The 71757-nt window shown below is 41.8% G+C and overlaps 5 protein-coding genes across 5 annotated transcripts in view; 2 read left to right on the top strand and 3 right to left on the bottom strand.

Annotated features, from left to right (window-relative positions):
• Positions 1-5579, bottom strand: part of snapc1b (small nuclear RNA activating complex, polypeptide 1b) — an 11649-nt gene extending 6070 nt beyond the window's left edge. Inside the window, exons 1-5 of the mRNA XM_078277053.1 lie at positions 5432-5579; positions 5163-5314; positions 3835-3991; positions 3493-3633; positions 1112-1216 (exon numbers count right to left, since the gene is read on the bottom strand). Of these exons, the coding sequence (XP_078133179.1) occupies positions 1112-1216; positions 3493-3633; positions 3835-3991; positions 5163-5293 (534 nt within the window). The 5' untranslated portion in view covers positions 5294-5314; positions 5432-5579. The remainder of the gene's footprint in view (positions 1-1111; positions 1217-3492; positions 3634-3834; positions 3992-5162; positions 5315-5431) is intronic.
• Positions 5580-6061: 482 nt separating this feature from the next.
• yipf6 (Yip1 domain family, member 6) lies at positions 6062-8414 on the top strand. The gene is made up of 2 exons (XM_078277052.1): positions 6062-6632; positions 8013-8414. The coding sequence occupies exons 1-2, from the start codon at positions 6291-6293 to the stop codon at positions 8358-8360; spliced, it is 690 nt and encodes a 229-aa protein (XP_078133178.1). The 5' UTR covers positions 6062-6290; the 3' UTR covers positions 8361-8414.
• Positions 8415-16128: 7714 nt separating this feature from the next.
• LOC144534802 (uncharacterized) lies at positions 16129-21166 on the top strand. Its single transcript, XM_078276838.1, has 4 exons — positions 16129-17092; positions 17620-17823; positions 18462-18672; positions 19437-21166. Exons 1-4 carry the CDS (start codon positions 16387-16389, stop codon positions 19687-19689), a joined length of 1374 nt encoding a protein of 457 aa, XP_078132964.1. The 5' UTR covers positions 16129-16386; the 3' UTR covers positions 19690-21166.
• Positions 17849-55455, bottom strand: LOC144534800 (uncharacterized). The gene is made up of 23 exons (XM_078276837.1): positions 55400-55455; positions 54998-55124; positions 54602-54789; positions 54440-54511; positions 52720-52837; positions 49983-50119; positions 47917-48086; positions 47292-47487; positions 46718-46956; positions 45184-45269; positions 41535-41596; positions 41078-41316; positions 40460-40649; positions 40247-40288; positions 39617-39737; positions 38379-38520; positions 37198-37365; positions 36380-36488; positions 33531-34174; positions 33044-33161; positions 32055-32124; positions 26884-26957; positions 17849-19731 (listed from the first exon to the last, which is right to left on the bottom strand). The coding sequence occupies exons 2-22, from the start codon at positions 55119-55121 to the stop codon at positions 26896-26898; spliced, it is 3297 nt and encodes a 1098-aa protein (XP_078132963.1). The 5' UTR covers positions 55122-55124; positions 55400-55455; the 3' UTR covers positions 17849-19731; positions 26884-26895.
• A 1853-nt stretch (positions 55456-57308) lies between these two features.
• Positions 57309-64813, bottom strand: dtd2 (D-aminoacyl-tRNA deacylase 2). Its single transcript, XM_078277808.1, has 3 exons — positions 64522-64813; positions 63174-63243; positions 57309-58583 (listed from the first exon to the last, which is right to left on the bottom strand). Exons 1-3 carry the CDS (start codon positions 64630-64632, stop codon positions 58267-58269), a joined length of 498 nt encoding a protein of 165 aa, XP_078133934.1. The 5' UTR covers positions 64633-64813; the 3' UTR covers positions 57309-58266.
• Between the last annotated feature and the right edge of the window lie 6944 nt (positions 64814-71757).

Here is a 71757-nt window from a genome sequence, read left to right as displayed (position 1 = left end):
CTGCTAGCTAACAGTAGGTTAATGTTAGCTGCTGCTAAGTGTAGTGTTAACTAGCGTCCCGTGCGGTGATGTTTCTGTTCCTCCTAACGTCCGTTTTCGGAGCATCAGAGAGAAGCGCAGGCATTTAAGTGGCACCTAAATAAGGCACTGAAATCCGCGTTGCTATTCGGTAGATAATGGTCGTTAAGGCACCGGTGCCGTGTTAGCACCGGGTCTCGGACCCCCCCCAAATAAAAACTCTTCGGATCTACACGATTCACGTGGATGACATTTTCCCATTTAAAACGGCGATTTTGCAGGTATGTACTACTCTTTGGCCGGCTCGTACAGTATGTGCAGCGTGCCTGTTGTTTTGTTTCCGGTCTAGCTAGATCCGGTGGGGTGTTGTAGTTTTTCTAACGTTACTAGTTGTTGCAACAGTTAGCGTTAATAACGCGTTTAACTGACAGCACTAGTTAAAAGCCTAGGAATAAAAATATGTTTTAAAGCTATAGTGTGTAGTTTCTGCCGCCCCCATGAGGAATTCTAAGTAATGACAACAACACTTCCGGGGCATCCACATGATGCAAGCCTTCCGTGATCACACACAGCCCCCCTCCCCCACACAGTTGCTAGTAGCCAAGGAGGACACATGATGGACTCTTCAGAAGAGGTCATTATCGTCACTCGAGTTTCTGCGCGGGAAAGTCTCCGGACGCCACCATCTTCTGAACATAGTCCTACTGAGAAATCCAGAGAGAGCTGTGTGGAGCTGATAGTCTTAATTAGCTTTGCAGCAACTCTTTTGGCAACGGCTGGAATGTAACAGACGTTCATTAATATCAAAAAGTTAGGCACTAAAGCTTTAAAACGGGATTTGAAAACAGGCAGTGTAGGGGCCAACCTAATATGTAGAGGCAACTTATTCCAGAGTTTGGGGGCTACTACTGCAAAGGCACATTCTCCCGTTCTTCAGCCTTGACCTCTGGACCACAAGGAACAACTGGTCAGCTGACCTATGCGTATGGCCGGAAAATAAGATCGTTAGGAGCCCTAAAACACAACGCACTTAACTTGATCCTTTTAATGATCTACTCTGAAAGTGTTGGAGTGGCGGGGGTGCTCTGCTCACCTCCAGCAGCTCGATGTTGATCAGCTCCTGTGGACGAGACGCTCGCTCCATGAACGCCTCGCACAGCGCCGCCCGCTCCATCTTCCTCTTCTTGTTGAAGACCAGCTGGCAGGAGAGGAAGAGGCATAGGGAGAAGCACAAAGACGAGAGATTATGTGACATCATTTCTTAGAATAAGTGTATCAATCAGCCATGTCTAAGCCAAAGTCCAACTAGTCTAGATTTGATTCCAGTTTCTAAAATGTGAGGATTTTTCGGCATTAAGTACGTTTACTTTTAGTACTTTAGTATTTTTAGTACATCTTCCTGACGATACTTACAGACTATCACTTAAGTAACATTTTAAATGCAGGACTTTTACTTGCAACAGAGTATTTTTATAGTGTGGTATTAGTAATTTTACTTAAAGTGACTATATGTAACTTAGAAATGTTTCTGAAACTGTGTAATGTTCCATCTGATGATCATTAATGACCTGTAACAGCAGAACTCTATTATAGTTTTTATTAACGCCTCTGCCCCGGTCCGATTTTTCCACGCAAAGTCAGAAAATGATTTATGGCAGGTAGACGGCGCTACAGTCACACATTCTGAAGGGTCACAGATTTCTTTGTAACACCGGAAAAGCCTGTGTTAGTGTATCCAGCCTTTTGAGCCAGGTAAAAGGTAGCAGGAGATGTCTGTATATAGGCCTGATTGTATTTTAATGTTATTCTAGAAGTTATCTGCTGTAGTTATGGCTGATACTGGGGCAGGACCATCACAGGAAAGAAGAACATTTAACCAAGAACAACTAAAAGATAAAAGGGAAAAAAAAGACAACGGGCGGAACCGAGTCAATCTCGGCCGGGCTTTTAACAGATGGAGACAATTACGGGATTGTAAAGGATTCAAAAATGTCCCCGAATTTGCCCTCAGGTATGTAATATGTCCATTTCATTCATAAAATAACTTAACGTCAGTAGCTGACATTAAATGACATCCCCCTTCCTTTTAGCGCCTGGTTTTTATTCCTTTCAGTCCGTGTTTGTGTTGGCCTATTATTTTCTTTTCCCTTGTCCCCCTGTAGTTGTGTGAAGTGTCCGTGGGTTTCATGAAATGCTCCACATACAGTGGCACTCATAAGTTTATGAACACATGCTAAAGTTGATTAAAAAAAAATCATCTTTATGAAATTGATCTTAATGCCTTAATTTTAAAAAATGAGGAAAAATCCAACCTTTAAGGACACCAATTTTCTTTGTGAATGAATAATGTATCATAAATAAATAAATGTTCTTCCTTAAAATATAGGGGGCATAAGTCAGTACAGCCCCATGTTAGATTCCCATAAAGGCAGGCAGACTTTTATTTTGAAAGGCCAGTTATTTCATGGATCCAGGATACTATGCATCCTGATAAAGTTCCCTTGGTCCCCCATCATCACATACCCTTCACCATACCCCCCCATCATCACATACCCTTCACCATACCCCCACATCATCACATCCCCTTCACCATACCCCCACATCATCACATACCCTTCACCATACCCCCCATCATCACATACCCTTCACCATACCCCCCCATCATCACATCCCCTTCACCATACCCCCACATCATCACATACCCTTCACCATACCCCCTCATCATCATATCCCCTTCACCATACCCCCCCATCATCACATACCCTTCACCATACCCCCCCATCATCACATACCCTTCACCATACCCCCACATCATCACATACCCTTCACCATACCCCCACATCATCACATACCCTTCACCATACCCCCCATCATCACATCCCCTTCACCATACCCCCCCCATCATCACATCCCCATCACCATACCCCCCTCATCATCACATCTCCTTCACCATACCCTCCCCTCATCATCACATCTCCCCTTCACATATCACATACCCCCATCATCACATCTCCTTCTTCACCATACCTAGAGATTAACATGGGGTACTTTCCATAAGATCATCTCTCAATGCAAATCAAACCAGCTATTAGGCTAACTGAAATATAACCATGTTAATCTCTAGGTATGGTGAAGGGTATGTGATGATGTGGGGGGTATGGTGAAGGGTATGTGATGATGTGGGGGGGGTATGGTGAAGGGTATGTGATGATGTGGGGGGGGTATGGTGAAGGGTATGTGATGATGGGGGGGTATTTTAATTCCAAAGGCCAAGGGAACTTTAAGTAAAGGATCTGAATACTTCTTCCACCACTGGACTCCAGACTCTGGGTCAGGACTCACCTTGTATAAAGGGCCTCTCAATCACTGAATCTCCACAGTACACACTTAACATTCCTACATGAAATGATATTTAGGGGTATTAAGTGACTATCCAATGGGACTGTGTGTGTTGATGTAAGGCAGGCAGCTCACCACAGTGGGCATGGCGGTGAAGTTGAAAGCTTTGCGGTGCATCAGCTGTCGGAGGATGTAAATGACGTCGAGGTGCTGAGCGTCCACGGCGTCCTTCTCAAACTTCTTCACGTCGTCCCAGTTCTTCAGCGCCAGACGGATCTGCAGACACACACACACACACACACGACTGACTATTTGAACACATTAATGCACACAGGCAACTATTAACATCTCTTGTCTTGTAGGCACTGTTTTTCTTTATTTTGTTACGTTGTTGTTGCTCTGTTGACGTTTTTTTGTCTTCCGTCTTGCATCATATAAGAAAATTAAAATAAAAAGCCGAGGTGCTGTGTTCCTGACCTGCTCTGGGGGCGAGGCGTTCTGACACTGATACAGGCTGTACAGCAGGTAGAGTCCTCCCACTCTGATCTGGAAGCTGAACGGAGGCAGGAAGAAGCTGTAGGCCGTGTCCAGAATCAGACGGCTGAACGCCCGCTTCTCATGATTCACTGTGCCGCTGCAAAACAATCACAGCAGCGCGTTAAATACTGAAAACGTCAAATTCAGAAGAACGATACAGAAGATTGCACCGCGTTTTAAACAGGAACTGTCACTGAGATTATTCCGGCTCATAATTAACAGCTCAGTAGGCGACCTGTTTATTTACGTTCTCATAATTATGTGTATTTTCTCAAATACGTACCACTTGTAACAAGTATTAGTATTATGAGAAACATCCAAGCAAATATAACCTAATACGGTGTATTTATTATGACAAAAAAGATAACAAGAAAATTTTAATGATGAAAAAAGCAGTAATACTAACAATACAGTGTAGAAATACGCAGTTACACGGTAAAGTAGTGTATTCAAAATGTAACTGAAAGTAGAGCTGGGCAATATATCAATAGTATATTGATATCGTGATATGAGACTAGATTTCGTCTTAGATTTTGGGTATTGTGATATGACATGTTGTCTTTTCCTGGTATAAAAGGCTGCGTTACAGTAGAGTGATGTACTTTTCTGACCTTACCAGACTGTTCTAGCTGTTCTATTGTTTTTACCTTTACCCACTCAGTCATTATATCTACATTACTGATGATTATTTATCTTAAATCTCATTGTGAAGATATTTTTTATAAGTACCAATTGTCAACCCTAGAATATCGCCACAATATCGACATCGAGATATTAGGACAAGAACATCGTGATATCTGATTTTCTCCTTATCGCCCAGCCCTAACTGAAAGTACAAAAGTATTAGCACCAAAATATACCTTAAGCAGCAAAAGTAAAAGTACTCATTATGCAGAATGGCATGTTTCAGAATAATATATAATGTATTGTATAATAGGGTTGGTATTATAATAATTGATGCATTAATGTGTTCATCGATTTAATTAATCTGAATTTATATACTACTGGGTGGCTCATTCTATAATAATGCATCCTCATTTATTAGCTGATTATATTTCGATTTAAATTTTCTGAATCCGAAAAGTAACTAAAGCTGTAACAGATGAAAGTAGTGGAGTAAAAATACAATATGTCCCCCTGAGATGTAGCTAGTGGAGTAGAAGTAGAAAGAAATCCTTAAATTAGGTAAAGTGCCTCACAATTGTACTTAAGTACAGTGTACTTTAGTAAACAATAAAGTGATATTTTTTGAGGGGGGTCAAACGTACTAGAAAATCTGTGAGAAATTCATTTCCCTCCATATTTTGGAGAAAATCTCGAAGCGAACGGAGTCGGTGGTCTGGAAGCGGCCTAGCAGCTCCTCGCAGTCGGACTTGACTTGTTTCCGACAGAAGTCCATCCCGCTGCTGACCGTTCCAACCTGTGAGACGTATTATTACGGATCACAGGTCATCCCAGTCCTACTAGGAAACGCTTCTGGTTGAGCTACAAACATGAAAACAAAGTGACACGTCCAGAATGTAAACACACGACTCACCAACGACCGTCGAAGGTTTAGTGCGTCATCAGTACGACATCTTCGCCATGCTTTCGTGATGCCTTCGGGTACTAGTACTTTCAATTATAACGCTGTGTTTTGGAGAGACTAGAGAAATGTGTTTATAACCAGACCGGACACTCCATAACAACTATGCCTAAAGACAGCACTGCTAAATTCGAATTAAACCTTACATCATGGTTAGTTACATGACAAATCTTATACGTGTAGTAGGTACGTAAGGCAAGTTTTCTCTACGTCATTCCAAGATCTTAACATTTGTCTGGTTGATTTCAATGTGTGCATTGATACATTAACACTGTGAACGCAAACTTATACACTTTTTACAATACAAATATTGTAAAAAGAAAAATAATAAATAAAAAAAAGATGTATTTTCTGTAGCCCCTGATTAAGTTATATTGACTCATTGATGTCATGGTTTATTTATTATGTTTAAATACCTTGTGTCTTTTTTTATTTACTTTTTCATACATCATTTGATTGATATGCATTTTCTTTTTTTTTATACCATGGGTGTATTATTACCATAAGTAGGCTAATATGTCAGAAGTTTACTTTGACGTTTTTCGAGTTCAGGAAGTGTCCCTGAACGCACCAGCCGGATATGCGTGACTCAAGTCCAATGCTCAAGTCCTGCGGAAGTAAACAATCCCCAGCTGACGTGGAACTGCAGACTCTCACCAACCAGCTGGACAAACTGGGAGTGAATCCACTGGTTTAGAGGAACATTTGTCGCTCCAGTTAAATATTAATTAAATGGGCTCTGCTGGTGTCGTCTAAACTCCCGGGATAAACTAACGGCCCTCGTTAAGAGACGGAAAACTCCGAAATAAAAATGGCGGCAGCGGAGGAGGCCAGCAGACCGTTCGCCGGACTGTCAGACGTCTCCATCTCGGAGGACATCCCGGTGGAGGGAGACATCTCTGTGCCCGTCGGCCCGTCCACCAGGCGGGACGAGGAGTTCTCCACGCTGGACGAGCCCGTGAAGGAGACCATCCTGCGGGACCTGCGGGCGGTGGGGAACAAGTTCATCCACGTCCTGTACCCGAAGCGGAGCACGGCTCTGCTGCGGGACTGGGACCTGTGGGGCCCGCTGCTGCTCTGCGTCACGCTGGCTCTGCTGCTGCAGGGCGGCGCCGCGGACAGCGACGACCAGGGGGGGCCGCAGTTCGCTGAGGTAACGCCTAGTGATCAGTGGCGGGAAACAACTTAGTAACGTTACATTTACTCAAGTACTGTCGTACGATTTCAAGGTACTTGTACTTTAGCATTTCCATCTAATGCTACTTTATACTTGTACTTCACTAGCTGGTAGCTACATCTCAGAGGCAGGGCCAGATTAACACTGAACACTGTCGCCCTGGGCGACAACATTTATGGGCCCCACCCGGAAAACTAAATTGCATTTTAACAATAACTATCTTATGAAGTGCATTCAAAAGAAATTGAGTAGATGCATCAATGTTCAATATTATATCAATATTTGTTGGAAAAAAGAGTTTATATAGTACTCCATATAGTATATACCACTATACCACAACCAATATACTATCAGCCATTATGAGCAGGGAATTATTGCTTGTAGTAAACAAAAAAATAATCCATATTGTGGCTCCCTAACTGTATAGGCATATTTAACAAATATAGGCCAACTTTTTCCAATAAGGCACAGTAATGTTATGGCTCGATTTAATGTAGTTAGTCAGAGGTAAATATGTAGATGTACTTTTTACTCTACTACATTTGTCTGGCAGCTTGACTTACTTTTCAGATGCCAGTAGATTAAACTACTCAACAGCATATAAAGTTATGAGTTAAAATGACCACTATCTTAAACATCTATTATTATTATTATTATTATTATTATTATTATTTAGTATTATAATCCAGAAAATGATAGGTGTTTATTTTCATTTTTTTAATCTGTCCCCATATTCAGTGATAATGCTTGTTTGGTAATTTCACTAAGGTGGCTCCTCCTCAGGGCTGCAGCTAAAGACTAGTGTCTGAATGAATTCATTAGAATCAGAAAAGGACTTATTACCAAGTAAGTAACACTTCCAAGAATTAGCTTTGGTATCTCTTTCCTGCATTAGGACCTTATCTGGGGGCACTGTCTTTTAGAGGATATCTGCTTATTGATCTGGTCTGATTAATTATGTAGCTTATATAAAGATAGTATATGTATCCACGACGTTCCACTTCAGGGACTGCTTCATTGCCCCTGTAAATTCCACCATATGTCCGTCTTTGTGTTGGTGTTCTAACCTCTGGCTGATTTGTGAGGACTATGGTTAACTGCTCCTCAGATCTCTGCAGGGTAAATCCAGACAGCTAGCTAGACTATCTGTCCAATCTGAGTTTTCTGTTGCACGACTAAAACTACTTTTACCGCCCAAGACGACTGTGATTGGTTTAAAGAAATGCCAATAAACCAGAGCACATATTTCTCCCGTCCCAGAATGCTGTGTGGACTAACCAGACCCTCCTCCGCAGCGCTGTGGAGGAAGGTCTGGCAATGCGAAACTTGATATAAAGCTAAATCTTTTCGCCCCAGGTCTTCGTCATCATTTGGTTCGGCTCCATCATCATCACCCTCAACTCCAAGCTGCTGGGCGGCACCATCTCCTTCTTCCAGAGCCTGTGTGTGTTGGGCTACTGCATCCTGCCTCTGACGGTGGCCATGGCCGTGTGCCGGATCGTCCTGGTCGGCGGCTCGGGGACGGTCAGCTTCGCTGTGCGGCTGGTGGTGGTGACGGCGTCCTTCGGCTGGTCCACCTTCGCCTCCACGGCCTTCCTCGCCGACAGCCAGCCTGCCGAGCGCAAGGCGCTGGTGGTGTACCCGGTGTTCCTTTTCTACTTCGTGATTGGGTGGATGATCCTGACGTTCTCGCCGTCACAGTAGAAGAGAGAAACCAAAAAAATGAAGTGTTTGTTAAAGTGACAGCGACGAGGGGATGTTCGTGAAGTGGAAGAACTCAAACAAACACCGGTGTCGGCCTTGGAACGAAGATGAATGACTACTGAAGTGACTGGGAGTGTTTCCAGGCCTCTGGGACACCAACATAATTCCTTTTCAGGCGAAGCTCGTACTCCCATTCAGAGAAGTCCGGTGGACACTGTGCTGCAGATGGAGAGTTATAAAAAGCTGATGATTGTGTTCACATTCATGAGCTGTGTAGAAATAAAGTCCATAGGCTTGTATGGAGGAATGCTCTATGAATGTTTGAACTAGCAGGGCTACAAATTCTTTTCTTCCTGGTTCTCTCTGGGCGTGTTGGAAACCTCATACTGTCTTAACACTGACGCTGTTTCAGAAATCGACCTGACGGCTCATTTTCACTCTACATTCGTCTTTTTTTCTTTCTTTTTTTTTTTAGACATTAGCAGATGCTTTCATGCACCTTGACTGGGAATCTTGACTGGTGAGTGTAGTTTTCGGCTCTAGTAGTCCTTTTTCGTCATGTTTTGTATTTTGGAGGGTAATTTTTGTTTGCATGAGAGAGAGAGAGAGATTGAGATTGAGATTAGGAATGACATGCAGCAAAGTCTCCTGCCGGATTTGAACAGGGAACGTTACGGTTCATGGCTCGGCTCCCAGAGCACTGTTATGGCTGTACAATAAATATGAAGCTACAGCTAGTTAGCTTAGCTTAGCATAACGACTGGAAAAGGAGGAGGGCGGGGGGGCAGCCAGCCTGGCTCTGTCCAACTGTAACAAAATCCACCTACCGACACCTCTAAATCTCTAAATAATGAACACGAGAGTGTGAAAACAATTCTTCTTTCCATTGTATGGGGGTTCTGCAACAGAATGTTGCTTGTCCAGGTGTAAACATGAAAGTGGTATCTATCTGATCATCTAGCTCTCCGCAAGAAAGGTAACAAATGTATTTCACAAAATAGCCACAAAAAAAATGTCTTTTAGGGCTGGATATAGTCTACATGATGCAGACATGGAGTAGTTTGAACTTCACTGCGTGTCTGTATCGGTGACATCGTTTACAGTCCGGTCCCTCGCAGACATGGCAGAAGGGCGAAATATATGTTGTGCTGACCCTCGAAGCCACGTGGATGCAGAGACTATCATTTGGACTCAAAGTAGTGAAAACAAAGTATTGATTCAGTCTGATAATCAGGCTAGTTATTTCCTCTAACGCAGGCATGTTGCACGCTGGCAGTCAGCTTGCGTTGTGTTCAAACGCTTTAACTTCAACATAAAGCGTGTCCTCAGTCAGCATTTGTCTGTGCTCGTTCTTTGAGGTCTTCTTGTTGTGTAAAATGACAGAAGGAGCTCAAGTCTCTTGCTGCACAAACTGCCCAACAGCCTGTGTTAAAGAGCTCAGAGTGTCCTGTTAGAAGACAAGATTTTGGGAGAGAGTTATGATCACAGAACATCTTTGTTTCCTTTTATCATCATCATCATCATCATCATCATCATGTGTTTTTACCGTCAGGTTTAACCCACAGCTGAATGATGATACTTTCTTTGACTATATGTCGATACGGTAACGTGCAGACATGATGCTCCCCGGCAGGGTGGAAACAGCACTCTGGGAAATGTAGGAAGTGGACGCGGCAGGTTGATGAAAGGTGGTCCATCAGAAAAGAAAATGTCCCTTCTAACCTGCCTGATGACCTTTGCCCCTTGCTCTCGCTGCAGAAAACTTGTTCTTTCTGTTCTCTCCGATCACCGGAGCTTTCAACGTTGATTTCTTTTAATTTATATGTATTCATTTACATCAACAAATGAAAAAGATTAAACTACATTTCATCAGCTGTGATGGTTTACATAGTCTTTCAGTCCACCTACAGACTCAGCTCTGTTTCAACATCGAAATAATTTCCGCACATTTTTGGGATTTGCTGCGTTACACAAACACAAACTAAGTGTAAACAGGAATGTAGTAAATGTACATGCATAATGATAAATATAAATATGTACAAAGGTGAAAAAAGTTGACAGTAAAATGGTAACTCGTTCAGCGGTTACAGTGTTACCGAACTCTGTCAACGGACCCATGACATTTGTACTTTGCCTCAACACAAAATGGGTTCACCTGACAATTATTTAAAGATCTGTATCCATCCTCAGCTAAAATGTGGTTTCACTGCAGTGTGCACAGTCGTCTCCACCTCCAAAACCGAGTTGTAAAGTCACTAAGGACATTCAGGTGCAGCAGGGACCAAAAGTACCATCAAAGTACAGTACATGAACATACAGTTAACATTAAACACACTTCACCAAGTACACGACATAGACTCCATTAACCTCTCTCTCACGTCGTCACCTTTGATCCAAATTGCTACAGTCAATATATTAAGATACTAAGTCAATATTTTGAGATATTAAGTCAATATATTGGGATTCTAAGTCAATATATTGATATACTAAGTCAATATTTTGAGATATTAAGTCAATATATTGGGATTTTAAGTCAATATTTTGAGATATTAAGTCAATATATTGATATACTAAGTCAATATTTTGAGATATTAAGTCAATATATTGGGATTCTAAGTCAATATTTTGAGATATTAAGTCAATATATTGATATACTAAGTCAATATTTTTAGATATTAAGTCAATATATTGGGATTCTAAGTCAATATTTTGAGATATTAAGTCAATATATTGGGATTCTAAGTCAATATATTGATATACTAAGTCAATATTTTGAGATATTAAGTCAATATATTGGGATTTTAAGTCAAAATATTGATATACTAAGTCAATATTTTGAGATATTAAGTCAATATGTTGGGATTTTAAGTCAAAATATTGATATACTAAGTCAATATTTTGAGATATTAAGTCAATATATTGGGATTCTAAGTCAATATATTGATATACTAAGTCAATATTTTGAGATATTAAGTCAATATATTGGGATTCTAAGTCAATATATTGATATACTAAGTCAATATTTTGAGATATAAAGTCAATATATTGGGATTCTAAGTCAATATATTGAAATACTAAGTCAATATTTTGAGATATTAAGTCAATATATTGAGATACTAAGTCAATATTTTAAAGTTTGTCATTACTTTGAGATTCTTAGTCAATATTCTGAGATACTAAGTCAATATTCTGAGATACTAAGTCAATATTTTAAAGTTTGTCATTACTTTGAGATTCTTAGTCAATATATTGGGATTCTAAGTCAATATTTTGAGATATTAAGTCAATATATTGGGATTCTAAGTCAATATATTGAAATACTAAGTCAATATTTTGAGATATTACGTCAATATATTGAGATACTAAGTCAATATTCTGAGATACTAAGTCAATATTTTAAAGTTTGTCATTACTTTGAGATTCTTAGTCAATATATTGGGATTCTAAGTCAATATTTTGAGATATTAAGTCAATATATTGGGATTCTAAGTCAATATATTGAAATACTAAGTCAATATTTTGAGATATTACGTCAATATATTGAGATACTAAGTCAATATTCTGAGATACTAAGTCAATATTTTAAAGTTTGTCATTACTTTGAGATTCTTAGTCAATATTCTGAGATACTAAGTCAATATTCTGAGATACTAAGTCAATATTTTAAAGTTTGTCATTACTTTGAGATTCTTAGTCAATATATTGGGATTCTAAGTCAATATTTTGAGATATTAAGTCAATATATTGGGATTCTAAGTCAATATATTGATATACTAAGTCAATATTTTGAGATATTAAGTCAATATATTGGGATTCTAAGTCAATATTTTGAGATATTAAGTCAATATATTGATATACTAAGTCAATATTTTTAGATATTAAGTCAATATATTGGGATTCAAGTCAATATTTTGAGATATTAAGTCAATATATTGATTCTAAGTCAATATATTGATATACTAAGTCAATATTTTGAGATATTAAGTCAATATATTGGGATTCTAAGTCAATATATTGATATACTAAGTCAATATTTTGAGATATAAGTCAATATATTGGGATTCTAAGTCAATATATTGATATACTAAGTCAATATTTTGAGATATTAAGTCAATATATTGGGATTCTAAGTCAATATATTGATATACTAAGTCAATATTTTGAGATATTAAGTCAATATATTGGGATTCTAAGTCAATATATTGATATACTAAGTCAATATTTTGAGATATTAAGTCAATATATTGGGATTCTAAGTCAATATATTGATATACTAAGTCAATATTTTGAGATATAAAGTCAATATATTGGGATTCTAAGTCAATATATTGATATACTAAGTCAATATTTTGAGATATAAAGTCAATATATTGGGATTCTAAGTCAATATATTGAAATACTAAGTCAATATTTTGAGATATTAAGTCAATATATTGAGATACTAAGTCAATATTTTGAAATACTAAGTCAATACTTTTGAGATTCTAAGTCAATATTTTGAGATACTAAGTCAATATTCTGAGATACTAAGTCAATATTTTAAAGTTTGTCATTACTTTGAGATTCTTAGTCAATATATTGAGATTCTAAGTCAATATTTTTGAGATATTAAGTCAATATATTGGGATTCTAAGTCAATATATTGAAATACTAAGTCAATATTTTGAGATATTACGTCAATATATTGAGATACTAAGTCAATATTCTGAGATACTAAGTCAATATTTTGAAGTTTGTCATTACTTTGAGATTCTTAGTCAATATTCTGAGATACTAAGTCAATATTCTGAGATACTAAGTCAATATTTTAAAGTTTGTCATTACTTTGAGATTCTTAGTCAATATATTGGGATTCTAAGTCAATATTTTGAGATATTAAGTCAATATATTGGGATTCTAAGTCAATATATTGATATACTAAGTCAATATTTTGAGATATTAAGTCAATATATTGGGATTCTAAGTCAATATTTTGAGATATTAAGTCAATATATTGATATACTAAGTCAATATTTTTAGATATTAAGTCAATATATTGGGATTCTAAGTCAATATTTTGAGATATTAAGTCAATATATTGGGATTCTAAGTCAATATATTGATATACTAAGTCAATATTTTGAGATATAAAGTCAATATATTGGGATTCTAAGTCAATATATTAATATACTAAGTCAATATTTTGAGATTAAGTCAATATATTGGGATTCTAAGTCAATATATTGATATACTAAGTCAATATTTTGAGATATAAAGTCAATATATTGGGATTCTAAGTAAATATATTGAAATACTAAGTCAATATTTTGAGATATTAAGTCAATATATTGATTTTAAAGTCAAAATATTGATTTACTAAGTCAATATTTTGAGATATTAAGTCAATATATTGGGATTCTAAGTCAATATATTGATATACTAAGTCAATATTTTGAGATATAAAGTCAATATATTGGGATTCTAAGTCAATATATTGAAATACTAAGTCAATATTTTGAGATATAAAGTCAATATATTGGGATTTTAAGTCAATATATTGAAATACTAAGTCAATATTTTGAGATAAGTCAATATATTGGGATTCTAAGTCAATATATTGATATACTAAGTCAATATTTTGAGATATTAAGTCAATATATTGGGATTCTAAGTCAATATATTGATATACTAAGTCAATATTTTGAGATATTAAGTCAATATATTGGGATTCTAAGTCAATATATTGATATACTAAGTCAATATTTTGAAATATAAAGTCAATATATTGGGATTCTAAGTCAATATATTGAAATACTAAGTCAATATTTTGAGATATTAAGTCAATATATTGAGATACTAAGTCAATATTCTGAGATACTAAGTCAATATTTTAAAGTTTGTCATTACTTTGAGATTCTTAGTCAATATTCTGAGATACTAAGTCAATATTCTGAGATACTAAGTCAGTATATTGTGTAGTGGCTATTCCGTTTCAAAATGATAGCCACTGCCCCAAGAGCGGTTTTAACGCACCTTCCTTTGTTGTTGATCCAGGCATGCGGTCGTTGCTGAAATGTTGAAAATAATAATTAAACACAAATATCCTACCTATAGAAATAAATCTGTATATGATCCTACCAAAACGGTGTAGGCGAATGTTGCACGTGTGTGAATCAGGGAAAATAAAATACTGATGGTTTCTTAAATGATATCAAATAAGATGAAACAGGATGACTAGATGTGGTTAAACAACTGTGTTTGGTCTCAACTAAAGCTAGGACTTCCAAAAACCCTCCACCAGTGTTTCCAACTTCCCTTTATCAGTTGTACCATACCCACAATTACTATGGTGTGGCCGATTGGCCAATCAGTGGCCTGGTTGTCAATCAAAATCAGTGGATCAGAACTATGAGTCTTAAAATAATAACTATTTTAAATATAAACAAAAACTGCTTTTTGGGCTCCTACATATTGAGATACTTAGTCAATATTTTGAGATATTAAGTCAATATATTAAGATACTAAGTCAATATTTTAAAGTTTAAAATATATCTGAGAATGGAATACTTACTCTATTAATTTAATTATATGTAAGGTTAGTCTTCCAGGTAGGAAACAAATATATTATATATATATATATATATATTTTTATCAGAATGGACTACTTACTCCAAAAATGTATTTAAATGTATGTTAGTTCATTCTGTATGGCTGTTAATATGAATCACAATTGACTACTTACTCTATAAATGTCGTTAAAGAATGGTAGCTCATTCTGTCAGGTATCAATATATCAAATCAGAATTGACTTACTCTATGAATGTATTTAAAAGTAACATATTCTGTCAGTTAGTAAATATGTATCAGAATGGACTGTTTCCTCTATGAAGGTAATTAAAAGTATGATAACTCATTCTGTCAGGAAGGAACTATCAGAATGGACCACTTCTTCCTCTATAATGCAGTTAACCCTCCTGGTTTCGAAGTTTCTTTATCTTTTTTTTTAACTTTATCCTTGCACTGCTATATAGTTTTTATATGACTATGTCTACATTATTCTCTTATATTGTCCATATGTAATGCTGGTCTCTAGACTTTATCCTTGCACTATTGGACTTATTTGCACTACCACCATGACACCCCCTCTCATAGAGCACATTACCTGTCCTGTCACTGCAAGCGTCTCATGCTTATACATCCCTTAGTATATTCATGTGGATTTGTTATTTTATCATCCTGTTTATGATGTATATGTATGTTGTGTGTGATGTCTTTAAGCTACTGGGATCTACCCATCTATCTATCTAAACTAAAAATAGCTCGCACTCTGCAGGGCTCAAATATTACTACAACTGCTCTTCATCAGACAGAAGGACTAAACGGATATTATTATTCCATATATGGCATACAAATCATTGCATGTCCTATTAAATGTACTTATTAAATTAAATCATCCTATTCAATTAATTTATTAAATTAAACATGTACATTTTGCATTAAATTAGCTTATTAAATGATAGCATTACATTTGAATTAATTAATCAAATGTAATTACATTTGCACAGTAACAATGCACAGTAAAGAGCAATACAAAATACATATAGGCCTATGGAAATAAGACTAGTTGGATTATATTCACAAGAGGTATAAAACACGTTGCCTGTGTCCCTTATAAGTCAAAAAGAAAATGCTATTCATTATTCTTTGATTTCTAACTTCAAGTCTTAGTCATAGGTCTTAGTCCATCTCTTCATTTTTGAACCAGTCACTTTAATGTTTCCACCGAAAAACCGACGTCATCCCAGCGCGACGGCTTCAGATCGGGTACTGACAGACACCCAGTCTAAACAACAGCTAGCAGCTTCTGCAGTTATATCCGTTTAGCGGATTAAAAAAAACAACGATTTTCATATTTTTTACATTCAAATCACACACAGTGGAGGTTTTGTAGCTTCAGTCTCAATGCGTAACTGTTATCTTACCCGCTCTCCTGAAGTGGCTCAAGCTTTAGCTGTTAGCTGTTAGCTGTGAACGGGTTGTGTCACTGATGGAGGAGCTGCCGCATCTTCCACCTGAAGTTTGGGTCTACGTGTTCAGCTACCTGAGCACGGATGAGAGGCACACGGTCCGCACCGTCTGCAGGCAACTCAAGAGGCTCGTCGACCACCCGTCCCTATGGCGGGACTACACGGTGGTGCTGTCCGACCTCCGCCGCTACACCTACGGCTTCTGGGACACCCTGAACCACCGCAAGCTCACACGGGTAGCTGTGCGACACCTGCGGCGCAAAGAGTGGCGTCGGCTCGTCAAGTTCCTGCCGTCCCTCACGGCTATCGTGTTCGTGGACGGAGGACGGATCTACAAGGGCAAATACCTGGACAACCTGGCCCGGTTCCCCGACTTGAGGGAACTAGGAGTTCGGAACGCCAACTGGGAAGAGCCGGTGATCGGGAGGAGTCTGAGTGGGCAGCTGCACGAGCGGCTGACTCACCTGAGCGCGTGTAACGTCCGGCTGCCCTGCACGGTGGAGTTTATTAACGCCGTGTCACACCTGGTCAACCTGCGGTACCTGGTGTTCCACCAGCAAGGGGAGGGCTACGGGCTGGACACGGTGAGGCCAGTGCCCTGCGGCGTCTTCCACAACCTGCTGCTGAGCCTCAAGAAGCTGAAGCACCTTTCCTGGGGGATGAGGGGGGAGCCGCCGGAGCCGCTGCCCGATGACTACCTCAGCCCCACGGACCCGGAGAATCCAGGTAAGCCGGTACCCTGCACCCGGTCCCCGGTCTGCCTGTCCTCTTTCAATGCTGTGCTGTCTCCCTGCATATTTTCCCCATTAACTACAAATACTAATAATAACCTTAATTTGTATAGCACCTTTCAAAACAGTTACAAAATGCTTTACAATGAAAAAACATCAAATTTAAAACGGAGAATAAAATGAACTTCAAGCTTAAATACACGAAGGGCAACTCAAAAATGAAAGTAAGTTTTTTGGAATTAGACGAGAAAAATCACACGTACTTTAAATATAGTTGCAGGTTGATTGTCTGATCTACTGATCAGTTATCCACCAATCGTAGAATCGGGCTGTAGTCTTTGTTTTGGCTCATTTATTACAAACCACATGTACTGTTTGTGCCTGGCCTTAGGGCTGCAATTAACAATTATGGCAATTATCAATTAAGCTGTGACAATGAATTGATTTAGGATCGGGCCAAAGGACAGTACACACCACAAGGCCATAAAGGTTTGACTCTTCTCCTCTTCCTCGGCTCTGTAGGAGCGCCGCGGTACGGCGGCCCAGCGCTGACCAGCCTGGAGCTGGTGGATTACCCAGAAACCATCCTGCCAGAGAACGCACTGAGGAGTCTGACCTCACTCAGGTCTCTGACTATCCGCTACAGGTACATCAGAGAGGGCATCGAGTGCCGCCTCACCTCCTGGCTGAGTCCCCTCCATCAGCTGGAGACCCTCACCATCATCGGTCAGTTAAAAGCTTTTCCTCTTCCTTGTAAGAATATACACTTTATTTATCCCACACTCTCGACCCAGCAGCTCAAACGCAGCACAAATAAATAAAATGAATAAAATACACATTAAATATAATAGAAAATTGAAAGTAACATGGTATTATGTACACTATAAACACTTGTTTGGTGGGAATAAATATATACAGATAAATATGTATATGAAATGGCATATTGCACAGGTCACAGTAGGAGGTACAGAGTAATAATAAATATATATACATAGTGCAGAATATTAAGTGTTGGTTAATGTTATTGTGTTAAAGTGTTGTCTTTTCCTGGTTTTAAAGGCTGCATTACAGTAAAGTGATGTCATTTTCTGAACTTAAATGTTTCATTATTTGCCTTGACCTACTTAGTCATTATAGCCACATTATTGATGATCATGTATCAAAACTCTCATTGTGTAAATATTTGGTGAAAGCAACAACAGTCAACCCTACAATATCACCGCAATGTATCGATATATTTGGACGAAGATATCGTGATATTTGATTCCCCCCCTCTGCCCGGCTCTAACACAAGGCAGTTGAAGGAACGTGGCTAAACACACGTATCCTTTTCTTTTGCGATTTCTCTTTCCTGCCCTCCCCAGGAGGAAATTCTCTGGCTGCCTATACGACCACCATCCCGTCCAGTGTGACCCGTCTGACGCTGCGAGTGGCCATAACTCTGAAAGACATGGACTCCATCGCACCTAAAGTCCCGGGCCTGGAGCACCTGGACATCGAGCAGAACCGCTCCAGTGGCAGCCTCTGCAGACGGATCCCCATGTTGTTTCCTCAGCTCAGGACACTCAGGATACGGTGAGCCACACGGGAAACCACTTCCACCCAAAATCCTTTGCATTTTTTGTTTGTTGGGAGGGGTAAATATAATAGAACTGTGACTAGTAATAATAGTAGTAACAGGGCGTCAAGCAGGACCACGGCAGCAGCTGCAACCACGGTCCAGGTGCCACCACAATCCGAGAAATCTGTGAGGCGAGAAAGCACAAGGACTAGAAGAAGCTCAGTTAGTAACATGCATTAATGGGACATGAATGCACACCGATGGAGAGAGAGAGGAGCTCAGCGTGTCATAGGAAGTCTCCCGGCAGTCTAACACTATAGCAGCATAACTGAGAGCTGGTCCAAGGTAAATCTGAGCCAGCCCTAACTATAAGCTTTATCAAAGAGGAGAGTTTTAAGCTTACTCTTAAATGTGGTGCTGGTGTCTGCCTCCTGAACCCAGACTGGGAGCTGGTTCCACAGGAGAGGAGCCTGATAGCTGAAGGCTCTGGCTCCCATTCTACTTTTGGAGACTCTTTAAGATATGATGGTGCCTGACCGTTAAGAGCTTTGTAGGTCAAGAGAAGGATTTTCAATTGTGGACTTTACGGGAATCCAATACAGAGAAGCTAATATGAGAGAAATATGATCTCTTTACCTAGTCCTGTGTCAGTACACGTGCTGCAGCATTCTGGCCATTGTTCATTGTATCTGTTCATTGACATCTGTGCTTCCACCGATGTGTTCGTGTTGTGTTCATGCAGGGAAAGTCTTCCTCCTACTCATCTCTTGTTTCTCAGGTTCTTCCGTCGGGAACCGGAGAAAGACCTGCTGAGCCTCAACCGGCTGCGCCACCTGGTGCAGCTGGAGCTGCTGGTGGAGCGCTCCTTCATCCTGAGGGATTACCTCAACGGCCACCCGTGGCCCAGCCCCAGCGTCCGGGCGCTCATCAACCAGCTGCGAGAGCTGTCGGAGAACAGGATCACCGTCATCACGACCATGCGCCAGAGAAACCCACTACGAGAGTGTGACTGTGTGTGGGAGGGCGACTGAAGAGGGGCAAGGAAGCTGGGCAAATCTGTTTTTTAATTCCTCCTGGAGAAGAAGAAGAAGACAGAGTCGGGAACAGAAGGTTGAAATAAAAATGTATTAAGACAGACATACACATTTGTAGGGTTGGACATCGTTTTGATATTACAGTTTCGGATTGCAATTCCCTTCGATTACTAAGGTCTTCAGACTTTCAAATCATAAAGCTTATAAAAGAGTCGAGACATGACAGTGATTGGATGACGAATCAAAGATTAGAGCAACGGCTGCCATCTGTTTTGGCTCCCCCCCCGTACCAGAATGTTCACCCATGCAGCCAGACCATACTCCAGCGCTGTAGAGATAGGTCTGGCAATGTGAGACTAGTTATTTACTTGCATCTTCCCAAACATTTCCAACAGTGTTCAAACCCATAGGTATCTGTCATTTTATTCAAGGCTCTACATCGTTACATAAGGTCTCCTTTTGATGGCGTCCTATCCCCTTTGGGCATGCGTCAGAAATTGACTCTTTATCCAGTTGTAATGCCACATTGTGATGCACTTTTTATTTGAACCGGATGAAGGATTTGAGTCATCGGACGTCGGGATCCTAAGTTCTCAGACAAACAAGCTGAGCAAACGTCAGCGGCAGCTCGGCTCGCAGCCCGTCCGCCGGCCACTGAAGAGATCCTAATTGGAAGAAGCTGAGTGCGTCTTTAGTTAGTTTAGTAGTTTTTTTTATTGAGAGACCCCTAGCAGCAGCAAATGTGAAGTATCTGCAGAAAGTTCCACAGAGGGTTGAGTTTAACATTGATCGGGAAAACTAGAAAGGTGGAAAGGAGGGATTTCATTGTTGACTCAATCTAGAATTTGTGATTGTTGTACTGATGGTGCTGTTTAAGTGTACATTGTACTGAGTGGATCATGAAGACAGCACGTAAAGGTGGAGCACGTGTAGTTTGCATTAAGTGGAAGAAAGAGGCATTTATAAATGTAGACATGTCTCTAATTTAAGGCTGCTCAGATAAAGGCCTGGTATTCTTCAGTTGTCAGGAGCTCTGGGCAAAGTTTCAATTAGTTTTTATTTCATTTGAGTTTTGACTTTTTAATTTAATTTTAGTTAGTTTTCAGAGTGCGTTAGTTGACATTGAGCCTTTTTATATATATTTAGTTTTTGTCAGGCCCGGGTATAATGCCTTAGAAGTAACACATGGTTGGAGAACGGTGTAGAAATGGCCATAATGTTTAAATCTTTCTTTCAGTACCACACTCGAAGAAAAGTTGTTCCACCCCCCAGTTGGTTAACATCAGAGCTGAGCTGAAGAGCTTTTGGTCTGTGACGAGGTTTAAATCCCGTTGTTGTTATTGAGTTCTACAGACCAGACTGCATGTGAAAAACAACGTGCTGATTGTGAAGCGACAGAGCCGCCTCCTAGAATATTTGTCCGTTTACTGTTTTTAGGGCCGTCCTCGACTAAAGAAGCTCTCTGTCGACCAACGCTCAGCGCCAAGTTCATTTAATCGACAGATCTGTAAAACAGAGTTTCTCCACAAGGAATCATGCAAAAGCACCGCTTTGAAACTGAAAAATGACTTAAAGCATAACTGACCAATCAACTAAAAGACAAAATGACTCTAATCTTATTCGACTAAGATCAACTGGAGCAATCAGCCCTACAGTTTCTGGGGTTAGATGTCACCAGAGTTGACGGAAATATCAAATCTGAAATAAATGTATGTTCATTTCTATTTTTTATTAGTTTCTTATTTTTTATTTTTTTTGTTCTTGAAGGATTTAATGTTTTATGTTTTTAGTTTCAGTTTACGACAATATGTTCGCAGCTTATTTTAGTTTCAGTTTTAGGCTGCAGCTCTTCTCACCGATCCACTTAGTTTTAAGTTCCCTCTGTTTAGTTTCTGGATGTTTAAAGCTCCGCAAATCAAATGATTCATGCTGAACGCACGACCAACTTCCCCCCCCCCCCCCCCAAAAATGCATGAATTGAATTAATGACATTTTTGTTGTTGTATTTATTTTATGTTTAAAAATAATGCACTTGTTGCTTATTGAATAAACTACCTTATTTGCTTTGTTTGTGCTGCGAAAATCATTTCAATGTTTTAAAACGGCTTTCCTCGTGGAAAGTTTAAACATTAAAACATGAACGTTCTTTAATGTTTACAGTCTATTCACGTTGATTACTGAACTCAAAGCTATTGATTGCAGCACTAAATACTGTCAAAACAATATAAAAATGTCGGTCAAATATGTTTTTCGATGTTTTTATCACCATATTAAAAATCCAGCGGCCGGCCTGCGTTTGCACTTTACGTGTATATTTGTAGTACTGTATTTCATTTGGACTATTTAGTTATTGAATTACCAGAAAACATGTTATGTCGTGATATACATACATCGTGATGAAGATATTGAAATGACCTATATCGGGATAGAAGATTTTGGCCATATCGCCCTATACATAAAAGACATCGTTATACTGTCACGTTGCCCCGCCCTTTTTAAGAAGTCACAATTTTGTTTTTATTTTCTCTCAAACGGTTAAAATGAAAAAGAAAATGAAAGCCAGGACAAGGAGTTAGTTCAATACGACTGCAGAGTATTTACTGTGACGGGAGGGAATGATTCTTATTTTGGGTTTTAACCCAGAGCCAACAAGTAGTTGAGACGCAGACTTGCTTTGTCAGAGGAACACCCCCACCAACACACACACACACACACACGTTTCTCAATAAATGGACCCAAACTTCTTTTTCTAAAATCAATGGGATATCTGTTACAACTCGACTGCAGTTCCTAACACATAAGACTGAAATGAGCAGCCACTTTAAAAACCATGCAAAAAATGAGCTTTGTTGGAAAACTTGAAAGAGTGATCGTTTTGTTCACAGTTGGGTTTTTTTTGTTTTTTTCAAATGTATGTATGCTGAATTAAATGAAATTGTGTATATGTGTCTTCTCCGGGAACCATCACCTTATCGTGGTGGAGAGGTTTGTGTGTCCCTATGAACCTGAGGCCTGTGTTGTCTGGAGCTTTGTGCTCCTGGTAGGGTCTCCCAAGGCAAAGTGGTCTCAGGTGAGGGGCCAGACAAAGAATGGTTCAAAAATCCTATGAAAAATCGAGGAAGGGATGAAGTGACCCTGCCCGGAGGAAGCCCGGGGCCCCCGTCTGGAGCCAGGCCCAGATGGAGGGCTCGTCAGCGAGCGTCTGGTGGCCGGGTTTGCCACGGAGCCCGGTCGGGCACAGCCCGAAAAAGCTACGTGGCGGACATCCCTCCATCCCATGGGCCCACCACCTGTGGGAGGAACCGCTGGGGTCGGGTGCGCTGCCACATGGGTGGCAGTGAAGGTCAGGGGCCTCGACGGACCAGACCCGGGCAGCAGAGGCTGGCTCTGGGGGACGTGGAATGTCACCTCTCTGTGGGGGAAGGAGCCGGAACTTGTGCGGGAGGTGGAGCGCTACTGGTTAGATCTGGTGGGGGCTTACCTCTACGCACAGTCTTGGTTCTGGAACCATACTCCTGGATAGGGGTTGGACTCTTTTCTTCTCCCGGAGTTGCCCAGGGTGTGAGGCGCCGGGCGGGTGTGGGGGATACTCACAAGCCCCCGGCTGAGCGCCGCTACGTTGGAGTTTAACCCGGTGGGACGAGAGGGTCGCCTCCCTACGCCTGCGGGTTGTGGGGGGGAAAAACTCTGACTGTTGTTTGTGCATATGCACCAAACAAGAGTTCAGAGTATTCGGCCTTCTTGGAGACCTTGAGTGGAGTCCTGCATGGGGCTCCAGTTGGGGACTCCATAGTTCTGCTGGGGGGGGACTTCAACGCGCACGTGGGTAATGATGGAGACACATGGAGAGCGTGATTGGGAGGAACGGCCTCCCTGATCTAAACCAGAGTGGTTGTTTGTTGTTGGACTTCTGTGCTAGTCATGGATTGTCTATACACGAACACCATGTTCGAACTATAGGGATGCTCATAAGTGTACTTGGTACCAGAGCACCCTAGGCCAAAGGTCAATGATCGATTTTATAATCGTTTCATCTGATCTGAGGCCATATGTTTTGGACACTCGGGTGAAGAGAGGGGCGGAGCTGTCAACCGATCACCATCTGGTGGTGAGTTGGGTCAGGGGGTGGGGAAGACTCTGGACAGACCTGGTAAGCCCAAGCGGGTAGTGCGGGTAAATTGGGAACGTCTGGAGGAGGCCCCTGTCCGACAGACTTTCAACTCACACCTCCGGCGGAGCTTTTCGTGCATCCCTGTGGAGGCTGGGGGCATTGAACCCGAGTGGACAATGTTCAAAGTTTCCATTGCTGAAGCTGCGGTGAGGAGCTGTGGTCTTAGGGTCTTAGGTGCCTCAAGGGGCGGTAACCCACGAACACCGTGGTGGACACCGGTGGTCAGGGAAGCCGTCCGACTGAAGAAGGAGTCTTTCCGGGATATGTTATCCCAGACGACTCCGGAGGCAGTTGCAAGGTACCGAAGGGCCCGAAGGGCTGCAGCCTCTGCCGTGAAAGAGGCAAAGCAGCGTGTGTGGGAGAAGTTCGGAGAAGACATGGAGAAGGACTTTCGGTCGGCACCAAGGTGCTTCTGGAAAACCGTTCGCCACCTCAGGAGGGGGAAGCGGGGAACCATCCAAGCTGTGTACAGTAAGGATGGGGACGCTGTTGACCTCAACTGAGGAGGTAATAGGGCGGTGGAAGGAGCACTTTGAGGAACTCCTAAATCCGACTAATCGCCCTCTATGGTAGAGGCAGAGCTGGAGGATGAGGGGGATTGGCATCAATTTCCCTGGTGGAGGTTGCTGAGGTAGTTAAACAACTCCACAGTGGCAAAGCCCCAGGAATTGATGAGATCCGTCCAGAAATGCTTAAAGCTCTGGGTGTGGAGGGGTTGTCTTGGTTGACACGCCTCTTAAACATTGCGTGGAAGTCTGGGGACGGTGCCTAAGGAGTGGCAGACCGGGTGGTTCCCCTTTTTAAAAAGGGGGGACCAGAGGGTGTGTGCCAATTACAGGGTATCACACTTCTCAGCCTCCCCGGTAAAGTCTACTCGAAGGTGCTGGAAAGGAGGGTTCGGTCGATGAGTCGAATCTCAGGTTGAAGAGGAACAATGCGGATTCCGTCCTGGTCGTGGAACAACGGACCAGATCTTTACTCTCGCAAGGATCCTGGAGGGAGCCTGGGAGTATGCCCAACCAGTCTACATGTGTTTTGTGGATCTGGAGAAGGCGTATGACCGGGTGCCCGGGAGATACTGTGGGAGGTGCTGCGGGAGTACGGGGGTGAGGGGTCCCTTCTCAGGGCCATCCAATCTCTGTACGACCAAAGCGAAGCTGTGTCCGGGTTCTCGGCAGTAAGTCGGACTCGTTTCAGGTGAGAGTTGGCCTCCGCCAGGGCTGCGCTTTGTCACCAATCCTGTTTGTAGTATTTATGGACAGGATATCGGCGTAGTCGGGGGTGGAGAGGGGTTGCAGTTCGGTGGGCTGGGGATCTCATTGCTGCTTTTTGCAGATGATGTGGTCCTGATGGCATCATCGGCCTGTGACCTTCAGCACTCACTGGATCGGTTCGCAGCCGAGTGTGAAGCGGCTGGGATGAGGATCAGCACCTCTAAATCGGAGGCCATGGTTCTCAGCAGGAAACCGATGGAGTGCCTTCTCCAGGTAGGGAATGAGTCCTTACCCCCAAGTGAAGGAGTTCAAGTACCTTGGGGTCTTGTTCGCGAGTGAGGGGACAATGGAGCGGGAGATTGGTCGGAGAATCGGCACAGCAGGTGCGGTATTACATTCAATTTATCGCACCGTTGTGACGAAAAGAGAGCTGAGCCAGAAGGCAAAGCTCTCAATCTACCGGTCAGTTTTTGTTCCTACCCTCACCTATGGTCATGAAGGCTGGGTCATGACCGAAAGAACAAGATCCAGGGTACAAGCGGCCGAAATGGGTTTCCTCAGGAGGGTAGCTGGCGTCTCCCTTAGAGATAGGGTGAGAAGCTCAGTTATCCGTGAGGAGCTCGGAGTAGAGCCGCTGCTCCTTTGCGTCGAAAGGAGCCAGTTGAGGTGGTTCGGGCATCTGGTAAGGATGCCCCCTGGGCGCCTCCCTAGGGAGGTGTTCCAGGCACGTCCAGCTGGGAGGAGGCCTCGGGGGAGACCCAGGACTAGGTGGAGGGATTATATCTCTAACCTGGCCTGGGAACGCCTCGGGATCCCCCAGTCGGAGCTGGTTAATGTGGCCCGGGAAAGGGAAGTTTGGGGTCCCCTGCTGGAGCTGCTACCCCCGCGACCCGACCCCGGATAAGCGGATGAAGATGGATGGATGGATGGATGGATGTGTATATGTGTGTATTATTTACAATTATAAGGATTCTGAATACAAAGGTAGCAAATAATTCTCGAATTGGTATTTCTTTTTAAAGTTGGTATTTCTCTGCCACTTAGTCTTTTTGCTTCCTTGTATTCATCTAACTTTATCCACTGTTTATTTTCATGTCATGTCTGTAAATTGGAGCAAATAACCTTTGTGATAAAGAGAATTGTCTTCATTTCCAAGCACTTATAATCCATAAAATCAGAGGAATTCTAAGATAAACTATTTACAAAATCTGACTGTTAGAACTTAACCAGGACTGAACTGACCCAACTGAACACAAAGGAAGACATATATAATAGGGGTGGAAAAGAAATCCTATGTATCATGATTTATTTATTTATTTCGTCGATTTTCTAAATTGATTCTTTTCCCCAGAATCAATTTTATTTTTTATGATTGAGCTAAATATTTTCTGTTTCTACGGTACTACCGCCGACGGTGACTACATCATATCCGTTTCCAGCAAAAGCGGAAAACATAAGACGATTTGGCTCCTCTCACTCTCCTTCCTGGAAGGCTAAAATAACTCCAGTCCTGATTAGAAGCTACACATGCAACATTGGGTTGTTGACTCTGTATTCTGTGACTCTGTTGGTCACTGATAAGTAGTCCGCTTCAAGGATATTGTAAACTGTGATGTTTAGTTCTTGAATGTGTTCGTTTGCTTAAAAGAAAAAGGAAGCATGCTGATCTGGATGACATGTATAAGGATCCAACTCTTCACAATAAACACATTTGAGACAATTACTGTATCAGTAGTATCAACTAAAACAAAAGCACCAAAATACCAATAAACCATAACAAATAAACATAATGTCTAAACTCCTCACTAGAAATCCCAATCAGGAGGCGCGTACTTCTCTCCAGCCTGACGAGATGTCCGTCAACAGCAGCACGCTCAGCACTGAGAGACACAAAGAAACAGAAATCAGAAAAACTTTTGTAATGACAAACATAAGTGTGACTGTACAGAAATGAATTCATTCGGTGTAGAATAGAAACTAATTTAGTGCCACAAATACTGAATGAATTGAGTATGTATGAAACAAAAGTCGTCGTCTTATCTGTTTGCTGATGTATGAGCCATGTGAATGTAATATGCAAAAGATAATCACGTAGGCTACTAGAGAGTTCAATTTCTGAAGAAACTGCAGTGTGAATGCTGTATGTTGAAAGGCTGACGCTACCCAGAATGTATGAGGTGGAACATGTTAAAGTTTGAATGGTGTTTCTCGGTGAATGTATGAATGAGTAGATAGCAGTTGAAAATGTATGAATTTGTGTCAAATTTGAAAATGATGTCCATTTAAATTGAATATTTCGGAAATTATGAAAGTTATGAAAATTCTGTATAGAAGCATACATGTCCTAATTGAGCTGAACATTCTGATGTTTGAATGAAGTTTCTATGTTGAAAAATGTGGAAGGAGTTCGTGTAAAAAAAGGGTACGCAAGAATAATAAATACGTAGAAGAACATAGGCCTTCAGCATTCACACCAACTCTATGAGGAACTATTCATATAAACTAGTGTTGTCAAATGATTAAAATATTTAATCGTGATTAATAGCATTAATGTCATAGTGAACTCGCAATTAATCGCACATTTTTATCTATTCTAAATGTCCCTAGATTTCTTTTTGTCCAATTATTTTTTCTCATCGTGGATCAGCTTGCTTTGTGCTTTTGTAGCCTGGCTTTGACGAGGGGGCGGAAAATTTGCATCAGCTGTGTGCTTGGCTATCAGCTGTGTGCTTGGTCATCAACTGTGTGCTTGGTCATCAGCCGTGTGCTTGGCCATCAGCCGTGTGCTTGGCCATCAGCTGTGTGTTTGGCCATCAGCCGTGTGCTTGGCCATCAGCCGTGTGTTTGGTCATCAGCTGTGTGTTTGGCCATCAGCCGTGTGCTTGGCCATCAGCTGTGTGCTTGGCCATCAGCTGTGTGCTTGGCCATCAGCTGTGTGCTTGGCCATCAAGTGGTCTTTCAGACTGGACGTGCTGCGATGATAGCTCAGTTCACAACGACCAAACACACAGATCACTTTGGTCTCGTCAATGGAACCATTTGGCAACTTTTTAAAAGTAAACTTTCCATTCAGAATCTTATTGGCATCCATTTCGGCGTCTCGTGCTCGCCATCCACTCAAAACGTAACGTTAGCCTACTACTCTTTGGCCGGCTCGCACGCCCAAACAAGTGTGTGTGGCGTGCCTGTTGTTTTGTTTCCGGTCTAGCTAGATCCGGTGTGGTGTTGTAGTTTTTCTAACGTTACTAGTTGTTGCAACAGCATGTGAAAAAAACTACAAAGTTTGCTAGGCCAAAAAGAATGTTAATCTCGCGATAAAAAAAATTGACGCCGTTAAAATTGGTTTGCGTTAACGCAGTTAATAACACATTTAACTGACAGCACTAATATAAACTATAGAGAATAAGGTCATTTTGAACTCATTCAGTGACTCACACTCAAATATCATGAATGTATTTTGGGATGTGTGTGATATACAGTACAGTCTTGTTTGACGATAGTTGAACTGATTTATTAAACTGTGTTTGAGCTCCATTCAAACTGTTATCAAAAAATCAATGCACACAATTTTACTAGAAATAGTTATTTAACATCAAGATTTGGTTTTTGTCTCTCAACTATACAGTATTAACAATATTAACAAAAGATGCAGACCTCTTTTTACACAGCAGCGTTCAACAATATCCCAGAATAACACAAGTGCATGACGTTAAAGGTACAATAAGTAACATTTCTGCATTAAAATGTCTAAAAACGAACATCCCTATGTTATATATTTTTATGAGTTGTATTCTTACACTATCCCAATATATATTATATATATTTTTTGACATGAGACGTTTCCTTTAGTCGCCTGTCAGTAAAATAGCCCCCCCATCATCACATACCCTTCACCATACCTAGAGATTGGCATGGGGTACTTTCCATAAAATCATCTCTCAATGCAAATCAAACCAGCTATTAGGTTAACTGAAATATAACCATGCTAGTCTCTAGGTATGGTGAAGGGGGGCTATTTTAATTCCAAAGGCCAAGGGAAATTTATCAGGATCATAGTATCCTGGATCCATGAAATAACTGGCCTTTCAAAATAAAAGTCTGCCTGCCTTTATGGGAATCTAACATAGGGGTGTACTGACTTATGCCCCCTGTATTTTAAGGAAGAACATTTATTTATTTACGATACATTATTCATTCACAAAGAAAATTGGTGTCCTTAAAGGTTGGATTTTTCCTCATTGTTTTTAATTAAGGCATTAAGATCAATTTCATAAAGATGATTTTTTCATTCCTCTTTTTAGTCAACTTAAATCCAGTAAATCCAAAGAACAACATGATGGCTTTTGGTTGTTGTTCCCTTGTGTGTGAAAATTGTGTTGGAAATGTCGCTGTGCTTTTTTAATCATCGGTGTAGTTTACTTCATCTTCATGGTTCTTTGGATGCAAATGCAAACAGGAACGCACAAAAGAGAGTTTTTAGTTCCTCGTTCAGTTCCTCTGGTTCCAGAACCCCATGTAACTTCTTGGCCAAAAAAATTTACATTGCTACATTTTGGTTTTTAAGCTGAGTTTTGAGCCAAAAGCGAACTCTGTGCACACAAGTGTTTTATCTCCAGTAGAAGAACTAATCTCCGTTTAAACTAACACGCCCAAACCAAAATATCTCATCAACCTTCTCTTATACTGGGCATGAACAGGAGGCATGTATACTCCGCCAGTTGCTGGTAGTTGCCATGGTAACGTTAGTAGCTAAGTTTCAGAGAACGTGACGTCATGAGCGATAAGACCCAATCAGGCAGCCAAACGTTGGCGTCAGTGTCGGCGTTTGCAGACGTTGAGACGGCAACACAACCCCGCAGATTCCAAACCAAAACAGGTCAGAAGTGCAGGTCAAATGGTTTAGGGGCTCTGAGACGCCAGAGCAGTGTGAAAGCTCAAAGAAGGTAAAGTCTGCACAACAGCTTAGTGCTCCGAAAAAATACTTTAACAGTGCAAACAAGGCACACAACGTTTCGGCCCAAATACACCTGAGGAAGGCCAAATTGTGGGCAGAAATGGTGTGTGCCTTTATTTGCACTATTAAAGGGTAGCTACCGTTTTTTTTCAACCTGGACCCTATTTTCCTGTTTTTGTGTGTGACTGATGGGAACAACAATCTTTGACATTGGTCCAGTATTAAGCATGAAGGTCTGGACTGGCAGCCACAGACCGGGCTGCAATGCAACCCTTTGGGGAAAATGTTTAGCGTCAGTTAGCGTCCACTAAAAGTGCTCGTTTTGCCACTGACAGGCTCATATTAATATTCTAAGTGTCTGACAACATTATGGAAAGGATCCCTTCAGAGATAGACCTTTAAAACCTCTTTGAGACCTTTCTGTTTGACCAGAAACAGCTCTGAGGTTGCAAGCGCAATTTCGCGGATGTTTTTATGTTTTAAAAAAAGGATCTTATTCTTTAACAGAAAGGTCGACCTCCTTAGAAATCCTTTCCATAATGTTGTCAGACACTTACAATATTAATCTGAACCTGTCAGTGGCAAAACGAGCACTTTTGTGTATATTACTATATATTATACTGGACCAATGTCAAAGATTGTTGTTCCCATCAGTCACACACAAAAACAGGAAAATAGGGTCCAGGTTGAAAAAAACAGTAGTTAATAGGGTAATGAAGCTGTTGTGCGGACTTGACCTTCTTTGAACTTGTTCCCTGGATTTCCCGCCCGGCACAACGTTGCGGCGGACATCAGAACTCCAGCAGCAGCGTCAGCGGCTCCACACTGTTCAGGACCATGTCTTGTTTCTGGCCGTAGACTCCCTGCTCCACCTTCACGCCCGCCTTGCTGCACTTCTCTGAGGCGGACATGAGCTCCCTGCAGGCGGACACCAGGTTGGAGAGGAGTTGGGCACCCCACCATGGCTCACACCCCCCTCTGTACTGTATCCTTCTCTTGGGCCCCGGCTCCCCGAGCAGGGAGTCCTGCGGGATAAACAAAACGCTCCCGGGGAGGTTGAGAACGGAAACCGAGCGCCCAGTGTCTTTTCTGAAAAGTTGTGTGGTCATCAGACTGCTGGCTGTTGATTAGACCAAAAAAAACAAACCAGACTGCATTAATATGTATATTTCACTGTTTGGAAAGAAGTTCAGCCTCCCATTAAGATAAGATTAACCTATGAGGAATTAAACAAGATGTCTTGAAACGTCATGCTAAATGTATTTGTTCTGATAGTGAAATCAGTGGTACAAACAGAGGAACGATGCTGCTATCTATTAAATTATCAGGCTACATCTACACTACTATGTTTTCATTTTTAAACGACGTTTTGGGACAAAAACCATCGGCGTCCACACAAGGGTTTTAGCTCCCATATCAGAACTAATCTGCGTCCATTTTAACACGTCTGACAACGCATATCACATGACCGTTAACTCACACTGGGCATGTGCGTGCCGATGTAAACAGGAAGCAGATTGTCGGACGTTACTCTGCAATTAAAAATCGTGGATGTAGAAGTTTGAAACAAAAAAATACTTTGGAGAAAGAACAACGGTGGGGACGGGATGTATTAGCTTGGACCGATGACGAGGTGGAACCGTTACTGAAAGGTCTGTAAGCTACCAATAAGACTGCAGCATCGTTTCCAAAGGTCTCCGTTTACCCGTCCAGACTACAACACAACCCCAAAACGGGTGGGAACGCAAGGCGTAAACATAGCCATAGATATATATGTTTTTAAAGCAAAAGTAGTAGTGTAATCAACTAATCGTTTGATTAAAAATGTGCAACATTTGCTTTTGTCCATAAAAATAATGCCGCAAAGCAAAAACACATTCATTTTACTTTACTAAAATACAGATATCAGTTTAAATGCATGCATTTATCTGGGAATAAGATTATCAATTAGAATAACATGTTGACTAAGGAATATTATAATATTTGGTAACAGTGACACGTGCAGAGTAAAGAGACATCTCACCCATCTCATGAGTGACATCCTCTGTGGCTCCGTGGAAGAAGCACACATACACAACCATTCCCTCCTGGATCTGAGGACAGAGAGAAGAGCCATTTGTAGGTTTACTGTAGAGACACTGGGGCTACATGTTTGTCCTGCACTGTATTATTCTCCGCTTGGGAAAGCGGTGTGTCTTAAAGCTGCTCTGAAGCATAAAGAAATACAAATACAACAAAGGCTAAAGACATCATCATTCATAAGAGACAACATGTATTGTTGCCGTCTTCATGTGATGTTATACAAGTAAATCTAGAACAAAACACTTTCTGATCTCGTCCTGTCTCCGTATAGTGCTGGCCTTACTGCTCACAGTATGGTGTGCAGCATGACATCAAATTTAACTCTAAAAAAAGAGTGTTGTCATGATTGCAAAAACTGAAATGATTTATGTGATGATGATGATGATGATGATGATGATGTGCAGTGCCAGTGTTGCAAACTGTATGCACAAGTCAATATGCTGGCACGCAAATTTCACATGTGCACAGATGATGTTAAAACTGCCCTTTTCAGAGCCTACTGTACTCAGCTCTATACAGCCCACTTGTGGTGCAGCTATAGTAAGGCAAACATGAGAAAGCTTCAGGTGATGGTTAATGATGCATTCTGATTTTTTCTCAAACTGCCAAGATGGACAAGTGCAAGTCATATGTTTGTGACTAGTAATGTTCCCACATTTCATGCTGTGTTGAGAAATGTTATGTACAAATGTATGTGTTGCTTAACTTATTAAAAAGAAAACACCAACGTCCCCAATTCAATTCCAGCAAAGGGGTCTTTGTTTCATGTTCCATTCATTTATCAAAGTCAGAGGATAACCAAAGTTATTACAAGTTATCCTCTGAGGTCCATGTATGTTTGCACCAGATTTCATGGAAATCCATCCAGTGGTTGTTGAAATATTTGGGTCAATAGACAGACACGAATGAACAAAAAAAGAATGAACAGACCTCCACCCACTGAGCGTCGGCCCCGTCCAGCTCTGGTTTGATCCTAACCTTGGCCTTAATGCACTGCTGGATGACCGTCCGGGCCTGAAGCCTGCTGGGCCTCCGAACGGGAGCAGGGCTGCTCAGACACACACAAACAGCTGTCATTACACACGCTGCCATACGTAAGACGGCTCAGACACACACACACACACAAACAGCTGTCATTACACACGCTGCCATACGTAAGACGGCTCAGACACACACACACACACAAACAGCTGTCATTACACACGCCGTCATACGTAAAGCAGGGTCATCAAAATTAGGAAGGGGGCAACATAAAAATACGGCAATATATCGTCCATGTGATATGAGAATCGATATGCTGGCGCCAAATGTTGATATTTGAATGAATAAAATAAGGCTCTCTGAATAGCTGATTTCCCAGCGTCGTTGAAAAAGTTGTGAAAAGTTATTTTTCTGAGTCAGTAGTACTTGTACGTACCTGTCCACTCTGGAAAGGGGTTTGGCTGCCTGTGACGGGGCAGAGCCAGCGATGGTGAAGACGGGCCAGGGTTTGGTGCTCGGGGCCACCACAGGCTCCAGGCCACAGCTGGAGCTCCTCTTAGCCGAAATCGCTGCCTCCAGCTCTCTCTTCCTCTTCCCCGGGTGCTGAACATGGCTCTGGGGTTGGGACTGGCTCTTCAGTCCCCTGCTTTGATTCGGAGGCTGACTTTGCTTGCTTGTGTCTTGTGGAAGTTTGGGTGTTGCTGGAAGCTCGGATGGAGGATGTGACTCTGGGAGAGGTGTGGCTAGGTCCTGGACTTTGACACAGTGATGTGTTCTGGCGCTGCCCCGAGGGCCACATGTTCCCTTCTGGTCCTGAGACTGTGTCTGCTCCTCCGGCTGAACCTGGACGCAGCTTTGGTTGGCAGGCTGAGTGTCGGAGCCGTTTGTCTCCTTCTGGACTTCAGACTGTGGAAGGGCCCCTGTCCTGAGGGACCAGAATCTGGTCACAAAGGGGAGGTTGGGAGTCCTCGGCTGGAGGATTACTGGAGTTCTGGGCTGGAAGTTGATGGGAGTTCTTACATGAAGGAGGATGGGGATTCTAGGCCGAGGGCCGATGGGAGTTACAGGTGAAGGGTTCTCCTAGAATTTAGATGAGAAACAGAAAGAGACGGACAGGTTTTCAATTTGTATTGAAGTATTTTTTTTCTTCATAACAATGTGTGAAGTGATCAGCATCTGTATTCTTCCTCTTTCACACCACTGACCAGGGTTGGGCCAGGGTTGTCTGATCAGGGTTCAACCCTTCTTTCGTAAATTCAAACAAAGCCAGTCAACATGGGTATATCTCTGGTCATGACAACAGAAATCATCTGGGTCAACCCAGGAGCAATGCATAACGATTACCTTAAGTGATAGATATGGGCGGGGCTTTACAATTCATATTCAGTAAACTTGTCACACTATCCAGTCCAGCTGTATACCAAGAGAGCTAATATGTTTTGTAGCTACATGAATTTGTTATTGTACAGGAGAGAGAGAGAGAGAGAGAGAGAGAGAGAGAGAGAGAGAAATGAAGTTTGTTGGTTTCATAGTGATTACGTCCTAAAGCACAAATAAATAACCATCAAACACTTATCACATGATTCTGTGCAGAGTGATTTCCCCTCCTCTGCATATTTATTGCAGAGGTGGACAAGGAAGCAGGTTACTCTAGTATCGATTCAGGACAAGGGGAGAACATTTCCCCACTGTTATTTCCAACTAATCACATAATTCGTCCCGCCCCGGCAACACAGTCAACTTTGGTATAACCCTGATTGACCCATTGGTGTGAAAGGGGTATTAGTGTTCAGAGGTAGCTGTAGCATTCAGCATATTAAAAGTGTGAATTTCAACAGCGTAATAGAGCTTTTTCACGGCAGATATGTTGACATGTAATAGTAGGAAAAGCACAGGTGTATTCAAACCCATTAATGATGGCTGCATTCCACTTAGGAGAGGCCCTGGTATTGGGCATGCTGACTCACTGAAATAGCTTAGTGGGACACTAGATGGAAATGAGCCATCCTTAAGGTTATCAATTCCAGCTGTGCTTTTCCTACTATGACAAGTCAACACGTCTGCTGTGAAAAAGGTCCACGGTCAATCAATGTATGCAAGTTCAGTAATTACCTCCCTATACTCATAGTAGTTTTATTGTTAGTGCAGAGATTGCCTGCCTACACATGAGGGATTGGCAGGAAACCATGCAGTGTGTTATCCGTGTGGTTTGATCTGAGTGATATATGAGCCTCACTGTTTACTCTCCTACGGCTCCTGCTAATGCTAACCCTGACATATCTAACTGCTGCTTAAAAGCATATGACTGAAAATGTTTTCACTTTTCAAGAACCTATATTAAACTGTCCATGATCATTCAGAACCTTGAACACGAACAGAACTCTGTAGTATACGTCAGTTTACTCAACGTGTTATTTATTGTATAGAAATTAAACCGCAACCTTTTTCAATCACGCAGGACGGAACGCCATGAGAAAATAAAGAAACATACATGAACGTGATAGTAAACAAAAACGTTCAGACAGATATTAGAGACACATTATGTCAACCGATAGCCTACAGAAAATAAATTCAGCTTTATGTTGCATTACGTTAAAGGTTATCCACGGAAGATTACTGTAGCAATTCATTTCATTAAACACAACTAAATGCCATGACTTTTCCAAAACCTTCTACTGATTTCATGACTTTTCCAGACCGGGGAAATTGGATTTTGAAATTCCCTGACTATTCCTGGTTTTCCATGGCGGTGGGAACCATGCTTGTATCTTTTTCTATCTTTGTAGCCCATCACAGTGAGATAAGCACTGGGCCTGTACTTTGTGCAATTGCCTGTTTAATATCTTCGCAAAGGTTTTTCTTTTTCTCCATTATTTTCTTCGTTTGATAAGTGTGGCTGTTCTCTAGGTTCCAACAAGCAATAAAAATAACGACTGAAACGTTGGTTGGCTTTTACTGTGAAGGAGTCAAAAAAGCCAGGAAACGCAACGTATATGCCTGCGATCGTTCATCAAAAATGCATCTACAGACCAAGACAGCGGTCATTGTGCAGCTGCTGGAGGTTGGGATTATTTTTTGACTGACTTTTTAAAAAGCTGAGTTTGTTTGGCTGAATTGAAGTTGATCTTGTGTTGTATTTCTGCCAGTAGCTGCTCGAGCGCTTGAGTTTGCTGTAGTACCACGGCTGTTGCCAAAGCAACCAGGACTGAAATCTTTTTTACAACTTCACCGACTAGATCAATAAAGTGGAATCTGTCGTCCTGCCGGCTGAAGCTGAGAACCCACCACTCTGTCCTCTGAATTGGTCGCTGGCCGCCTCTCTTCATCACCGACACTCCCACCACATACATCAACGTCACCATCACCATCGCTGTAATCATCGGCATCCGGCCCACTGTCAGGATGCAGATGGACACAGAATAAAAGGGAGCACACAAACAAATTCAAATTACATTAACTGTAATATAGTCTTGCATTGCCAGACCTTCCTCCACAGCGCTGCGGAGGAGGGTCTAGCTAGCCCACACAGCATTCTGGGATGGGAGAAAAACGTGCTGTGGTTTATTGGCATTTATTTAAACCAATCACAGTCGTCTTGGCTGGTGCTAAGCTCCAGACGGAGCCACGGTGCCTCTGCTAAATAGTCTCAGGAAGGAACTTGTTTTGGTGGAACATGTGTACGTTCAAAAGTAGTTTTAGTCGTGCAACAGAAAACTCAGACTGGACAGATAGTCTAGCTAGCTGTCTGGATTTACCCTGCAGAGATCTGAGGAGCTGTTAACCATAGTCCTCACAAATCCACCAGAGGTTAGAACGCCAAAACAAAGGAAGAGAGAGGGAACGGACATCCTGCGGAATTTCCTGCAGCACCAGAGCAATCCCAGAAATGAAACCTCATCGACATAGACTAACTGTAATATTACAGCTGCTGTTACGTCTATTTTAACTGCTACACCGTACACCGCGTTACTGCTGCTGACTCTGTTAATACTGCTTCGATTACTTTGACTTCTATTACTCCTAGTTTATATATGACGAGAAATATTTCAGTCCTTGATGAAGCACAGGTTTTTAGGGTAACAGGCACACAGAAACCTACACACCTGTCTACATCCTCCGGTATGTGTGGAGATCTGGGCGCCTGCAGGTGTGAATCTGATCCTCCCGGTGCTGTTTGGATGTGTGCTTTCTTCTTCTTCTTATTGCTGCTGCACTGCGAGCAGCTGTTGATCCACTGCGCCACATCAGTTCTCATGGTTTTCCAGAAGTACCTGATCATAATATGAGGAGCGGGTTATTACCACAGCATGATATTATAGTAAATATCTGCACCTCTAGCGCTAAGTGGGTGGGTGGGTGGGGGTGGGATCGGTACAGATGGATGAGTCTTGTATGTTTATGTGCTTTATGTATTTTAATGTGGCAATGTTTAATGTTTTTATGACTGTTTAAAAGCCCTTCTAGGAACGGGCATTGGAAACTAGCAATAGCTATAAATGTTGTGGTGCTGTACATTGGAGATGATTGTCTATGTCGTAGCATCTGTCCCTTTTCAAATAAACATGGAATGAAAAGCCATACTGTATCGGTTTATTGGTTAAACACAGGGATCTTCAACAGGGGGTCCGGGCCCCTACTGCAGGGGGGGGGGGACCAAATTATTGCAAATTCTTTAAGTTTTTTCAAAAATTAAAATGCCTTAACATGAATCCAACATATTATTAGCAAATATAAATCAGCCTATTTGTGAGAAAAAACATTGATAATTTAGGATTACTGACCTATAGGTAAAGTAGTCACTAAGGTAGCCATCCACAGATCCTGAGGATTCACTGTCACATGTATGTTTAACATTACGACATGATTCATAAAAACATGTCAATTATTATTTAATAGCTTAGTATTCTGTAAACTGAAAGGGTATGAATAAAGGCTTTATGCCCAGTTTAATATGCAACTAAATGATGTAGTATGGGGTCCCTGCCCCATCTTTCTTTCAGTTAAGCTTGGCTTAAAACATGTTGAAGACCCCTGGTTAAACAGACTTAAAAGCATGACAGATTTGAGTGTAAGCCTGACATCTAATGGTAAAATATGCAGAAATAGCTATCTGCTATTGGTGGATTTTTGGTTCAAGGTGATGTTAAGTGATCTAACTGAAGTGATGATGTGTTGGGTCGGGGGTTCGGGGAGGTTTTATCCTTCTGAGTTTTTGCAGGCTCAGTAAAGTTTCACCTAATCTCAACAAAGATGGTTTATTAGTGAAAAATAAGATCTGGCTCACCTTTCGTTGAGCAGTCTGAGACACTTGTTGACGTCGAGGTGGTTCAGCTCGTTGTGATAGTCCAGCAGGGCGGCTTCAACGCGCCGCCTGCTCCTCAGAACCAAACGCACCCGGTCTCCGCTCACTGCATGGAGCACGCCATCTGGGAGAACAAGTATTCACGTCAACATGGTAACTCATGGAACTAACACACATTTCTATTGACTGTTATCATAAAAGGAATGTTTCATACAAAGAAACGCTTACTTGCAACCTGCTTGAGTGTGTGTGAGTTTAACTGATTTAATTGACTGTTTCATTTGAATAATTATTATTACAATAGAGAAAATAAAACACACGCATACGCAAGTGTGACTTTGTGTAGAAAAGTTTGCTTTCATCTTCCCACACTAGTAACTATTTCAAAAGCCCTAATGTTGGTACCGACCCCCCAAGATAAAGAATACAGGAAAAAGCCAAAATGAAATTAAAAAACAAACACTGCGGACACATGGCGACAGATTTAGTCTTGCATTGCCAGACCTTCCTCCACAGCGCTGCGGAGGAGGGTCTGGCTACTCCACACAACATTTCGGGAGGAAAACGTCCTCTGGTTCATCGGCATTTCTTTAAACCAATCACAATCGTCTTGGGCGGTGCTAAGCGCCAGACGGAGCCCCGGTGCCTCTGCTAAATAGTCTCAGGAAGGAACTAGTTTTGGTGGAACGTGTGTACGTTCAGAAGTAGTTTTAGTCGTGCAACAGAAAACTCTGATTGGACAGATAGTCTAGCCAGCTGTCTTGTGTGACAGGCTCTCTCTCCTGTCTCTCTCTTTGGGCTGCAGGCCTGTCGGACGTTCATCAGTGACATGGGACACGCCGGGGTCCTGTGCCAGGGCAGCAGCCCACCCAACACACCTCTGCCGTCGGGGCCTTTGTGTCCTTCTCTTGGTTTTCACAAATCCAGTCCCCATAGTACTGACTTTACAGATTCCGCCCATTAGTTGTAATGGGCGGAATTGTTGTTTATTTAGTTGTAAATAAATTACTTTTTCATGCAGTCATTGCATGTTATGGAATTTATGTCATATATGGCAAGAAGAAAGAAATATCAGAAATGCAAAACTTTTAGCTGCAGTGTCAGTCAAGTATTTTTGACCGCTAACATCACCACAGAAAGGCTTCCTATTTTGTATACCCTTACACTGGTACAAAAGAGCCACTGACCTGTTTGAGTAATAGATTCTGGTTTGTACAAACCTTTGATGGTAAACTTCTTGCAGAACCTCCTGAAGGTGTTCTTCTCTACGTAGCTCAGCCCAGGAGGATAGGTGCGTTTGCTCAGGTAGAGCTCCACGGCATCGTACTTGGCAAAATAGGCCTGCTTACACAGAAACAGATCATTACATTTCGTACTGGACAGTAAATTGATAAGCTTGTCCTGTCAAACCCCCAATAATCAGCCCAGTAGGAACTAAGGCCGGGTATCGCTCAAAAATGTTCGATACCCTACTGATACCAATACCGTGACTTCGATACCGGTTCCTAAATTATACTTTTTTCGATACCAATTTTATAAAACAAAAAGAAATTACATTACACATTACGGCCCAAATCTTTTTATTTCTTTTTCAGCTCCTACTACGTGAGCCCCGTCTCGCCCCGTGTGTAATGTAGAGTTTTTCCTGTGTGCTTCTACGTGTAACGTTAGACAGACAGTCACAAACATCATTAGATCTTGGTAGAAGCATGCTGCATGCGGATTGGCTCCTTAGAAATTGAAATTGGGTATTGAATGATGAGTCATTTTTTGATACTTGATACTTTAGAGCCAATTCGGTCAGTGCCTAAAAAGTATTGAATTCGGTACCCAGCCTAGCTAGAACATACCTCCTCCCCCGCAGTTGGGTGGCTCGGAACTCTGGACGGAGTCTGTGGAGGAATGACACAACTCAAGCTTCTGCTTTTAAAACTGTACCGACTCGGCAAACGTTGTACTAGCAGTAGCACAGTTTGTTTACAGTATTTTCACTACTGCCACTGTCATTTTATTGATTCATCATTTAAGGATCTGATGTAAAATCAGTCCCTTGGGAGCCTCACCCCTGAGTCGCCGTGGACCAAGAGTGTGGGCACGGCATCTGGATGGACTGTGACCTTCTTGCCGCTGCGGTCAAAGCAGTCCTCAGTGAAGTGGGTGGAACAAACAGACGACCAGAGCCGGGGATGCCAATGTGGACGACCGACAGCCTTTAACCACTGAGCCAGCACGGCCACGTTGTGAAGAGGAAACCTGGAGGGAAGGACGGAGGAATAGATGTTAAAAGAAGTATACAGTGTTTTGAAGAACATTTCAATGGAAAAGTTTAGAACCCCCACTAATCTCTCCAAAATTGAGCCTAAGCTAACAAGTGCAAGTTGGAGGAAGTGCAGAGAGGAGGCTGCAAGCCATACACATACATTTTGGACATGCCCTCTCTTGGATTACTTTTGGAGGGGGATTTTGACCTCCTTGATAAAATAATGGGTAGGCACCTGCCCAGGGACCCACTGATCTGACCCATCTTCAGAGTCTTCCCAGATGTGGTGGAGAGCCGGAAAAAGAAATGCCCGCTGCATATACTTTGTACTTCTTGCTTATGTATAAAATTGTTCAATAAATTCATTGATTCAGCTGTCTAACCACAGTATCTGCCCTAGAAGACTCTCATGTGTTAATACTTATGGAAGGTGAGGCCCAGGCCTCTCTCCACTGGCCCGCAGCAGTTGGTGCAGGTGTAGACACTGCAGCGAAGCCACTTCCTCTTGGTTCTGTTGACGCAGGTGGGGCAGCTGGAGATCCAGCGGGCCAGGTCTCGGGTCATGCTGGCCCAGTAGAAGTGCTTTGTGATCTCACGCTGGCAGATTCCCTGGCCGTAGTGACCCTGGTTGTCATGGAACTGCAGCAGGATCGAGTTTACCTGCCAATCAGAAGGCAGCACGGTTGGTTCTCTTGTCACGGGACAAAGGGTTTTCCTGTGCTGTGTGATGTTTTTTTTTTTTTTTTTACAGGAAAGAGTTGTTCATTTTCTACAAAGTTCCTGCTCTTATGCTACAGTTTTTCAAAGCAGCAACCAACAAACTTTAAGATGCAGCTGACCCAACACTTCATTATACACTGTGAGTAAATCATGCAAACCTCCTCTCTGCTGCGTGGCACTCTGACAGGAGGAGAGACTCGTGTGTACATCAGCACTCCATCTGAAACAGAGGAGACATGTTTCTAAAGGCATCTCATCTTAAAGGCATACTATGTAACTTTCCCTCTTCGGTCCCCCTACAGGTTGTCTCATTGGAACTACAGCTCGCACGGCTGTATGCCTTTAATGAGATACTATATCAGAATCGGAAGACTTTATTGATCCCCCTCAGGGAAATTGTTTAGTTGCAGTTGCTAAAGCCAAATTCAAGGTAAAATAAGAGTAAGAAAAGAGCGAGTCAATAAGTGTATAAAGTAACATGAAGTAACAAAGCTCCAGATAAAAATGTCAAGTAGAAGTAAAGTGAGATAAGGTTAAAAGTAAGATTAGGATAAAAACATTGTTTCTAAAATAATGGATTGTACAAATTCTATTGTAATGCAGTGTGAACATAAATAAAGTACAGTGTCAACATAAATAAAAGTACAGTATGAACACAAATAAGTACAGTGTGAATATCAGGGGTGGTTCTACATTGAATTACACCCAGGGCGAGACCCCCTTCGAGTGTCCCCCCCCCCCCACCAACATAAGTGAAAGAGAAAATGATATTTCTCAATTGCACAAATCCTTCATTTGAAAAACACACTTAAGAGAATCCAGTTAACTATTACAATTGCAACAGGAAACACTTTTTAAGGTGAACAATCTCCACAATGAACACAATTCTGCACAAAATATGACAGTATAAGGTATCAGAACTTAAAATAAATATATACTATATACATAAATGTGCCAACAATATATACAATCGTAAAAAATGTAACAAGATTAATAAATTAATAAAAAACGGTATACTCCTCATGAATCAAAAAACAAGCTATATATATATATACACACATACATATATACATACACATACACACACAGTGGGGAGAACAAGTATTTGATCCACTGGTGATTTTGCAGGTTTTCCTACTTACAAAGCATGTAGAAGTCTGTAATTTTTATCATTGGTACTCTTCAACTGTGAGAGACGGAATCTAAAACAAAAATCCAGAAAATCACATTGTATGATTTTTAAATAATTAATTTGCATTGTATTGCATGACATAAGTATTTGATCACCTACCAACCAGTAAGAATTCCAGCTCTCACAGACCTGTTAGTTTTTCTTTAAGAAGCCCTCCTGTTCTCCACTCATTACCTGTATTAACTGCACCTGTTTGAACTTGTTACCTGTATAAAAGACACCTGTCCACACACTCAAACAGACTCCAACCTCTCCACAATGGCCAAGACCAGAGAGCTGTGTAAGGACATCAGGGATAAAATTGTAGACCTGCACAAGGCTGGGATGGGCTACAGGACAATAGGCAAGCAGCTTGATGAGAAGGCAACAACTGTTGGCACAATTATTAGAAAATGGAAGAAGTTCAAGATGACGGTCAATCTCCCTCGGTTTGGGGCTTCATGCAAGATCTCACCTCGTGGGGTATCAATGATCATGAGGAAGGTGAGGGATCAGCCCAGAACTACACGGCAGGACCTGGTCAATGACCTGAAGAGAGCTGGGACCACAGTCTCAAAGAAAACCATTAGTAACACACTATGCCGTCATGGATTAAAATTCTGCAGCACATGCAAAGTCCCCCTGCTCAAACCAGTGCATGTCCAGGCCCGTCTGAAGTTTGCCAATGACCATATGGATGATCCAGAGGAGGAATGGAAGAAGGTCATGTGGTCTGATGAGACAAAAATAGAGCTTTTTGGTCTAAACTCCACTCACCGTGTTTGGAGGAAGAAGGAGGAGTACAACCCCAAGAACACCATCCCAACCATCAAGCATGGAGGTGGAAACATCATTCTTTGGGGATGCTTTTCTGCAAAGGGGACAGGACGACTGCACCGTATTGAGGGGAGGATGGATGGGGCCATGTATCGCAAGATCTTGGCCAACAACCTCCTTCCCTCAGTAAGAGCATTGAAGATGGGTCGTGGCTGGGTCTTCCAGCATGACAACGACCCGAAACACACAGCCAGGGCAACTAAGGAGTGGCTCCGTAAGAAGCATCTCAAGGTCCTGGAGTGGCCTAGCCAGTCTCCAGACCTGGACCCAATAGAAAATCTTTGGAGGGAGCTGAAAGTCCGTATTGCCCAGCGACAGCCCCGAAACCTGAAGGATCTGGAGAAGGTCTGTATGGAGGAGTGGGCCAAAATCCCTGCTGCAGTGTGTGCAAACCTGGTCAAGAACTACAGGAAACGTATGATCTCTGTAATTGCAAACAAAGATTTCTGTACCAAATATTAATATATATATATAATATTATATATAAGTTCTGCTTTTCTGATGTATAAAATACTTATGTCATGCAATACAACGCAAATTAATTACAAAAAAATCATACAATGTGATTTTCTGGATTTTTGTTTTAGATTCCGTCACTCACAGTTGAAGAGTACCAATGATAAAAAATACAGACCTCTACATGCTTTGTAAGTGGGAAAACCTGCAAAATCACCAGTGTATCAAATACTTGTTCTCCCCACTGTGTGTGTGTGTGTGTGTATATATATATATATATATATGTTTTTTTTTTTATCATTTCAAGAGGTCCTGTGCTTTAATTTGAAGAGGTATATCATGAGTTTTTGTCTGCCTAAGCAGATAGAAAAGCTACAATTCTAAAGAAGAAAGTTTGCATGATGTGCAACGTTTATATCGGCTACTGCTGCTGACACCACCACCACTATCATCAGCCACGGGAGCTGATGAAGGTCCTGCTACTGCCGAAAACATGTCTTTTCGCTTTTTTCTTTTATTTGAGCCGCTTGGGTAACTTGGTTTCATTTTCACGTTTAGACCATTACCATAAAAGAAAGGTTTAGACTCGTCTTGCTCCGTCTCTGTGTACTTCCAGTTCTCCTGTCACCGTGTGTTTATCTTTCGCGCCAGGCCCGCACCTTTACGAACTAGTCCATTTCAATGTGAAAGTAGGGGGTGCAAGCAGGCTGCCTGCAGCTGCAAGGGGGGAGCCGATTTGCCAATTCCCCACATTGTGATACAGTGAATCCCCCGACCCACCCCCTTGTCCGACCGTTCCATTTGGGTGACCCAGAGGTGAACTGTCCCCCTTCTCACACACAGCTTCTGTGCACAGCACTTCCAGCAAGCAGGGCGCCTGCAGCTGCAGAGGGCACCAATCTGCCAATTCCCCACACAGTGAAATGATAGATAATAGAAAACTGCTTCGCGGAGCAGAGGATTTTCTCGTTTTTTTTCAAGTGCTCGTGGCGCCCCCCCATGACTCATGATAAAATGCCGCCCCGGGCGACTGCCTGGGTCGCCCGGGCCAAAAACCACCCCTGGTGAATATAGGTGACAGCAGTGATATCGCACATGTAACTGATAAATTATTGCACCAAGTAATTATTGTACATAATTGTCCAAGACTATTGACATGTGATGTAGTATACGTGCTGTGAGTCCAGTTTTGACACTCTAAGCGTGTAAAGGAAGAGTTATATAGTTTGTAATCTCTGTGGAGATAATTGTGAGTGTCTGAGACTCAGAATATTCACCCACAATAATCTCATTTATTAAGGATTAAAGGAGTGATGCTGTGTTTTGTTACTCTTTCCACTCACCTATTAGACTGAAGCGCTTGCTCATCCTTCTTAAAGAGCCTCTGCTTTTCTTGCTGTGCATCGGTAACACTCTGTGGCTCAGATACCTGCAGCATGAAACATAAAAACATTTCAACACATGCTAAATGACATGTAACTACAGATGGTCCAAAAACTATTTTTTGCTTCCTGATACCGTTTCCGATACCTGAACTTGCATATCGGTCGATACAGAGTACTAATCTGATACCAGCGTGTCATATATTATAACAGCTATATACTACAATCCCTGTATGGATGTGATATGATTTTTTATATTTGTTGTACGGCGTGGCTCAGGTTAAACAGCTTGTGAAGCAATGAACGCCGTAGAACTTTATTTTATTATCCAGTTTGACAGTCGGTCATAACAGGAAAAGAACATGAATAAACTACTTTAAAGTAGATTTTCTTCTGGGCTAAATTACGTGGTATCTGATAAGTGCATAAACTCCAGTAGTTTCATGCACTGGACACTGTTTACCATGGATCTCTGCGGTTCCTCACTGGTATGAAAGCCCTCACTCACCATTGTGAACTATATGAACATGTTGGATGGCCTTCTCTATCAACACGGAGACGCCAACACTGGCATATCTTCATATACAAGGCTATTTTAGGTCTCCTTCCATCCTACCTTCTGACCTATATCAGTGTAAATAGTAACAGGACTTACAATCTTCGTTCCCAGGATCTTTTCTGTCTGTCTCTTCCTAAGGTTAGAGAAGTTACAGAAATCCATGAAACTTACTGAGCTGGTCCCACTGGTCGCTTTTAAGAGGATGTCGATTGACTCGGAGGCAGCCACATCTGGCTGTAGATGTTTTGCCTGATGTGTTTAGGATTCTGGTTGACTTTGAGGGATTTGCTATTTCAGTTGTTTTATGTTTTTAGTGTTTTTGTGTATTTTGTGTTTGTATGTACTGTATGTGTGGTTGTACTGCTGCCTGTCTTGGCCAGGACACTCTTGAAGAGTCTCTTCCTGGTTAAATAAAAGGTAAATAAAAATAATAAATACCGATACCTGCATTTCAGGCAGTAAGGAGGCTTTTATAATATGGTATCGGTCTGGGAACATCTCTACATGTAAAAATGTAACATGTGGATGAAATGGACAGTAGGGGTGTTAAAAAGAATCATTGCATCGGTGCATCGTTATGTGGACCTGGACCATTCTGCATCGATGCAGTGACAGACCATAATCGATTATAGCCTAATGATGTAACTTGTTGATTTTCCAGTCGCTGCTATTTAAGTTTTTGTCTTTTGTCTGTTGTCTGCTGTGTTCAGACTCCACTACATTCTGGAAGTGTCTTTTTTAGGAGCAGATAAAATACAAGGGGGGAGTTCATATACAGTATATCTGACCGTTTGACTTTTTTGATGCAAACCATGTGAGGCAATATATAATATTGAGGTGACGTAACGTGAGAGCGAATCGATTCATGGACAGGATAATGGGAATGGAATGGTGAGACCAGTGAAGATTCACACCCCTAGTGGACAGGAGATCTACCTGGCGATCTGGTTGTAAGCCGTGAAGCTGGGCTCGATGACGGTCTTCCTCTTGTTGTCCTCCGTCCCTGTGTGGACGTCCCTGGAGTCTGGATCCGGAGCGGGGAGGCAGTACCTGTGCTCCTGCAGCTCGGCGGGGGTTTCACAGTGATCCAGGGTCGGCTCAGAGGGCTCTGAGGTGGAGAGCAGGTCTTCCAGAGGGTTGGAATGAAGGAATTCTTCATCTGAGGGGACAGGAACCTGAAAACCAAGGAGGATAACAATGGAGGCTAGAAATCTTTCTGTTCCATTTAAAGATATTACATGTTTAGATGTTTGCACCGCTGAAATCTTTTAAATCTCAGTTTGCCCATATAATAAGGCACATTAATAGCCAGACAGATCTCAACAAAAACAAGGTCTTTCATATTTTTTTGTGGGGGACAAATGTACCTCTTCTAAATATTAGGGGGGACATATCCCCTGCACCCCCCCCCCCAAATCTAAGCCTATGGTCACACATGTGTTTTACTGTATGCAGTGCAGAGACCGTCTGTTTGTGCCTTCTACTGTATGTGAGGTCTGCCTTGTGTCACCTGGTCCTCGGGAGCTGTAGCAGGGATGGCGGTGGGTATGGCGTCTGGTGTCAGAGTTAGCTGACCCTCTTCGCTCAGCGTGAAGCAGCACGGCTCAAAGTGTCTGGAGCAGAGGCAGGAGTTTGTGCGAAGCGAGCCTTCGTCCCTCTGAGCCACCGTCAGCCACTTTCGCCGGCGCTCTGCCGCCTTGGGAAACCTGCACGGCAGAGTTCTGTTTTCAGAGCTGAGACAAAGCTGCACAGAAGGAAAGCCTGCCTGTAGAGCAACACACACTTTCATCTTAGGTCCCGTTTTATTCTCATTAGATATACTCTACATCCTTTGGGTTGTATTTTTAGATAAATACATTTCCTTTTCATTGTCATGCAGACATATGCATGACATTATTGGGTGGCATATTTTTAGGTATGCTAAGAAAATAGGCTATGATTTAGCATTGGCGTTGCCAACTGTAGGCTAACTTCACAACTGAGCCTTATCAGAGCACAGTCAACAGAACATAAACTGAAAACTGAAAATAAACTCATTGATTCTGGTAATAATCAGACCAGACTTGGAAGAATAAGCGTTTTTTTCCCCTCCTTTTTTTAGCTTATCATACAGCGTTGTAAATGTGTTGTCTGACCTGTGGAAGCTGAGCTCAGGGTAAACGTAGCTGGAGGCATCGCAGCCGTAGGCCAGGCAGAAGCGGACGGGTGGGTTGGGCGCTTCGCCGGGACTTCGGCTCTGACAAACAGCACAGGCTCTGATCCAGGTCTTCACCGCCTCCGTCACTCCCACCCAGTAATACATCATCTGGACGGACAGACCACACCCCCTATTTATATATGTATATATACACACACACACATACATACATGCCTATATACATTTTTCCATGCACATGCATACACATATACATACCTGCTTATACAGTGGGGCAAAAAAGTATTTAGTCAGCCACCAATTGTGCAAGTTCTCCCACTTAAAAAGATGAGAGAGGCCTGTAATTTTCATCATAGGTACACTTCAACTATGAGAGACAAAATGAGAAAAAAAAAAAAAATCTAGAAAATCACATTGTAGGATTTTTAATGAATTTATTTGCAAATTCCTCGGGAAAATAAGTATTTGGTCACCTACAAACAAGCAAGATTTCTGGCTCTCACAGACCTGTAACTTCTTCTTTAAGAGGCTCTTCTGTCCTCCACTCGTTACCTGTATTAATGGCACCTGTTTGAACTTGTTATCAGTAGAAAAGACACCTGTCCACAACCTCAAACAGTCACACTCCAAACTCCACTATGGCCAAGACCAAAGAACTGTCAAAGCTGACACCACAAAATTGTAGACCTGCACCAGGCTGGAAAGACTGAATCTGCAATAGGTAAGCAGCTTGGTGTGAAGAAATCAACTGTGGGAGAAATTATAAGAAAATGGAAGACATACAAGACCACTAATCTCCCTCGATCAGGGGCTCCACGCAAGCTCTCACCCCGTGGGGTCAAAATGATCACAAGAACGGTGAGCAAAAATCCCAGAACCACACGGGGGGACCTAGTGAATGACCTGCAGAGAGCTGGGACCAAAGTAACAAAGGCTACCATCAGTAACACACTAATCCTGCAGTGCCAGACGTGTCCCCCTGCTTAAGCCAGTACATGTCCAGGCCCGTCTGGAGTTTGCTAGAGAGCATTTGGATGATCCAGAAGAGGAGTGGGAGAATGTCATATGGTCAGATGAAACCAAAATACAACTTTTTGGTAAAAACTCAACTTGTCGTGTTTGGAAGAGAAAGAATGCTGAGTTGCATCCAAAGAACACCATACCTACTGTGAAGCATGGGGGTGGAAACATCATGCTTTGGGGCTGTTTTTCTGCAAAGGGACCAGGACGACTGATCCGTGTAAAGGAAAGAATGAATGGGGCCATGTATCGTGAGGTTTTGAGTGAAAACCTCCTTCCATCAGCAAGGGCATTGAAGATGAAACGTGGCTGGGTCTTTCAGCATGACAATGATCCCAAACACACCGCCCGGGCAATGACGGAGTGGCTTCGTAAGAAGCATTTCAAGGTCCTGGAGTGGCCTAGCCAGTCTCCAGATCTCAACCCCATAGAAAATCTTTGGAGGGAGTTGAAAGTCAAAACATCACTGCTCTAGAGGAGATCTGCATGGAGGAATGGGCCAAAATACCAGCAACAGTGTGTGAAAACCTTGTGAAGACTTACAGGAAACGTTTGACCTCTGTCATTGCCAACAAAGGGTATATAACAAAGTATTGAGATGAACTTTTGTTATTGACCAAATACTTATTTTCCACCATAATTTGCAAATAAATTCATTAAAAATCCTACAATGTGATTTTCTGGATTTTTTTTCTCATTTTGTCTCTGAAAATTACAGGCCTCTCTCATCTTTTTAAGTGAGAGAACTTGCACAATTGGTGGCTGACTAAATACTTTTTTGCCCCACTGTATAGATGCATACATACAATCATACAGTGCGCACACACACACACACACACACACACACACACACACACACACACTTTCCCCTACCAGTGTACATGTTTTATCTGTCTGTTAAATCAAACTGACTACTAACGTATCCAAACTAGACATAATATATAAGCCCAAGAGCAATACAGTCAGTACACAATACAATCACTTCAAGTCCTTCTCGTGCCCATTCAAGATGTCACCTGAACTCACCATTATCTCCTTTACTGCCCGCACACGACCAGCGTGGTGGTTGTTGTCATGGTAACGGACCAGGATCTCCCTCACCTCCTCGTCGCTTCTGACAACGCGGAGGAGGCGGCCTCGATACGTACGCCACAGACAGTCATCTGGAGGATCCGGAGAGGAACAACGGTCACTACTTTTCATTATGTGTGGTGGAAAGTTACTCAAGCAAGGGCGTAGGTTTTGTTTCAACATTAAGGGGGGGGGGGGTGGACACATAACCAGGGGGTCCCCGCCCAATAACATTTTTAACACTTCATTTCCTGCATTCAGGTGAATTTGTATGCAACAATTTGTGCCTTTTCTGCATCAAGTCATGGTAATATTATGATCAATTATTCTCCTGTATTGTTCAAAACTTTCTGCACATTCCAAATATTACACTTTTTTCTGGATGTTTTTTTTAGGAATCGTGTACATCTCAACAACAAATCTATAAGAGAATATAACCTTGGTAAAGCCATACGCTCCAAAGTTTAAAGCTAAATTAATCTCTTTATTTTTCACGGTCATGTTGTGTTCTTTAACGCCCTAATGTAACACAAGTAGACACAGTTTTTGTTTCCTGTACATGTTTTGAGCCCCCTGAACGGCTATTTTGGGAGTGGGTTGACCTTCATGTTTTTTGAGGGGGACAAATCTACCTCTAAATATTGGAGTGGGATGCGAAATCTACGCCTATGTACTCAGGTACAGTTTAAGGTACTTGTACTTTACTTGGGTATTTTTTTATTTTATGCTACTTCATACTTCTACTCCCCTTAGAGGAAAATACTGTACTTTTTACTCCACTACTGTATCTTAGCTGCTTTGCAGATTCTGATTATTAATAGAGAATGTGACTCAACGTGATCTATCACTATAGATTAAACTGCAGCATATAAAGTAGCTGAAATTAGCTCCACCTTTACCAGCTGCAACGTGTTTAGTGACACTCACACATGAATGCATCGCTGCCTAAAATCCAATAACATAATCTATAAAAGAACTGAGCCATTCTGCAGAATGAGTACTTTGAAGTACATTTTGAGGCTAATATGCAGGACTTTTACTTGTAACAGAGTATTAACGCCGTGGAATTGCTGCTTTCATTTAAGTAAAAGATCTGAATACTTTCACAAATGGTGGTGGGGTGAGTGATTTCCCCCCTTGCATGCTCCCAAATTAACTTCTATGTAATCCAGCATAGCCAGAAATTCATTTAGTCATGGATGTATAACTGAAATTCAGTCAGCAAAATCAGTCAGAAAGGTTGAAGATAGGGATCGACCGATATGGATTTTTTTTAGTGCCGATACCGATTTATTTTTTCCCCATCAGCCTTAGCCGATGACCGATACGGGCTACCGATTTTCTGGAGCCGATATTTGGAGCCGATACTGCTTTTGCGCCCTCAATTTACATCATAAAAATGTAAACCCTGCCACACTGGATTTGTTTTCGGAATCTGCTCTGCCATTTCTTTAAAAACAACAAACAAAAACACAGATCAGTGTCACTTCTGTAATCATCTTACATTCATATCACCCAAATTATGTGTGCAATGTGCATCATATGGATGGGTGCACTGCATATGGTTAACTGTGCAAGGGTAAAAGGCTTTCATCAACATCTACAACACAGCCTTGATGATGCATTGCTTGCTGACATATTATAAGACAGATATAATCAGGTCATCACAAAATGTCCTCAACCCAGGATCGTCATACAACATATCTCTCCCGATGGTAGGCAATGTTCCTACAATCTTATAAAGTGCAAAGTAGCAAGAAAACATGATTTCGTTGGAAGAATAAAGGTATTTTCCACTAGTCATTATAATCAGGCTTGAAGACATGATGTATCGCAACAATACTACATGTTCTTTGTTACTTTTCTCTCATATTAAGTACTTTTTTTTTACCATCAGTCACTACAAAAATTGCCTACCATCCAGTGAGTTGATGTTTTAAACATTCTTCCTGTAACAAATGTTATGAACAACAGTGAATGAAATGTAGTACAGGAGGCCTACTGTCATCGGGACTGAGCCAAATGTTGTTGACAATATATATGGTAACAGTTTAGAAAAGATCCTCTGCCATTCGTCTCTCTAAATCACAGATTCCAAGTAGCCTACATTTCATTTATGATTGATGGAAACACAGACATTTCCATAAACCGTTCCATACTGTTTTAATGCCACATCTTGCACCAATGGGAGACCACATTTTAACTGGCCACACGGAGGCAGAGCATGCCAGTGAACCAAATATTCTACTAAGTTCCTCAATATGCAAAAGGTTAAGACATTTTTTCACATTTGAATCTATGAATTACAGGGAAGTTGGAAGTATTTTGTGGGAGGTGGTGCTGTAAATATATGTATGTAATATATGTATGTTGGGTTGTGTGTGTGTGTGTGTGTGTGTGTGTGTGTGTGTGTGTATTCTCAGTGTCCGCTACGCCCTTGCAGACAGCAATGCTTTGTTTATATTATATTGCAGACTGTTTATTATTCGTCCGGTTTCTTAGATATCTGTCTCTGAGATTTTCGGCTTCCACTTTAATATCATAAAGGTTTATTTGTGATGCTCAAAGTGTGGACAATTGAGGGAAACTGGACTACATTGAGGATTTAACTGCTCTGCACTGAGAGGAAACAATGTTCTCTAATGTGTAAGACACATCGCTGGGCACACCTGCCAGAGTAGCTCTGAAATACCTTTATAGATAAAATGTTTGCTGGCTCTGGTTATTTTCTTTGAGCTCTTTGCGTCTACAGGATGCACTCCGCCCCGCAATAGCAGCTCCACCTCATCCAAAAAGTCATAAGAAGGCATCTGTGAGGGAAAGGACAAAGATATAGAGAGGTGATGCTTTAACTCATATGACAATCACAAAATACATCCTCATCAGTCAATCAAATCTAAAGCTTCAAACATGAATCAATTTATTGATTACCTGTCTATAAAAAAAATTTGAACAATTTTGGTATTGAATTAATTGTTTGATATTTATTAAGTTAGATTGCTGAACTTGTTTTTTTGTGTGCAGCTAATACGCATCTGTGCTTATCTTTCTCCATTTCATATAGAAAGACCCTCGGATATTTGACTATTTTCTCACATCCTATTGAGCTCCTATAATGTGATGAGCATGCCATTGATTGACAGCTTGAACAAATGGTCAATTAATGGTTTGTTACTTATTAAATAGGAATGCTAAACTTGTCTTAGTTGCTGCTAATAAGCACACAATTAAACATTGGCTGACTTTTCACACTTTTTATAGAATGCATTTTGGTTTTGGACAGTCATTTGGTCATTTATTTTTGTATTTTAAGACTGAGCATTAGTAACGTGGTGGACACATTATTGTTAACAATTAATAAACAAATCATCCATTGATTAATTGGAAAATAGTAACAGCTAGCTAGATTAATTAATAATGAAAACGATATTCCCTGTTATAAAGTATCTATCGTTATCCCTTTAAGAGAGCACATGCAGACAGACTATCACCATGACTCTGATACCACAAAAACATACACGTTATATTATCACGAAAATAGCTAACATTTCCCTACTGAAAGCGTTTCCCACCTTAGAACATATTTCGTCCAGTAAACACTAATTCTCGTTACACCGTCGTCAACTTTCAACAAAAACTCAACTTTCAGCGCGTTATTTTTTCGACTCAAATGTTCCCATAAACGAGTTAAATTAGTTCACTGCATCTAAATGCACATATCAATTCTCTAAAGTATTACATTTTAAGTCAAACTAGTGGCTAAATGTGGCGTTTGGTGGTTCGCACATTTAAGCTAGCAGTAACAACCTTGTACGTTCCGGTATCGAAAGTTTCAAAATAAAGGTTTAAATTTAGCTTGTAACTTTTGGGCGCGAATATCTTAATACATTTTAAAATATATCAATACATTTAAATTAACTACTATATAAAACTGTGTTTGTTGTTTATTGTATGACCAGGTTTGTAAAACTGTGACACTGTATTCCTTATAACTGAAACTAATTTATTTTTTATAATTTTACTTACTTTATAATCTTTTTTTAATGTCTCTATTCATCCGTTCTTATGTATGTCATTGCACAACTGCAACAACCGCTTCTGGGAATCAATAAAGGCTTATCTTATCTTCACTTAAGCATTTTGAAAGTTGTTGTCATCCTACACACACCAACAAATAAAACAATAAATATTTTAAACATCAATACAAATACTTTAAACATCTTTAAAATGTCCATATCTGAAAGTTTTTAACAGTAACTTACATTTTTGGTTATATAAACATAAATGTATTACAGCAATGTTGTTATTTAATTTATTTATGGTTTACCATGATTTGTTTTAAACGGGCCTATACGGATTTCAGATACTGTAATTCTATGATAAATATGTAAATAAGTTTTATAACATCTTACCTTTATTGGGTGGAGGATGGGTGCCACCGTTTTTATGGGGTCAATGACCTGACAGACCTGACAGCACCTGACCTATATCAGAAGCCAATTTACAAAAACATGTACATTCTTTAAGATAAGTGAGATTGGTACAGATGTTTTTAGCTTTTCACCCATTCTTACCCAGTTCTCCACATCCTGTATTAGACTTTGCCAATAGTAGCTTGCAATCACACGGTTCCGGGTGCTCCTGACCCCATTATGGTTGCTCTGGTCGTGGCACTCAGTGAGCACGGATTTCTTCTCCTGCTCTGACATCACCACCATGCGAAGGTACTTCTGAGCTGGGCCAGTGTAAAACAGCCTACCATCTGTTAGGACAGGATCATTGGGTGGGGGTACACACACACACACACACACACACACACACACATCATCATCATCTATTATTTTTAAATTATATTTATCTACTTTTTAAAGTCTTTACACAGTCATGGAGTTGACCAGTCTTCATTTCACTGCTGTTGTGCATAACAAATCAATCAATCTTGTTTATTGTACGTGGACAACAACAATTACCCTTTAGGATGAAAGTACAGGCAGACCGGGTGATCTTCCATTTCATTGATTTTTCCCAACTAGACAGCATTTGCCCGGTCTCCAAGTACGACTTCAAGTTGTGAAAGAATTGAAATTCTGCCATAGTCTGTGGTGATAAACAAGTGACATCCACATGTGACATGTCAGTCTGTGTAACTGCAGTGTAACAAATAATTAAACTCTACAACTGTCTCGTGTTTACTGTTGAATTTATGGTCTTGAATCCAACATCACTATGAATAAATGAATAGGCTAAATAACAGAATGGGCAAGATTTCTCACTTTTTCCGCATTCTATCTTCATCTCTGGGAATTAAAAGGTCATACTACCTGTAGCCTACTACATATCTGTACTGTATTTCCATTCCCCCTCCCACTTACCTTATCAATTTGACGTGTCTGAAGGCACTGCTGTGTTTGATGGTCTCTGTTGTCACTGCCCGATGTGAGTCGAGTGCAGATGTGAATTGCGCATGCTCAGATTTAAACGGTTTACGGCATAACGTGTCATACCCATACCCAATGTTTTTTTTTTTTTTAACTCTTTATTGTACAATAGCGATACGAACATTCAAGGCACAATTTGTACATTTGTCAAAAGAAAGTGTTGACAGCTTTGAGGTAGAGACAATATAAACAATAAAACATAACAAATAAAGAAAATAAAAGATACTAGGGTGTCTTTCTAGTCCAGTAGGGAATGTAAGTCCAACAAATTAAAGAGTATCTTGGCGTTTTCCTTTGCCATGTATTGTAGAGATGTAGCAAAAAGCTTAAGCTCATTTTTCCAAACCGTTAATGTGGGGTTTGACCTTTATTAGACCCCATCTCTGCAATAATAATTAATAAAGGCTGGTTTATGTATTAATGCTCATGGGTAGCCTAGTATAGATTCAACAAGACATTTTCACCTGGCTATACCCAATGTTTAGATCTGTTATGGTATTTATGCAAATTAGCACATACGTATTTAGATTACGCACCATTTGCCCATGTTACCAAACAATTTAAAAAACCTGTAATACATTTTTTGTTTGTCTTGATGTAATTAATCAACTCAGTAATTTTCATGGTGATATCTAAAGGTTACAAATGTTACCCTATTCACGTGAGAAAAAAGAATGAATAGGCGTATGAATAGGCTATATTTGGGTCTTTTTGTAAACTTTCCCCTAATGGGATTCTTCAGAGCTTTTTTTCCCTTACTCAGGACATACTGAGATTACAAAATCAGTTGAGTTTGCTTCTGTTGCAATTTGTTGTACCTTTTTTCCTAAAATGACTGGACTAAGTAGTCAATTCTAGATGTACATGTACCATTAGGTTTGTACCATGTGTTCTCTAACTATGGGGTTGTAATGATTACTGTAAAATTGAGAGGGCCATCCATCTTTCCACTCATCAGGAGTCATATTCCAATCTGCCATACCCGACGTGAGCATGGATGTATTATGATGATGTGAGCAGATGTGAGTCGCGCCTGCTCAAATTTAAACGGTTTACGGCATAACGCTGAGTCACACTGACATTTTTGAAATCCTTAAAATAAACTTTTCTCATTACAAACGATAACAGAAGATGGAAATCATTTCAAAAACGTTAGCTCAAATCGCCGTTCAAGTGACAGCCTTTGTTGTGTCTGATTGCTAACTCGTAGCCAGCAGTGAACCAACTTCGTTATGTAGGTCCATTATTATTGTATTGACATTACAGAAGTCTCTCGTTAGCAGGTTCTTGTCGGCTACTTGTTGCAAAGTGACGCATGCGCACTACAGTGCAGATCGGGCCGCATTTTTCTGTCTGACAGTTGTTCTCATACTACTGACACATGTACATTTGTTTGTGTGGAAAGCTTTTATTAAGCAGCTGTAGGAAGGCATTCAGAAATGTCAACAGATGACGTCATCAGCGCACGTTAACACAGGCACGCACCTACATAATAAGATTTTTTAAATTTGAAATGTTCAATGTCTTATCATGCTGATGTGACCGAGCCCGACCCGAACCCAAACATAATTTCTAAATATCTGTCAGAACCCGGCCCGGGTCCCGACGGGCTCGGTTCGGGTATCCATCCTCTAATGCGCAACTCACATCTGCACTTGACTCACATCACTGAATGCTGTTTTTTGGTGTCTCTTTAAACAAGCGCCCCCTGCTGGCCCGGAGGCTCACAGAGGGTGGACAAAATTATTTATTCATTATGTGTTTTAATCCCATGAGAAATGATTTCTCTCTTTATAATGTATTGCCTTCTGTTTGTACAAAAAATAATTATGCTGGCCAGGAGTCCTTGGAAAAAAAGATGCTTTCTTTGTGCATTGGGGACATTGTAATGCTGAAACAGGAAATGGCCTTCCACAAACTGTTGAAACAACCCCTATTGTCTATATTATCACTGTATGCTGGAGCATTAAGATTTCCCTTCACTAGAACCAGGAAAAACAGCACCAGACCCCCATACTCCTTTACTACATTTACCAGACGGCACTTAGCAGGGTTTTTCCAAGCTAGAGTTCTCTTACTGCAGAGTTTACAAACATGTCGTGGCTTTGGGAAGACATTTTAAAACTCCTACTTCTAAGAATTTTGAGTATGTATGTTGTCATACACATTTGAGAATGTTTGTATTCTACTTACTCACGTCTGTGGGGCGATACACAAAAACTGCACTAAACAACATTACACACTATTCCAATGTAGTTTGGTCTATTATATATATCCAGGGCTTTAAATTCACCTTTTTGATCACCAGCCAACAAGTCTGGTAGATTCTTAAAGTTTCCAGCCAATCCCATTTTTCCACTAGCCAAATTGAGTTTTTCCTAACTTTACTTTAATTGCAGAGTTTGTCTCTCGCCGTTGTGTCCGTCTTCTCCGTTTCAGCGTAGCTCGTAATCGATACCGCACGCTACGCAGGTAGCCGGTGGTTGTACGACACGTCATGACATGGTGTTCATTGGAGTTTTCCAAGCCAAAACCACAAAAACGGCCACATTTCTTGGCAAAAAACAGACCAATCTGGCAACATTTCTGCAGCCGGCCATATTTGGTTAGTAACTTCACAATGTTATCAGCCAAAGGTAATTTTTACCCTCATTTGGTGGGTTGGCGGGTGTCAATTTAAAGCCCTGTATATATCAATACATAAAGTCTTAGGTACTGTTTCCAGCCCTGTTGGTAGATATTTGGACAATAACTAAGAGACAATTTGGACCTCCATGAGGGCACTAGTAAAGCTTCATTGATTAAAAGTCCATCAGATGTGTGTATGGTCCGTTGGTATCGAGTTTCAGCACTTGTCTGTTTCCATACGTCCCATGTTTCACCGTCACTTCAGCTGAAGCAGCGGCCGTCAGCTCCTTCTCGCACAGAGAAACGAAGGCTGTGTAGAGCCGCAGGCCGTCCTCTTTGCTGATGTTGTCGTGGTACTGCATGGCCCTGCCTTTGGCCTTCCCGCCCAGCGTGGCCTGAGGGACAATCAGCAGGCTGCCGGGAAGCTCCAACACCGACACCATCTTCCCCGAGTCGGACTCACACAGCCGCAGGTTTAACAGCGTGGACACTGGATGAGGGAGAGAGAGGGGAGGACACAATATTTACACCAGCAGCCTTGGTATCATGGTGCATAATGATAAACCTTGTGAGAGAAAAGAAAACACAAGTACACAAAAGTCAAGAATCATAGAGTAGGGCTGCACCATATGAAGAAAATATGCGATAACGTTGTTGAATATCGCGATGACGATATTACTTGCGATAAACGGACATTAAAGTGCTCATATTATGCTCATTTTCAGGTTCATAATTGTATTTAGAGGTTGTACCAGAATAGGTTTACATGGTTTAATTTTCAGAAAACACCATATTTTTGTTGTACTGCACATTGCTGCAGCTCCTCTTTTCACCCTGTGTGTTGAGCTCTCTGTTTTAGCTACAGAGTGAGACTTCTCACTTCTGTTCCATCTTTGTTGGGAGTCGCACATGCACAGTACCTAGGTAAGGACTACTAGCCAGTCAGAAGCAGAGTATGAGGGCGTGCCCTGACAGTAGCTAGGTAAGGACTACTAGCCAGTCAGAAGCAGAGTATGAGGGCGTGCCCTGACAGTACCTAGGTAAGGACTACTAGCCAGTCAGAAGCAGAGTATGAGGGCGTGCCCTGACAGTACCTAGGTAAGGACTACTAGCCAGTCAGAAGCAGAGTATGAGGGCGTGTCCTGACAGTACCTAGGTAAGGACTACTAGCCAGTCAGAAGCAGAGTATGAGGGCGTGCCCTGACAGTACCTAGGTAAGGACTACTAGCCAGTCAGAAGCAGAGTATGAGGGCGTGCCCTGACAGTACCTAGGTAAGGACTACTAGCCAGTCAGAAGCAGAGTATGAGGCGTGCCCTGACAGTACCTAGGTAAGGACTACTAGCCAGTCAGAAGCAGAGTATGAGGGCGTGCCCTGACAGTACCTAGGTAAGGACTACTAGCCAGTCAGAAGCAGTGTATGAGGGCGTGCCCTGACAGTACCTAGGTAAGGACTACTAGCCAGTCAGAAGCAGAGTATGAGGGCGTGCCATGACAGTACCTAGGTAAGGACTACTAGCCAGTCAGAAGCAGAGTATGAGGGCGTGCCCTGACAGTACCTAGGTAAGGACTACTAGCCAGTCAGAAGCAGAGTATGAGGGCGTGCCATGACAGTACCTAGGTAAGGACTACTAGCCAGTCAGAAGCAGTGTATGAGGGCGTGCCCTGACAGTACCTAGGTAAGGACTACTAGCCAGTCAGAAGCAGAGTATGAGGGCGTGCCCTGACAGTACCTAGGTAAGGACTACTAGCCAGTCAGAAGCAGAGTATGAGGGCGTGCTCTGACAGTACCTAGGTAAGGACTACTAGCCAGTCAGAAGCAGAGTATGAGGGCGTGTCCCTGACAGTACCTAGGTAAGGACTACTAGCCAGTCAGAAGCAGAGTATGAGGCGTGCCCTGACAGTAACTAGGTAAGGACTACTAGCCAGTCAGAAGCAGAGTATGAGGGCGTGCCCTGACAGTAGCTAGGTAAGGACTACTAGCCAGTCAGAAGCAGAGTATGAGGCGTGCCCTGACAGTAGCTAGGTAAGGACTACTAGCCAGTCAGAAGCAGAGTATGAGGGCGTGCCCTGACAGTAGCTAGGTAAGGACTACTAGCCAGTCAGAAGCAGAGTATGAGGCGTGCCCTGACAGTACCTAGGTAAGGACTACTAGCCAGTCAGAAGCAGAGTATGAGGCGTGTCCCTGACAGTACCTAGGTAAGGACTACTAGCCAGTCAGAAGCAGAGTATGAGGCGTGCCCTGACAGTACCTAGGTAAGGACTACTAGCCAGTCAGAAGCAGAGTATGAGGCGTGCCCTGACAGTACCCTAGGTAAGGACTACTAGCCAGTCAGAAGCAGAGTATGAGGGCGTGTCCCTGACAGTACCTAGGTAAGGACTACTAGCCAGTCAGAAGCAGAGTATGAGGCGTGCCCTGACAGTACCTAGGTAAGGACTACTAGCCAGTCAGAAGCAGAGTATGAGGGCGTGCCCTGACAGTACCTAGGTAAGGACTACTAGCCAGTCAGAAGCAGAGTATGAGGGCGTGCCCTGACAGTACCTAGGTAAGGACTACTAGCCAGTCAGAAGCAGAGTATGAGGGCGTGCCCTGACAGTACCTAGGTAAGGACTACTAGCCAGTCAGAAGCAGAGTATGAGGGCGTGCCCTGACAGTACCTAGGTAAGGACTACTAGCCAGTCAGAAGCAGAGTATGAGGCGTGCCCTGACAGTACCTAGGTAAGGACTACTAGCCAGTCAGAAGCAGAGTATGAGGGCGTGCCCTGACAGTACCTAGGTAAGGACTACTAGCCAGTCAGAAGCAGAGTATGAGGCGTGCCATGACAGTACCTAGGTAAGGACTACTAGCCAGTCAGAAGCAGAGTATGAGGGCGTGCCTGACAGTACCTAGGTAAGGACTACTAGCCAGTCAGAAGCAGAGTATGAGGGCGTGCCTGACAGTACCTAGGTAAGGACTACTAGCCAGTCAGAAGCAGAGTATGAGGCGTGCCCTGACAGTACCTAGGTAAGGACTACTAGCCAGTCAGAAGCAGAGTATGAGGCGTGTCCTGACAGTACCTAGGTAAGGACTACTAGCCAGTCAGAAGCAGAGTATGAGGGCGTGCCCTGACAGTACCTAGGTAAGGACTACTAGCCAGTCAGAAGCAGAGTATGAGGCGTGCCCTGACAGTACCTAGGTAAGGACTACTAGCCAGTCAGAAGCAGAGTATGAGGGCGTGCCCTGACAGTACCTAGGTAAGGACTACTAGCCAGTCAGAAGCAGAGTATGAGGGCGTGCCCTGACAGTAGCTAGGTAAGGACTACTAGCCAGTCAGAAGCAGAGTATGAGGGCGTGCCCTGACAGTACCTAGGTAAGGACTACTAGCCAGTCAGAAGCAGAGTATGAGGGCGTGTCCCTGACAGTACCTAGGTAAGGACTACTAGCCAGTCAGAAGCAGAGTATGAGGGCGTGCCCTGACAGTACCTAGGTAAGGACTACTAGCCAGTCAGAAGCAGAGTATGAGGCGTGCCCTGACAGTACCTAGGTAAGGACTACTAGCCAGTCAGAAGCAGAGTATGAGGGCGTGTCCTGACAGTACCTAGGTAAGGACTACTAGCCAGTCAGAAGCAGAGTATGAGGGCGTGCCCTGACAGTACCTAGGTAAGGACTACTAGCCAGTCAGAAGCAGAGTATGAGGGCGTGCCCTGACAGTACCTAGGTAAGGACTACTAGCCAGTCAGAAGCAGAGTATGAGGGCGTGCCCTGACAGTACCTAGGTAAGGACTACTAGCCAGTCAGAAGCAGAGTATGAGGGCGTGCCCATGACAGTACCTAGGTAAGGACTACTAGCCAGTCAGAAGCAGAGTATGAGGGCGTGCCCTGACAGTACCTAGGTAAGGACTACTAGCCAGTCAGAAGCAGAGTATGAGGGCGTGCCCTGACAGTACCTAGGTAAGGACTACTAGCCAGTCAGAAGCAGAGTATGAGGGCGTGCCCTGACAGTACCTAGGTAAGGACTACTAGCCAGTCAGAAGCAGAGTATGAGGGCGTGCCCTGACAGTACCTAGGTAAGGACTACTAGCCAGTCAGAAGCAGAGTATGAGGGCGTGCCCTGACAGTACCCTAGGTAAGGACTACTAGCCAGTCAGAAGCAGAGTATGAGGGCGTGCCCTGACAGTACCTAGGTAAGGACTACTAGCCAGTCAGAAGCAGAGTATGAGGGCGTGCCCTGACAGTACCTAGGTAAGGACTACTAGCCAGTCAGAAGCAGAGTATGAGGGCGTGTCCTGACAGTACCTAGGTAAGGACTACTAGCCAGTCAGAAGCAGAGTATGAGGGCGTGCTCTGACAGTACCTAGGTAAGGACTACTAGCCAGTCAGAAGCAGAGTATGAGGGCGTGCCCTGACAGTACCTAGGTAAGGACTACTAGCCAGTCAGAAGCAGAGTATGAGGGCGTGCCCTGACAGTACCTAGGTAAGGACTACTAGCCAGTCAGAAGCAGAGTATGAGGGAGTGCCATGCTAGCAGCTAGGCGAGCATTATAACGTGTGTTCCAAAGTGACCACGTTTGTCTCTGAAGTAAAGGCTGGACTACAATAGAGCTGTTTGGAGCAGTTTGTGAACAGTGTTTTCTGTTGGAGATGGTAAGTCCCTTTGGGGGGGACTTTGGGCTTTTTCACTTCGTGAACCTACAACGTGCACAAAAAAGATATATAACACAATAAAGGAAAGGGAAAAAGCCAAAAAGCATATGAGCACTTTTTCGATACTTGCAGCCTATCGCAATATGGTTATTGCGCCAGTTAATATTGCGATGACGATTAAAAAAAAAAACATATATTGTGCAGCCCTAGTAAAGAGAAAGATTCAAAAATATGACATAGGATATGTAAAATACATCTGTTTTATAAAATAATAAGAGCTGTACAGTATTTGAAACAAGGATGATGCAATGTGCAAAAATATTGACCAAGGAACGTGCAAGTGTTCACAGTATAAAGTAAAAACAGGTGCAATGTTCAGAGATAATAATCCAAAAAAAAAAAGTGCATTAAGCCAAATGTGGAGACATTATGTTAATGGAATATGTAGGTCACTGACCCATCCTGGGCAGGATGATGTCTGTGGCGCCTTTAAAGAAACACACGTAGATCACCATCCCTCTGTCAATCTGAAAAACACAAAGTGGCATCAATGATGTGGACCAATAAGCAGCCAGCCTTCAACTCTTGGTCCATGTCTCATTCATTCATTCATTCATTCCCAATAACCCAATTCAATAAGATGTGGGGAGGGGTATGACTGGAGGAGGAATATGTGTGAAGTACTGTGCAGTAGTTTCATTTATTTATGACATTAGGCCTTTTAGGGAAGTGCAACATACTCCTTTTTACTGTATTCTATTTATTGATGTGTGTATGTTATGTGTTAGAGAAATAGTGCTGTAGATGTCTGGTTCAATGTCTGTGTTGTGGATTATGTGTCAATATGCCTGTACTGTACAACTAATTGCCTCTCGGGGACATTAAAGTGTTCTAAGTTCTAAGGTCTGTGTTTGGTGTAAAATGCTGTAATTCCTTCCTCTTACTATGTGATGCCAATTACTGGAGCCATCTCTTTTTTAATCATAATAAGTTACTCTCTACAGATGAACTCCATTTAAATCTGCCTGTGTGCTATAAAAGAACAAAGGTGTCAGGAAACGGAAGCTGTTACGCACAAAAATGAATTGCTTGATATAAACTTGATAAACCTTGTGAAAGTACAGGTTCAGTCCAGCTTTTTCCAACAACAAAAAGAATTACATATACATTGTTTCTTGAGCCTAAAGATAAAAAAAAAAAAAAAAAAGTCATACATTTTTTCCTTTTTTATCCTGATTAAGTTCACAAAGTGTAGTTGGAAGCTCAGGAAAAAACTAACTTGCTACTTGCAGCGGTGGAATGCAACTAAGTACATTTACTGCAGTACTGTACTCCAGTCCAAATGTTGAGGTACTTGTACTTTACTTGAGTCTTTTCTTTTCATGCCACTTTCTACTTCTACTCCGCTACATTTCAGAGAGAAATATAGTACTTTTTACTCCACTACATTAATTGGACAGCTTTAGTTACTAGTTACTTTACATATTAAGACTTTTGCACACAAAACACATGTAGTTTATAAAATATGATGTTTTATTCTAAAGTAAACTAGCCAACAATATAACGGCTACAAGTCCAGCTGAGATGATCAGACCATTAAACACACAACTGGTTGGTCCTTTACACTTTCTACAATAGGAGGAGAGTCCTGCATTGGGTATTTTTACTTACTTACTTTAAGTACATTTTCCTGAGGATACCTACATACTTTTACTTAAGTAACATTTTCAATGCTGGACTTTGACTTGTAACAGAGTCTTTTTACAGTGTGGCATTAGTACTTTTACTGAATACTTGGTCGTCACCTGGACAGACTGGGCCTCGGAGTGTTCCTCTGCGGGCTTCACCTGCAGGCTGGCCCGCAGACACTGCTGCAGCACCGCCCGGGCTGCGGGAGGACTGCCTTTCTCCGTCATCACTAGGCCTAACGTATATTAATAAGTATAACTTGTTATTAATCTTCTCTGCTGTCTCCCTGATTTAACTCCGTCCTTTTTTTAGAAACAGAAGAAACCGATCCAATCTGAAAACTTTAACATCAAACTGACTCCTAAACTGACAGAAACGTATGGTCAATGAATGGAATCTGCTTCCGTGTTAACGTCAACTAAAAATGCCCAAAGGTGCTCCAAGCTGCGCATTATTTGCGCAGTCTTTCCCCCGCTTTCAGGTTTGAAATCATCTGCACACTGGGGGACGATTTTTCGTGCGATTATTCCGCACGGCCGTTATATTATCGGGTAGTTTAATTTATAATACAACATTGTATTTTATGAACTACATGCGTTTTGTCTGCAAATGTCTTAATGTGTAAGGTAACTAGTAACTAAAGCTGTAACAGATGCATGTAGTGGAGTAAAAAGTACAACATTCCTCTCTGAAATGTAGTCGAGTAGAAGTAGAAAGTGGCATGAAAAGAAAAGACTAAGAAGAGTAAAGTACAAGAGCTTCAATTGTGTGTGTGTGTGTGTGTGTGTGTGTGTGTGTGTGTGTGTGTAGAATAGATGTAATGGCACATGCAGCGACTTGTACCTTTTTTGTAACCCTGAGACAACACTGACATCAAGTGGCTGCCTGTAAGAATTTCACCACAGAAGCTGATTGGGAGGTCATAGTTATAGTCATTAATGTGGCCATAATCTTCAGCATGTTAATAATTACAGGAAGTAGACATGTGAACAACTAGCAGCTGTTGAGGTCAGTTCCCTGCACACAGTACAAGAGTTTAACAAAGGGTAGAGTTGTTTCAGTCTTCAAGTACAATTCATATTTCTCATATCTTTATCTTTGACTGCTGCCAAACATCCAGCGCAAACAAAGGCAGCAGTCATTTCAGGGAATTACCAAATGTATGCTATCAATTACTTAGAACAAAAGATACAAAAACAAACTTTATTCTTAATTCGTCACATACAAGCACAATGTAGTGAAATTCAGTTATTGAATTTAACCCCTCCTGAATATAAGGACTATATATATATATATTTACAGTGGGGCAAAAAAGTATTTAGTCAGCCACCAATTGTGCAAGTTCTCTCACTTAAAAAGATGAGAGAGGCCTGTAATTTTCAGAGACAAAATGAGAAAAAAAATCCAGAAAATCACATTGTAGGATTTTTAATGAATTTATTTGCAAAATCCTCGGGAAAATAAGTATTTGGTCAATAACAAAAGTTCATCTCAATACTTTGTTATATACCCTTTGTTAGCAATAACAGAGGTCAAACGTTTCCTGTAAGTCTTCACAAGGTTTTCACACACTGTTGCTGGTATTTTGGCCCATTCCTCCATGCAGATCTCCTCTAGAGCAGTGATGTTTTGACTTTCAACTCCCTCCAAAGATTTTCTATGGGGTTGAGATCTGGAGACTGTCTAGGCCACTCCAGGACCTTGAAATGCTTCTTACGAAGCCACTCCTTCGTTGCCCAGGCGGTGTGTTTGGGATCATTGTCATGCTGAAAGACCCAGCCACGTTTCATCTTCAATGCCCTTGCTGATGGAAGGAGGTTTTCACTCAAAACCTCACGATACATGGCCCCATTCATTCTTTCCTTTACACGGATCAGTCGTCCTGGTCCCTTTGCAGAAAAACAGCCCCAAAGCATGATGTTTCCACCCCCATGCTTCACAGTAGGTATGGTGTTCTTTGGATGCAACTCAGCATTCTTTCTCTTCCAAACACGACAAGTTGAGTTTTTACCAAAAAGTTGTATTTTGGTTTCATCTGACCATATGACATTCTCCCACTCCTCTTCTGGATCATCCAAATGCTCTCTAGCAAACTCCAGACGGGCCTGGACATGTACTGGCTTAAGCAGGGGGACACGTCTGGCACTGCAGGATTTGAGTCCCTGGCGGCGTAGTGTGTTACTGATGGTAGCCTTTGTTACTTTGGTCCCAGCTCTCTGCAGGTCATTCACTAGGTCCCCCCGTGTGGTTCTGGGATTTTTGCTCACCGTTCTTGTGATCATTTTGACCACACGGGGTGAGATCTTGCGTGGAGCCCCTGATCGAGGGAGATTATTAGTGGTCTTATATGTCTTCCATTTTCTTATAATTGCTCCCACAGTTTTTTTTTTACATACATACACACTAATATATATATATACATATATACATACATATATACATACATATATATACATATATATATACATACATATATATATACATACATACATACACATACGTATATATATATATACATACATACATATATATATACACATACATACATATACACATACATATATATATACATACATATATACATATATATATACACACATACACATATATATATACACACATACACACACACATATATATATATATATATATGTGTGTGTATATGTCGCTCTGTTTTGTTTGAAATTTACTTGGATCGTAAACAGAAGAGACCATGCAGTAACTCATAAGTGCACCTTTAAACAAACAACACACTAAACAAGACTAGGTTGAAACATAGAATATGGCTGGACTGTATGTGGTCAATGTGCTATATTGTGGCCAAAATGTTACTCAGATAGTCAGAGGTGTCTATAATGTAAATTCCTGGATTATAAAAGTTCACCTGCTTGTCTTTCATCTGGACCCTGAATCTGGAATAAAGTTTGGATTGATATCACACAATAGAGGGTTTTCACGACGCGTTATCAGACTCGAAGTCGCCATGTTGGAGGTACTCCGCATCACAACAAAGCACAGGCACTGAAGTAGATCCCGAACAGCGTTAAGGAAAATGGTTCATTATTGCCGTGTTTTAGGTTGTACCAATAGGTCAGACCGAGAAAAACATTTGGAATATTATCAACTTCCAAAAGTTATTAAAAACCAGGGAGAGGAATGTCAGAAGTTATCAGAGGAAAGGAGGCGCTTGTGGTTGGCAAAGCTCAACCAGGATCTACGAGGGAAAACTCTGTCTTGTTCAGTCTTTGAAATGAAAAAAAACAACTATTGAGAGTCACTTGGCTACACCTTGAGTATCACAATGATATCATACAGTTAAGGTTAGGTTGATTAAAGACGTTATTGAATTACTTACTTTGGCCTTCACAACACATTGGTCGGTAATGACTTGGTACTGCGTCTCCCTCACCCATCCACACACCATCTGGTTATAAGCCTCCAAACTTTTGTAGGATTTAAGTTCTTCCGCTGTGTATGGGCTCGGCGAGAACACCAGGTAGTTGACTATATCGGGATATGCAACTGAAGGAAGAATCACCGGGTCGCCATGGTTCCAAGAAGAGGGAGCCAACTCGTAGGGATCTGCACCGCCAGTAAACTGTAATTTCTCAAAATATCACGCCTTTTTCCATGGTCCATGTCCTTCCATGCCTTTGCATCTTGGACGCGTTTTGATGAGCTTTTCTGTTGTTTAGACAAAGTATTAAAGCATCCAAATTGCACAATACTCCATTCAGTTGTTTACACCGAGTGCCTCCAATATGGCCGCGCATCCAGGTTACCGCCCAGAACGTGACGTCGGTGAAAACCCTCTATAGGTTAAGCCTAGCCTGGTCCTACCAGACTCTGGTCCATTTCATGTGTCCAGAGAGTCTGGCCACTCTCCATTGACCAGTGTTAACTTCCTTGAAGGCGGGTACTTTGTTGAAGTTTAAAACTATTGGATCTGCCCAGAGCCACTCTGGATCTGCCATAACCAATCGCTAACGTTTGGTCGTGACGTCGGCTTAGCATCGCTAGCGTTAGCCTTAGCCAACTCCTTCACCACTAACGGAGCGAGCTGGAAAATCTAACTGTTCCTGAACCCCGTGTGGAGGAGGGCCACAACATCATGGCCACCAACACAACTCAGCAAAGATTGTTCTTGCTCGGCCTCAACATCATCGTTCTCAGCTGTTCGCTGATTGGACCACCAAAGATTTGGCTGGAGAAAACCCAAGAATATACCGCAAACCCAGATGGAGTACTGAAAGGAAATGAAAATTGAGCGTAAGTACGTAGGAGGGCAGAGCCAGGCTAGTTTAAGCCACGTTTGAGTCAAAAATTGAGGACTGTTCACACCTCGCTGTAAAAGTCTCGTTCCACTCTTATCGAGATTGCGAACACTTTGTGTCACTACGTTTATTTGTAGGCCTACAGCCAAGCACCTTATTGAGGATTCCAGGGCAGAGCTACTGACCAGTAGTGACGGCATTTTTCTTCTTTTCTTTCTCATACAGTGACTCTATTATTGAATGTTTGACTGCATTCTGACACCATTAACAGAGCTATTATCACGTTATCCCAGATTTACGCTGGAATCTTGTGTCACAGTGTCTTAATGTCAGAAATGCCCTCAAAACTACTGGTCTGTTAAATGTGTTCTAGGAGAGTATAGTTTTTTTTTTTTATAATTTTGCTCACCAAAGCTTTAGTAAAGCTGGAAAGTTCATGGGCTTACAGGTATAAGTTCCCAACTAAAATGGAAGTGTATCTATCCATGAGACGGACAAGTTGCTTTCTTACAGAGAGTTGGATGAGAAGATGGGTACCACTCGCCGGGTATCTTAGATTAGCAAATAACGTCGCATACATTTGGTATGGATTAAACAAACAAGATATCATGTTAGTTAGCTAGCATGCATATGTTTATATTTTGGACAGAGCACGGCTACTGTAGCTCTTTCCCTTTACGTAATCTTTATTGTAGGGTAGCTAGAACAGCAAGATCATTTTAGCTTTTCAACATGAGCAGGCCTTACTATTACGGTAAGAAGCAGGGTTTTTATGTGCATTCGACACTTGGAATTATTCTTTGTTCCCTTTATTCAAGAGTAATTTATATTCCTACACATATTTTGCTTTATTGACATGTTACTCTGGATATACTTTGATTTATTAATTCTTTCAGTATTGTCTTTATATTGTAGTAAAGCATCAAAGTCTCAGCCCTTTGCTAGTGAATTATGAAGTTGAAGAAGCACTATGCTGCATGAATTCATGTTTAAGTGATACATGTGACCATTTTGAGATAAAATGGTTAAAATGTGACATGAACTTTATCCTATTTTGCTCTATCAGTGTGTATCTATAGTGTTGCCTGCCTAGGGGAGCGTATCTATGTTCCCAGGGTCCTTTTCTCCAGTTCAATATTCTGTTAACCTTCCTATTGCTTTTTGGTCCAATTTTGACCCATTTCAAGTTTAAATATTTCATAAAGTCAACCCTAACCTCTCTCCTAATCCTGTTTGGAGATGGAGATGGCATTAGTTGATTGTTGGAGCTCTCTTACCTGATCTTAACCTGTTTTTCTAATCTTAACCTTTTTGGAAATGGCAATACTACTGCTGATTTCCTAACCCTAAAAGAATTATTTTTGTACCTTTTTCTTACCTCCAGGGAACGGACCTCCTGGGAACATAGAACCCTGGAATAGTACTCTGGGAACATAGGAATGCCTCCCCGTCTAGCACCATGTTAGTCATTTTTTCCTGTAACAAGTAGTGTAAAGGATTAAAATTTTTAAATTCAGTAATTAAATTACAGTTATTAACTCCAGATACTTTGACATTTTTAGTTAGATTTGGTGGCTGCAGTGGGGTTTGCCTCTACCAATAGAACAGCAATTTGCTTTCCAGTGACTCCAGAGTTGTCCAAGTAACACATTATGGCCGTTTAGCTGCCTTGCTAACGTTAGCCACTGGTGAACCTGCTTTTGGGTAGCTACTAAACCAGATTTACCAGCTTTTGTTTGAGGGCGTGTGCTGTGTTGATTCACTGAAGACCTCACGAGTGCTGCTGCGTTCATCCCCCAGGGCTAAACTAGACGGCAGTAACTTAATCCCAGCCATTGGTGGACAGTGTGGAATGGAATGGATTTTGAATTGATTAAAGGCACCTTTTACGAAGTGGGCAGCTGTGGCTCAGGTGGTAGAACGGTCGTCTCAGTCCCTGGCCCTGCAGTCTATATACCGAAGTGTCCTTGGGCAAGACACTGAACCCCAAATTGCTCCTGATGCTGCGCCATCGGTGTGAATGTTCTGAATCTGATGAGCAGGTGGCACCTTGTATGGCAGCTTCGGCCACCAGCGTATGGATGTGCGTGTGTGAATGGTTCCTGTAGTGTTTAAAGCTATATAAATGCAGTCCCTTTACATTTACAAAGCTGGGCCGAGTAATGTAACAAGTAATTTAATTACTTTTTCTATGGAGTAATATGATTGATATGAATTGATAACATTGTTCAAATAACTTGTCACTGGGCTACAATTCCACCAACGACGATGCAATTAAAAGAGTAATAGAAGCAGACACTGATGTTAATTACATACTCAAATTGAACCCCACAAAACTAAAACACAAGTGCAAAGTAAATGTAGTTTAGAGCAAACACTTTGTCTTAACTTGACAACACACACACACACACACACACACACAACTAGTGCAGTGCCCATTTCAAACAAGCCTGTTTGGGAAAAATGCTTTACCATTAGGGGGGCAACTGCCTGAGGGCCCGAGGTATAGGGGCACCAAACAGCTAGAGTAATTTTTGGATATGAAAAGTATTGAATATGTTACTATTCTAACTCATTGTACCCCAAAATAACTTACAGAAGGCCCTTAAAAATTATGCAATATACTAATGACTTTCTGTGTACTTCAACTTCAACATACATTCACCTTATCTCAAAAGGATGTGCATCGTTTTGTGGCAGTTTCTGGGTTGAACGACGGTTTCCTCGGAACTGTGTGAAACGGTGTGCACTGCGCTTTGAGGTATGTTTTCTCTCATTTGGTGGGTATGTCAGAGATGTTATCCATTCAGCAGCGACGTGTATGTAAACTCGTGATAAAAAGGCAGTGCGCTTGCGCACACAGCAGGGTGTTCAACACACCACCGTTTCAGTTTAAATACGTTTTGTCGGGGCTGAACGTGCCTGGTTGAATGACTATAAATGCAGCTTTGCAGTTATGGTGCGTTCCATTTACCTTGGTAGCCAGAGCAGGGAATGATGTCACACCCAAGTTGACCCCGTTCCGGTAAAAGTTGGAATAACTGTTATTTCACAGTGGGGTTTGCTCTATCCAGGTTA

This window comes from Sander vitreus, chromosome 20, assembly GCF_031162955.1.
Source record: "Sander vitreus isolate 19-12246 chromosome 20, sanVit1, whole genome shotgun sequence".
Classification (NCBI taxonomy): Eukaryota; Metazoa; Chordata; class Actinopteri; order Perciformes; family Percidae; genus Sander; species Sander vitreus.
The sequence above is the reverse complement of the archived record's forward strand: the minus strand, read 5'-3'. Positions and strand labels throughout refer to the sequence as shown.

Coding starts and splice junctions, on each gene's coding strand:
- yipf6 (XM_078277052.1), top strand. CDS start 6,291: ATGGCGGCAGCGGAGGAGGCCAGCAGACCGTTCGCCGGACTGTCAGAC. Junction 6,633..8,012: donor GGGGGCCGCAGTTCGCTGAG/GTAACGCCTAGT, acceptor TTTTCGCCCCAG/GTCTTCGTCATCATTTGGTT.
- LOC144534802 (XM_078276838.1), top strand. CDS start 16,387: ATGGAGGAGCTGCCGCATCTTCCACCTGAAGTTTGGGTCTACGTGTTC. Junction 17,093..17,619: donor CACGGACCCGGAGAATCCAG/GTAAGCCGGTAC, acceptor TCGGCTCTGTAG/GAGCGCCGCGGTACGGCGGC. Junction 18,673..19,436: donor CTCAGGACACTCAGGATACG/GTGAGCCACACG, acceptor CTTGTTTCTCAG/GTTCTTCCGTCGGGAACCGG.
- LOC144534800 (XM_078276837.1), bottom strand. CDS start 55,121: ATGGCAGAATTTCAATTCTTTCACAACTTGAAGTCGTACTTGGAGACC. Junction 41,597..45,183: donor CAAGCGCTTCAGTCTAATAG/GTGAGTGGAAAG, acceptor CCTCTGTTTCAG/ATGGAGTGCTGATGTACACA. Junction 33,162..33,530: donor CCCCTTTCCAGAGTGGACAG/GTACGTACAAGT, acceptor GTGTCTGAGCAG/CCCTGCTCCCGTTCGGAGGC.
- dtd2 (XM_078277808.1), bottom strand. CDS start 64,632: ATGACGGAGAAAGGCAGTCCTCCCGCAGCCCGGGCGGTGCTGCAGCAG. Junction 63,244..64,521: donor CCGAGGCCCAGTCTGTCCAG/GTGACGACCAAG, acceptor TGTGTTTTTCAG/ATTGACAGAGGGATGGTGAT. Junction 58,584..63,173: donor CATCATCCTGCCCAGGATGG/GTCAGTGACCTA, acceptor TCCCTCATCCAG/TGTCCACGCTGTTAAACCTG.